This window comes from Populus trichocarpa, chromosome 7, assembly GCF_000002775.5.
Source record: "Populus trichocarpa isolate Nisqually-1 chromosome 7, P.trichocarpa_v4.1, whole genome shotgun sequence".
In the NCBI taxonomy this organism is placed as follows: Eukaryota; Viridiplantae; Streptophyta; class Magnoliopsida; order Malpighiales; family Salicaceae; genus Populus; species Populus trichocarpa.
Window position 1 is genome coordinate 11,253,370 of NC_037291.2, and position 72,089 is coordinate 11,325,458.

The following is a 72,089-nucleotide window of genomic DNA, read 5'->3' on the forward strand; positions in this document are numbered from 1 at the left end:
GGAATTTTGTACTTCTTGAGAAGTTATTTTTTAGAACCATTAATAAACCATAGATATCTTGAAAAGATGGGCGTTAGTGGCACTTTGGAGTTTTTATCTGACTTGGTGGGAAGTGGTGGCCATAAACACAAAAAGAAGCAGTTGCAGACTGTAGAGCTCAAGGTCAGGATGGACTGTGATGGCTGTGAACTTAAGGTCAAGAATGCCCTTTCTTCAATGAGTGGTATGTGCCTGCCTGCCTTTCCACCTCTCTCAGTTTCTTCTCCGCTGCGTTCTTATTATTATTATTTTTTTAACAATTTGCTGTTGAAAAGAAACTGATATACGTACATTTTAGACTATATTAATTGCTGCCTTGTCATTTATGCAGGAGTAAAAAAGGTGGAGATAAACAGAAAACAACAAAGGGTGACTGTTTCAGGATATGTTGATTCCAATAAGGTCTTGAAGAAGGCAAAGTCAACAGGGAAAAGGGCAGAGATTTGGCCATATGTTCCTTATAGTTTAGTGGCTCAACCTTTCGCTACCCAGGCTTATGACAAGAAAGCACCTCCTGGTTATGTCAGGAAAGTAGAGAACACTGCCGCCATAGGCACTGTGACTAGATATGAGGACCCCTACACCTCCATGTTCAGCGACGACAACCCAAATGCTTGCTCTATCATGTAATGTAACCGAAATTAAGACGTCTACCAAATGTCCCATCGACCCGCTTCTCCTTCTCAGGGGTTTAAACACCACTGCAAAATTCCCATGTAGAGTTTATCTCAATTTTCATTTGTTCTTGGGGGATTTTCATATTATGCAGTAATAAGAATGAGTAGATTAGTATCACCCTTTTTGGACCTTTTGAATGGTCCCAAACAATGTTTTGTAGTTTTGCAGTGAGTTGTTTTGATGGGCCTAGACTTTAGCATGGGATTAGGTATTTGATGGTGAAATACTGTGGGTAGTTGTGAGGCACCTCTGAGCAGTAACAGCTCACTTTATTTTACTTTCTTGCTCATGATGTTATGGTTTTTTCCATTTTGTGACTGAAATAATGTTAACAGCTGTATTCAGCATGCTGGGTGAAGATGCAGGTGATGCAAGGATGTTGCTGTTCCTATGAGGATGCATGGCGATGAATTTGAGAAAGTTACAATACACATGACATAGTAAGGATGCTTGGATATCTTAGGTGACTAAAGCTCAAGTTGAAGTAGCTATCATTTGCCTACTGAGCAATCCCATGCCTAAAGAGGTTTATATACATGCTAAATTTGTGAGTTTTAGGCATTCAGCTAGAATCATATTTAGTCTAGGCCAGGCCACCATTTGGCTGAACTAGCAAGAACGCCAACTCCAAGGTTTGGGAAAAGGACATTGGCGCTAATATTTAAAAACACGAGGATTTCGAATCCATTTGGTTCCGGTAAAAGGCAAGGAAAGAAATTCCCAGAAAAAGCACTTCCACTCAAACCCAAATTTGAGAAAAAGAATCCCTCTTTTCTACTTTCAACCTTTCTCTGTTTCAAAGAAGCGTAAAGACATAAATCAGTCCTATAAATAGAGATTCATGTGCAATACAGTTTCCCACACAGCTTCGAAAAATCACCCCCACCCTCACCCCCACCCTCACGCTCAATTCCATTTCAAGATAAAGCACTTCGTAACAGAAGGAAAAAGCAAAAAGAAGCAACTTCCACCCATGTCCTACATATATTTTATGTTTAGTCCACTCCTCCATTATTTTGCCTTGGGATTTTGAAAGCAGACCAAGTCAAAGCACATATAAAAGCATGCATGCTGGTAAATTGATGTGGTTTTTCAGATGAGGCTAACATTATTGAACAAATTAGTATCTATAGCAGATTATGCCTGCCGAAATGCAGCAGATTATGAAGTGATGAGAGAAAAACCTAACAGGAATGAAATACTTGTAGCTAATAACAAGAAACAAGACACAAAAACTTGACAGACCAACCGTAGACAATTCAAAATCAAAAGACAACAACCAAAGTAACTTATTAAATTTATGTTGTTTGTTGCTACATAACAATCAGGATGCTCAATTCCACCCTGTGAGTAACAGAAGAATTCCCACCTCCAAGAGCAAGCGCAGTTGAGTAAGTTAGAAGAAACCACTGCTTATGTTTTGAGTAAAGGTGAAAATAAGTAATGTCAATAACTTATACTCAGAAGTTTGCACTTCATCTCTCTAACCACTCCTTTTGGTAAATTCATTGGAAAGAAAGCACATCATTACAACAGGAGTAGAGCTGAAATTTGAGCTATTCACTTGAGCTATTTACTTCCTAGTGATCTTAATGGTGATGCAGTAAGTGCTGATTTGACTTTTGAGCCATCATTGGTATATATCTTATGCAGCTTGATATGCAGAATCATTTTGTCTAAAAGTACTAATATAGTTGGTGAAGTGAAAATATATATAAAAATATCATGAGAATTCCTGAGGAAAAGTCTGATGGATGATATTTCTCATATGTGGGGTATTTTATATTTTAATGACCTTCTTAGTCAGGGTGATTGCACAATTACAATCATAGTATCTATCCAACATCTGCACCTAGCAAGTGAATTCAATCTTGTTATCTTCCCCTGCAACTAAAGCATGCATTGTCTAGCAGAAAATAGTATTTCAGAAGCATAAGTGACCTCATCCCCACCAGTCTTCTAAGATTTCAAAGAGAGCTTTAGCTTCTTAATGAAAAATGGAAGCGTAAATGAGCACCATTAATTTCTTAAAATTGATCACTTTATGTGCACAAACCATTGTCCCCCACATTTGAGTACTTTGTGGCACTCAAACAGGGAATAATCCTCTTTTTTATGTTTTTGCTAAATCCCAAAAAGAAGGGTTTATCAAGATTGGAGAGATCATGATATGCCGAGGTGGAGCTGGGAAGAATATGCTCTACTATGCACTTTCAAAAAGTAAATTTCCATACATGAGCAGCCATGGCCAGTCTATGAGGCTCTTGATCTCATAATCGTGAGTCTGTATACAAAAAGAGCTGCTTCTGGAAGTCCAAGTAGTTACAGGATTCCAATCCCAGGATTGATCCAACAATGTGTAATGATATCATTTCCAAGATAACAAGAGGAGACTCACTTGATGAACTACACTTGACTTTCATCTATTTGTTACTCCTATTCCCAGACTAGACTCGAACAAAATTGATATCATATAGAAGAGTTGAATTGCCAGGGATATTGCAATCACCTGCGTACACAATATCACGGCTGTTAGTATCCAAGTAACATGTGCAAATATTGACTGAACGCACTAGTGCTTTGATTTGAAAATTTTAGCTATACAGAAACAGTCATTGTAGTTAGCATATAAAATCATGACGAGGATGCATAACGAGTAAGATCACACATCCAGTACAGGATTAATGGGCTTAATAAAGTCTAAGTGAGAAACGATATTGGCAATAATGACCAACAGTATCAGTCATTGTATTGAAAATAATAAAAAAAGAATCCATACAACGACACTGCAAATTCAATACACACATGAACTCAAAGGCAAGAGGATGCAATTCCATATCGTTGAACATTTAAATTTCTCAAAGCTATTTGATGCACACTACAGGTTTTACTTCAGATAGTCAGGCCTCAGAAAAACTGTAAGTTGTTTCTTTTTGTTCATATGGCAACATCACCTGAGAAGCATCCTGCATGTTCTGGTCCATATGCTAACAGGGGAGGAATATGAAGCTTATGTTTTCCACCTGCGAAAAATCAGCAGCTTGACAAATCTTTCAGTCAAACAAGAACGGATACACAACACAAAAACCAATAGAACTCCTGTTGTTTTCAAAATCTTACCTTCTTGCATAGAGAGCACCACTTCAACACCTAGAATTCCCTGATCTAATCTCCCAATGACCTTAACAAATAAATAACCATGTAAAATAAAGTTGACCAGTGTAGATATATGTGAGGAAATTATACACAGCAATGACAGCATCAATTACTATGTCATATGCTGTTTATTGTTTCTGTGAAGAATGGTAGAACTGCTTCATGAAGGAAAGATCACAAATCACAAGAGTCACATACAAGTTTCAATTGGTGTTGCTGTCGATTTCTTATAATTATTGATCTCCTAATGGAAGAGTCAATTTAGCTCTTCAATATCCTTAATCATTACAATTTACAACAGAAGGATTCACAGAAAATGCCAGGACAGAGAAGTATCAAATATTTTGTTAAGCAGTGCACATGAAAACTCTAGTCTATCCTTACATGAGGACGTTGTGGAAAATGGTGTTCTGCCCACAATCGTGATTAGATTGAGAAGGAATAAAGCATCACCAATCCAATCAAAGAATAATAAGTAACAAACATAGAATGCAGATAATGTAACCTGTTAATGAAGACACAAGAGCAGTAAAAGTAATACAAAATCTCTACTGAGCACTTTGAGTTGTGACTCAAATAATACATGGTAGCAAGTAATTTAGATCCTAGTCTTAGAAGCTTCAAACATGACCGGCTGTAAATCAGGATTTCAACAGAAAATCTTCCCACTTGTATGTTTAAGAAGAAAACTGAACCAAACTAATAATTCTAGCTAATAGTTTCACACCTTTCCAACACCAATGCGCATGGTGAGAGGTCTGCCGCGTTTATAGCTTCTGTCAAAGACTATCCCATCAGCAAATCTTGCAGTGTCACGGACCTGTATCGAGGGAGAGGAGGAAAAACAAAGATTGTGACGCTTCATGGTATTTGGCATCTATCTATTAAAAGTTGTTTTTCCGGTGAGCTCATTGATAGCTCCTTGCTAACAGAAAAAAAGATATTCCAATTTTGTACTAAAACAAGTTGAATTTTTAAGGAACATTTCATGACCAGAATACAACTAATAGAGATCCATTACCACAAAACAAGCATTAATCATAGTGACAAGTTAGAAGTTAAGAGACTGCCGCAAAGATTCCTGGTCTCAGAAACCTTAGTCGGTCACATTTAAAAATAGCTGTTTCTGCCTAACATAATTTTTTTTTTTTGAGAAATTGAAGAAGATCATGAATCAAACAAACTTGCACTTTAGAGGATAAAGTTAATTCATTACTCCAATTAAGTCTAGTCCTTTATCCAACTTAATTCACAGTTTCTTCAATATGAAAGACTCAAAATTACAAAAAAAAAAAAAAAACCCAATTCTCCAATCATCATTGCCCAGAAAAACATAAAAGAACCAATCAAGAACAGATAAAAACTTACTCAAATCTAGACAAATATTGAATAACTATCATTAATTAGTCAATTTGAAATTAAAGCTTGGTATATTTACTTCAATAAAGCAAAATTCAGGGAAACAAAAAACCAAGATAGGAAATTGGCAGAATTCCTAAATCGTTAAACTTACATTGATGAGCTCATTATATTGGGCATCCACCACACCTGACCCTACAGAACATCACAATAACCAAGGGCAGAGGGAACAGAGTTAAGTTCACATGGTGGGTCTGCTACAGTAGCATAATACTCAATTCTGGTTGCTTCAGCATCCATTGGTGAGAAACCAAGAACAGAAGCAGATAAAAGACCCAAAACCCACATCAAGAAAGCACTTCTTTGTCTTAGAAACGGACTTCAAAGACAGATTTGTTTCTTTATCTTGATGAGGACCAGAGGTCCGCATCATATCATGTGACAAACAAGAAAGACATGAAAATGAAGAAGTGTGCTTGAAAGAGAAAGTGGGCTTGTTAGTGTTGAAGAGGGTTTTTTTATTCCTGAGGTTGTGAATGTTATAGCAGAGAGTGCTGCCATGTTTTGGTCAGTGTGTAATGTAGTCTGTTATGGTTTTTCAAAAAGTGGTTAAAGTTGGGAGGGTAGAAATCTTTTGGAGGGGAGGAATTTTGATCGTTGGATATGGATAGGAGCCCTCATTGATTCTGTTATTGACGGGCTAGAGATTGGAAGGCCTGGACTTAATTATTGATGCACTTGCTGCTGGGTTTAAAGTTCATGTTTGTTTTCAGAAATATTCTTGCCTTAATGATTTTTTTGAGTTAATTATAAATTAATTATCTGTTTAGCAAAACTAATTAATTGATATTTGTAATATTAAAACAATTAAATAATCTTTGATCAACCTCAATTTAATAACTTTTTTCTATTCTCATCATTTTTTTATATCATATCTACTCTTTTCCTCTCAAGTTTTGTGCTTAGTTTTATTGAAATTGTTATAATCTATTTTTTATCCATTTTAAAATAAAAAATTCCACATCAAAACATTTTTGCTGATGAAATTGGACATATTTTTGAAAAAAAGACAGCCGTTAAAAACAATCAAAATAAAAAAAACACAAGAAAAAAGAAAAAAAATACAATTAAGGATAAAATAATTTTTTTTTAAAAAAACCAAGGACTGAGCCAACACAGAAACAAAAGGTCAAGAATAATTTTGAGGGACAATTAGGGGTTTGATTAAATTTTTTTTTTGAAGACAATGGTTGAAATTGGATAAATTTGCATGAATTAAAAGATCAAAGACTAAAAAGAAATAGTAAAGTTTGAAGGTTTTATTAATTCAATCAAGGGCTTGATTGAAGAAAAAAAATTGACATTTAGAGTCAATTAGATAGGTGGTCTGCGATGTACATAAAAAAAGTATTCTTAGGCGATGATAGCACTTTTAAAAGAGAAAAAAACTTGGAAACCGAGTCATTGATTCAAATAGATTTAATAAGCTCAATTAATTTAATAATATTATTATAAAAAAGCCAACAACAATAAAAACAAGAAAAAGACAATGACTAATTAAGAAAAATGAACATTTGCCAATGTTATAAAAAAAATCATTAAATATTATTAAAATATCTCAACAATATTATTTGATAACAAAAAGAAAAAAAGATTGAACGAAAACAAGATAACATCATAAAGAGAAAAATAAAAAAAATTTAAAGATCAATTACTAGCAAATCAAACTTGTTGAATTGAAAAAAAATTCAATTTTAAAAAAGGACAAAAAACCTGACTTCACTCAGCATGCCAAACTTGTGGCCCGGTTGTGAGGTTGGGATAATGTTGTACAAAAAACATTAAATAAAACAATGGAGGTTAACTCTCAAGCAAACTAAATGATGAAAGTCAAAGCTAAAGAGAAAATAATTAAAAAAACATGAAAAAGCTTAGTCAACCCAGATTAACTTAACTAACCCATCACTCGGAAATGAGATCAAGATAACCCTATAGGAAGGAAATTGAAAAAAATCACGAGGTTGAAGGTTCAATAACCTAATGTCGAAAGAAAAAATTGAAAAAAAAAAATCAATTTAAAAAAAAAAACCTAAAACAAAGACCGAAGTCGATTTGAGCTAATTTTCAAAACTTATGACCTAGGTCATGAGATTGGGTTACCCTATTGAAGACAAACTCAAAAAAATCACGAAGCAAAATTCTCAATCATCCATAAAATAAAATAACATCAAAAGAATGAGGACCAAATTTAGTATAAAAATTAAATGAAATAAAACAACAAGGGATATAATTAAAATATAAAATGAATCAAGAAAATGATAAAAAAAATCGGAGGCCCGTTGACAACATGCCCAGTCATGGAGAGGCTATCGAGGAGATTCTAACATCATCCTGGAAGCTAGTGTTTGGCTGTCAAGCGACAACGCTCCTACCGCTCGAAGTGCACGAGCAACACCCACACGTTGACTCTTGCATTGCATACACCATTTACTTTTTTTTTAATAATATTTATATTTGTTCAAATTGCCAAATTACTCCTTCGTCAACTTGATAATAACAAAAAAAAAAACCAAGCTGAAAAGACGAAAAAGCTCTTGTACGCTAATTAAAGAAATTTGACTTTTGAGGATATTTTAGTAATTTGTGCTTTGCAAAAGTGAAAATACATGCCCCTAGACTCTAGCTAATTAAATCTTACTTTTAAGAGTGATTTAGTAATTATACTATGCTAAAAAAAAGACCTATATGCTCCAATTACATTATAATGATCAATGGGTTATGTAAAAAGATTGTTCTACCCTAATTAGCTAGTGTTAAGATTTTTTTATGGGGCAAAGCAAAACAATAATTTCATTGTAGCAATCTACAATAACATATGTGTGTGTACAGTGAAACTCTAAGCCTCTTTAGAGTTTTTTTTATATAAAATTTAACCAAAAACCAAAGACTAAAGACCAAAGTGAAAAGACACTGAAGTTAAAAGAATCTTATTAATTCAATCAAGGATGTGATTAAAGACAAAATTAAGATTAAGAGTTAACTTGGCCAAAACCACATAAATTAGGGAACCAAGGACTACACTGCAAAATATGTCAAAATATAGGGACTAAATTAAGTTGGATCAAAGGTGAAATTGAAAAGAATTTCAAAGATAAAAGCCCAATCTAGGGTCAAGTTGAAAATTTATGAAGCCAATGACTAAAATCAAGAAAGGTTGAAGTTCTAAGACCAAAAGTGAAAAGTCCAAAACGACATCGTTTAATTTAATCGCAAATCCTAATTAAATAAAGGGAAGAAATGATGTGTCATTTGGTACCTTCTTCAACCTTAAGTTTCTGGGTTTCTGGCTAATTTGAGAGAGGACCTTTGGCAATATTTTAGTAACAAATGACACGTCGTCTAGCATACATAGATTCCAACCATTTTGGTTGTTGGAAAATCAGGGTGCCTGGTTTATACGCTCTAAAAACTTGTTTTCCTTCCATTTTCAACTCAAAACATTTAGAAAAAAAATCTAATAACCTTGTGAAACCAATCTTTAAGCTCCAAAAGTGCAAAATACCGGTCCAAAACCAAGAATCAACACGAAAACCAATTTCTTCCTGATCTTAAATCTGGATTTTTAGGCACTTTCAAGGGAAAAAAACACCCAAGTAAAACTCCCCTCATCATATGGAACCATTTGGAACAAAAAATTAATGTTTTGGTGGCTGAAATTGTTGAAATGACATCTTTCTCTCTCTAGGTCAGATTCTGACAATTTCCTCTCTCTCCTCTCACCCACCAATGACTGAAAAATGATGAAAATAAAGTTTAATACCAAAATAAATGTTTGGAAACTTCAAAAGACCGATCACCTTATAGCAAAAAAACATCGGGAATAAAAATGTACTTCACAAATAAATTTGCACATGCCACCTATGTTACTCATGTTTTGCATTTTAGTCTCTTGTCTTTCAATTCAACCCTCACAACAAAAAAAAAACATGCAATTAGACTCTAATTTGGATTGAAAAGGGCTAAATTGTGCTAAAAAAGTTTAAGGATCAAATTGAAAATTTTCATAAATAGCACTATTGTAATCCATAGTAAAATGTGAGAGGGTGAACAGTAAATTCGTGTATAGTGAAAACACCACACCATTTAGCTTTATACTTAATATATAAATAAAAAGAAACTTGAATAATGATGAACTCTTATTTTTAAGGATTAATGTCAAAGTTTTTCTAAATCGATGAAATATTCTATTTTTAGGAATTAATGTCGAGACTTTCCTAAATTAATGAATTTCTCTACTTTTTAGGATCAATGTCAAGACTTTTCTAAATCGATGAAATTTTCTATGTTTAGGGATTTGATCAAAGTAAATGTTCTATTTTTAGATATAACATCAAAATTCTTCTAAATCGATGGAATCTTCTATTTTTAATGATTAACATCAAAATTTCTTAAATCAACAAAATCTCCTAAGTTTTGGGATTAATGTCAAAGTTTTTGTTAAAATCAACAGAACCTCCTATTTTTAGTGATTAAAGTTGAAATTATTTTAAATAAATGAAATCTCCTGTTTTTAGAGATTATTTTTTTTGTTAAAATTCTAAAATCGATGAAATGTCATATTTTTATGGATTAAAGTCAAAATTCTCCTAAATCAATGAAATCTCCTATTTTTAGATATTAACATTTAATTTTTTCTAAATCAATAAAATCTCTTATTCTTAAGGATTAACATAAAAAAATTCAAAATCGATGAAATCTTCTGTTTTTAGGGATTAATGTTAAAATTTTTCTAAGGCCACAAAATCTTCTATTTTAAGGGATTAGCGTTAAAGTTTTTGTAAAAATTACAAAACCGGTGAAATCTCTTGTTTTTAGTGATTAGCATCAAATCTCTCAACAACTCTTCAATGTCCTTTTAAAAATAATATATATATAAAAGCTTAGAAATAATTCAACACTTAATAAGATACATATAATAAATTTATAAGAAAACACATATCATAGATAACTTTTTATTAGAAATGATGGGATAAGAGTGACATCGATTTTTTATAGGCATAATTAACATATATAGCACCCGAATATCTAAGACTAATGTCTATTTTAAAATTCTTAATTGTTTTTTAATTACCAAGTAATTGATTCTATTATTTTTCATTTTACTTTTTGTTTAATATATAATATTCAGGTAATTTTCATACACTGAAACTAATTTTTTTTCTTAAATGAATTTTAAGAAGATCATTGAAAATTAAACTAATGCTTGCATAAATAAAAAGATAATTTTTTAATAATCTTTCTTACAATTTGAAAGCCGAATAATAACAATAATATGGAAAAAAGATTTATACAATATGAATATGGTAAAGGTATAAATTGAAAGGCAATTTGCCTATGTTTATGTTTGGAGAAGCATTCAGAGAACCTGCTCCAAGAAAATAATAAATCTTAGTTTTGATTCCGAAAACAAACCATTCCACTCTTCAAGGTGAATAAACCACGACCCCTTCTTCCACATCAATTCAATCGTTCAATACTTAATTTTCGGGCACTCCCTATTAACAATAAATGGTCAAAATCATCCTTAACCAGGAAACAAGGCCCATGCATTAACAGAAGAAAACACCCTCTTCATATCTCTCTCTAACTTGGTGGGATTCTCATTTCTGTAGAAGAAAAGAGAACAGGCATTATCAGCAGATTTCTGTTAATATATACCTTGCCTTCTTCTTTATACGTAGCTGATCAGGGACTTGCTTGTTTTTTCATATTTTATGAAAATTAAAAATGGGCCGTGTCAAACTCCAGATAAAGAGAATAGAGAACAATACAAACCGGCAGGTTACATTCTCCAAACGTAGAAATGGACTCATTAAGAAAGCTTATGAGCTTGCAATTCTTTGCGACATTGATATTGCTCTCATTATGTTCTCTCCATCTGGTCGTCTCAGTCATTTTTCTGGCAAGAGGAGGTGATCATCATTGCCCTTGATGATACATATTTTTCATTTCTTGATAGGGACATTTTTTTCTTTTGTGGACACATGGAATCTGATGTTTGTAAATTTTCTTTGTTTTTTGTTTTATATATAGACTCGAAGATGTGATTGCACGTTACATAAATATGTCAGAACATGATCGAGATTTTAGGTATGTTGTTACCAAATTATATGTTTTTGTTCTTGGGTATGTGTTATTTTTCCTTTCGTTTTTGTATTGCGACATTATATGAACAGTTTTTTCCATGTATTTTGCAGCTGCGGCATTCAAAATCGAGAGGTAAACTATAATAATTTTTTTATGTCTTGGTTGAATAGGGCATATAAAGTCTTATAGCCTACACTTTTGTTTATCCCCATATCTAATTGCAGTATCTGCTCAATATCCTGAGGAAGCTCAAGACTGAGAATGATATGGCTCTTCAAGCTGCAAAGCAGGATTCTCTTTCTCAATTTAATTTTAATCAATTCATTGTGCTCCCATTAATACAAAATTTCTCTAATTATTTCGTTTTGTCTTGCAGTCCTGATCATGCTATGAATTTAAATATGGAGGTAAATAGAACAGCTACTTGTGTTTATTTTTTCCCTTAGTCTTCTCATGGATTTGGGATTTTCTTTTCCTTCCACACATGGAGCGCACTTATGGATTTTCTTTTTCTTGTGCAAATTAAGGAAATCCAGCTAGAAGCTCGTAATCTGCAGCATCAACTTTATATGGCCGAGGAGCAGTTAAGGTTAGAAACTTGCAACAACAAAACCTTTTCACTTTTGTTGTCATATAGAACTCTAATTATTTCTTTTTTGTTGGATAACTGATTGAAAGGTTATACGAGCCTGATCCTCTAAAAATCACATCAATGATGGAGCTTGAATCATGTGAGAAGACTCTTTTGGATACCATGGCACGTCTTGAAGAGAGAAAGGTTACTTGTTTTCTCTCTCTTGTAATTACATGATCAAGTGTTATGTTCCAAAATGCCATGCACTAGCACTAGCTACAATATCCATTTTAATTCTAATCTTTGCTGCAGAAATGCATCTTGAGTAACCCGACTGTGTCTACTTATGACCCTTCGAGTATGCAGGTAATCGACTGTGCTTTGATTTGTAATTGGCATCAATCTTGAATTTTAGCTGACTGATTAATTTTAGGACTAATTAAGGAAATGAAACTTGTTCTATTTCATCTTTGAATTTGAAGATGTTCTTAGATACAAACGGGGGGATGCCAGACTTCGAAAATGATATTGTAAGTTGGTTGCCTGAAAATGGAAACAACCCCAGCTCTGTCCGCGTAGGATCTGATCAATCGTCTTGTGTTCCTGTGAGGTAAATAAAGCCTGAAAATCTTGTATAAGGAAGATGGGAAATTTGTATGATTTATGCTCTTGATGGAACATTTTCTTGTTCTTTCTTTTTTTGGGCATTTTTTTCAGCAACCAATCCTCCATGACACTTTTTGATGCATTGTCTCATGCGACTAATAACGTAAATGCAAATCATTGCAACAACATGGAAGGAAGCAATATCAACAACTCAAACAGTGAGGTCTTCCCATCTTGGTACCAAGCTTTCTCGACATTGTCATCAACTGAGCTCCTCTCTGCCTTCATGCCTCCAACCTCATTCTCTGCTGTAAAGGTTTCTCCCTCTTTGGGAATCGTTGAAATACTATGTGATATTTAAGCACCATATAGTCTAGTGGCTATTTAATAACAAGAACATATAAACTTCTCTTGTCAGCAAGAGAATATTGCAGGTCCAAGCTTTACATCAATGTTGCAACAGCCACAGGCAGAGACCACATCAAACTGCCTGCAAATGCCTTCTAGCACTGCTGATCAATGTTCAGATTATGAGAATCAGATAAAACAATCTAAAGTAGAATAATGTTTCACTCCAAACACTTCTTCTGGTGGTTATATAGCAGCTTGCAAACCAGAAACTTCTTTTTCTTCCTGTTTCTTCATGTAGGAAAGGAATAGTACCGATGATTTATGTATATTATGAGAAATGAATTTGTACGATAAAGAGGCTAGAAACAAGGATTTTCTCCAAATTACAGTCTTGTTACAGATCGAGATCATTCGTAGAAATCTGCTTGAAGTGAATGAAGAGGGTCTGTGTGTTTCAATTGGGCCTCATCCCTTCGCAAAGATATAGTCTTTCTCCTATCGATCTCAGGCCATGAATTGTCAGCCTATTATATTTTTTATTTTTTGGTGAGTACCACATATAATTTGACCATGATTCTAAAACAGAAAAAAATATTGCCATATTCATGAAAGTAATAAGAAATCTGAATCTTAGCAATGCATTCATTTATTCAGAGAATTTTTTGAAATGCGATAGAAGAAATTCGAAGGCTTAGTCTTGAAAAGATTATTTTTTCGGAACAGGACTGCAAAATTCTGGAATAGTTTCAGAGGCACTGCCTTTGTTGCTTCACCTCAAGGCACTCAAAAAGGCCACAGTTAATTCAGCAACATACTCGATTATCGTTGCACTATACTTCAAGTTTATCATTCATGCTTATCAGACATTGAACCAGAAATAAGCCATCAAATTGAAAACGGTCAGCATCCAGCTTGATATCCTGCTCACATTTCATCAAGTCAAATTTGTTTATATCCCGTATTGAAAACATCCAGCATCCAGCTTGCTTGATCCAAAAGATAAGGTAGAGTAGTGTTCTGATTCAAATCTGATCTCATTGGAAGGGTTACCATGTAAGTTTCGAACTGGAAATATGACTGAATTAACAACATACTGCATTTTTATTAAATATATGGGTTTTATATTTAATTTGGGTGTGGTTTAGCTGAAATAAAATTATTGTTTAGGGTTTAGGTTGAATTTAGAACTTGTTGAATTAATGATAAATTAGTTATGAATACCATTAATTATAATTGATTTGGAAGAACATAAAAATAACATCAATTAATTAGGAATTAATTATTTCATTGAATTATTTGTTGCGTTGAATTTTGAATAAGTTACTGCATTAAGGATTTTGTGTGAATTGGTTGAAATCAACTAATAATGTTATCAATTATACTTGATGTTTCATGCAATAGAGCATGAATGAGGTAGAAATTTGATGAGAACCAACCAGCAAAAAGCATTAAGGCTGCAAAGACCAATGCACCAATTGCCGTACAATATAATTGTAATTCACTAGTTATTCCAGATGCTCTCCAAATCTGGAAAAAACCAGAGGTTATTTGTATTCCTCGGAAACCCCCACCCACATCATCATTCAATATTTGTTGGCCCACTATTGGCCAAACTACTTGGGCGCTAGGCCCAATGTGAGTAGGATCGCTTAGCCATGCTTCAAAATTGGAAAAACGAGCATCGTGGAAATACATGCCACTCAGCCAAAGAAAGATGATGGAGAGTTGGCCGAAATGAGCACTAAAGACTTTTCGGGAGATCTCTTCCAAATCACTGGTATGGCTATTGAAATCGTGAGCATCAGCATGTAGGTTCCAAATCCAAGTGGTAGTATCAGGTCCTTTAGCTATTGTTCTTGAGAAATGACCGGGTCTGGCCCATTCCTTGAAAGAAGTTTTGATGGGATCCCTATCTACCAAAATTTAATTACATATTACATTGAATTATGGATAAGTTGCTGAATTTTGTATTTTCTTTGAATTGTTTAAATTTGTTATGAGTTTGGGTTTGATTTCATGCAAGTGAGTATGAAAATATTAATTAGATTTGAAATCATGAATTATATTTAATTTTGGTGAAGTATGTGTTGCATTAAATTTTGGGAATTTGTTTTAACTTGTTATCAATTTTGAAAATTATTGTTGAGGTAATGCAATTTAGTTAAAATTATGTTCAATTGATCATAATCTGATTTTTTTTACATAATATCTTATAATATATTTATGTTATATCATTATGTACGGTGACATTATTATTCCTAATGTGAACAATAGTATCACATACTGTTAAATAATAATTTAGATATATCGTACATGAAAATAAAATAAACTAGTAGCAGATTCAAAAAGCAATAAATCATTAATAATATATTATCATAATATAGAACTTGGAGTCTTGCATAATATATCAAAAACCGAGAATAATCCAACGATTAAATTAGACATGATTGACTTTATGACAAACTGACTTGGAAATCAATATTTTCTAGATCTTTACTGTTAAAGATGATCATCTTCCTAGTGGCTTTGCTTTAAATCTCCACCATTTATAAGCAATAACTACATCTTTTTAACATCTATTCAAAATATAGTGGCAATCCAATAATGGCAGGAGGAGAAACACGACACTAAACTTTGTTGTTTTGAATAAATAAATTCTAGCTTTGTACAGTTTAACTTCGCCAGCTGTAACTTCCAAATGGAATATGATATTGGAATACCCAAAGGTCGGATTGTAGAGGTGGTTAAGTAGAACACCATATCAAGAAATTGGATCCATTTGACAGTGGGTGATGACGGGATAGGTTTCACGGCGATGCTGTCATGTTTCTATTTCTTTCTAGCTTCTCTCTAAACTCTCTCCCTCAAACCAGATTCAAGTTTTCCCTCACTCCTTCAAGCTCACAATCAACTCCTTAATCCCCTCTTTTTTTTATTTTTTTTTAAGTTTTTGATTCCTCTCTTCCCTTCTTTCTTCTTTTCAAGGGTTGTCTATCGAAACAGTAGAGAAGAGAAGAATTTGGATAAAATTACGATAATATCATTAATGAGTTCATGTATTATTTTCTGTATTTTTATCCGATTATCATCACTCTCGTAAGGCCTTCTCGATCTTCAATTACCCTAAACTTTTAATTGAAGATGAAATAATATGTCAAGAGACTCGTAAAATTTCATCTCAATCCGACAATCGGATTGAGAGTTATACTTGATATCGTAAAAATAGACAGTCAATAATTTTTCTTCAAAATCTGATTTTGTATATTGTTTTATTTACTTAAATCATCAAGATTTTCAACTAATTCATTGGGGACTCCTATAAACAACAATAACAAAATTTTCCTTTAAAATATTTATTTTACTTGACTGGAGAGTTTATGTAATTTATCACTGGGTTGACATTTCACGTACTAATTTATTATTTTATCTCATCCAAAATTTAAGTTATTTATTAGGGATGTTCATCTCAAATGACAACAATTTTCCTTTTAATTTATCATTTTTCATTTAAGAATTATCATATTTAACATTTATTTATCGATATTTAGGACGAGGTTTACAATATGTAAACACTCGGTCTAAAATCAGAATATTATAAATAATAAAAATAAATTAAGTAGTGTAGAAATAAAAAAAAATGGAAAAAATATTTTCAATAATAATTATTTAAGTGGATATTAAAGAGTGAATTAAATAATAAAAAAGTTAGGTGTGGCATTAAAATTTGTTAAAAGTACGGGGAGAAAAAAAAAGGACATTAAAATCTTTAGGAGTCGATTTATAAATAGGCAAAATATAAAGTATAAATACTTTTTTTTTTCTCTTCTTAAGGTTGACATCTTGGTTTGGGAGAGGGAGTTAGGGTTTCTGAATTCTCTTTCCTACAAACTTCTTGATAAATATCTTAAGAAGTAGGGGTTTAAGGAAATTAAAAGGGGAGTGAGGAAGTGAAGTGATTTTAAAGGGTTTGAAAGCATGTAATAGAAAATTTGGTTTCACGAGGAAAGGAAAGCAAAAGTGAAAAAAGCTAGAATTTCTTCCAAATCTCTCTTTGATTCTTTGTTGTTTCTAGATAAGTACAACCTTTAATATGTTTGGTTTTGAAAACTTAGCATATTGAGGTTTGAACTGATATTGGGGTATTATGGAAAAATAAATTTTATAGTTGTGATATATAATTATTAGGATATTGTTTTGATAGAATCAAGTTTAGAGGCATAAATAAAGATTGGGTAAATGGAAAAAGGTATACAAATTTGAAAGAAAATCTATTCCCTTCCAAGGATGCATGTTCACACTGGTATGTCAAAATATAAAGGTGGCATGTCATTTATTTTTGATATTCAATTTGGTTATTATTCTTTTAATTGTTATTTTTTTAATAATTTATTTTTTATTATTTGTTTTTTTAATTTTGTTCCTAATCATTTGGTTTCATTTGATTTTTATATTAAATTTGATCTTCATTCTTTTGATTGATTTTTTTTTATCATTTTTTAATTGAATTTTTTTTTAATTTAATCCCTCAACATTTGATTTTAATTTATTTTTATTTGAAATTTGGTCTCCACTCTTCTTATTGCTACTTGTTTTGGATCTTTTTTTTTATTGTATTTTTTTAATCTCATCTCTCAACATTTTATTGATTGAGAATTTTGCTTTATTATTTTTTATAGTTTGTCTTCTATGAGATTTGTCTCAAGCTCATGACTAAAGTTACAAGTTTTAAAAGTTAATACAAGTTGACTTTAGTCTTTTCAAGTCTTTTTTTAAAATAATTTTTTTTTAATTTCATCTTTCAATAAATAAAATAATTTATTTGATTAATTAATATATACACGTTAATTATATTTTTTTATTTATATTATTAAATTAGCCAAGCTTATTAAACTTAATCGAGTCAATAATCTAAGTCTCGAATTATTTTTTTTTCTAGGAACGCTTGTATCATCTTAATAATTTTTTACGTTTTAAAAAATTTAAAATAACTTACAACTTAATATGTGCCACATATCTAATTACAATCTATTTGAGCTATGGATTATTAATACAAGATCTCTTTTTGAAGATGTACAAAGAACCATAAATACGATCTCTTCATGAACATTTGTTAATTTTTAAATCAAACATTTTTCTAAAAGATTATAAAAATAAAATTAATGAAATCTTAGTAAGCATAATGATAATTGAGGAGAAAATGAAAAATAATAGTTTTTTTTGCTCAATTTTTTTATAGAGAGATATTTAATTAGTCTCTTAGCATGGTCCAGCAGGGCCTACAGATTACAGAAAAATTGAGTGTGAATCTTATAACATTAAAGAATGTTGTTTCCTTTCACTTTCTCCATTCCATTCATTTTCCTTTGCCCTTTAAAGATGTTGGGTCCACATTCCATCTATCCACCGACAGCCACAACTGTTGACCCTCAAGGCATCCGTGGGCCCACCGTCTTGTCATTCACAGCTTAATGTCCTTGTAATTTGCGGGCTTGCATCATTGACATTTCAACGCGCTATCTATACTTGGACAAATCATCTAGAGATACTAGAGTGAAGACAAACTAACTTTTGCAAATGTGGGTGTGATTATCTTTGAAAGTATTTTTATATTAAAATAATAATATTTTATTTTTTAAAAATTATTTTTTAAAATCAGTATATTAAAACGATTCAAAATAAAAAAAATTAATTTTTAGTAAATTTTTTTAATGTTTTGGAAACGCAGGTTGGCCTGCGTTTTCAAATACCATAAAAAAAACATCTATCATTGATCTTGGATAAAAATCAATAACAACAGTTCATTTATATTTAGGAATAGTTATTATTATTTTATGGAAAACACTAAAAGATATAGGTTTTTTTTTTACTATGGATGTATTATTCACTTTCTCATAATTTACATTCAATAATTTTTAATATTTTTTTTATATTTTGATCCATAAGTTTTTTTAGTGGTTGCATCTTTTGGGGTTGAATTAAAAACAATTGAATCAAATTTATTAACTAAGAAAAAATTTGAAAGACTGGGGACCATAGTTTAAAAACACCATAAGTGAATGATGATTTCAAAATTCTCACAAAAAGTTTACTTTAGTCCTCAAACTTCACATATTATATCTATTCGGTCCCTCTATATCTTTTCAATTCAATTTTGGTACAAAAAAATATTTTTGTTATTTTTAATATTTGGTTTGAGAGAGGAAAGAGAGAGATCACTGGATTCTAGTGGTAAAAAAAATAAATATCGTTGACACTGATTTTGACCATTAAAACGGTCGATCTTTATATCAAGTGATTTCATTTGATGAGTGAAGTTCATTTTTGTGTCCTTTTCTTACCTTGAAAGTGTCTAAAAATACATATCTAAGTTCAAGAGGATTTTTAGTTTCGAGTTGATTTGTGGTTTTGGGATGGTTTTTGATTTTTTGAGACCATGAATGAATTTATCATGATGCCTAAGGTGTTCTCTAGGTGTTTTGGATAAAAAAATCTTCAACCCTAATTTTTCAATCACTATAATGACTGAAATTTAGGCAACATCAAATGACGCATCGTTTGACTTGTTTTTTCAAAAACATTAAAGTGGCTGCCCGCCCTCTCTACCAAAAACAATAAGGGCCCAAGCGTGCGGGCCCCTACTAAATGGGCTAGACACGCTGGCTTGACTTTCTAGGCCCAACAATACCTTTTTTTTATGCCTTTTTTTATATGTTGTTTTTTCAAAATAATTTTTTTAAAAAATTTAGATTTAAATTACTACCCTTTGTCTTTTTTATTTTATTTATTTAGCCTTTTCTAAATAGCGATAATGTTTTTAGTTATTTTGTATACATTTATTTTTTAAGAGATTATTCTAAATATTCATCTATAATTTTTTTTTATGTTTTATATAAATAAAAATATTTATTTTTTGGATAATATTTCTAATATATGTAACCTTACATAATATTTTCCCTTTTATTTTATTAAATTAATTTCGTGTATGTCTATTTTTATTATTATTTTATTAAATAAAAATTTAATTTTGATAAATAAAATCATTAAACTTAATTGAGTCAAAGCCCCGTGTTGCGAGTCGAAACAAAAATATTGAACCTACAACAAAGTGACTATTTCTGACTATTTCATAACAAAATAAAAGAAACATATTTTTTAAATTTTTTTCAAACATAACAAAATCATAAAATCATTTAATTTTTTCTTAAAACTTCACCTATTATGATGGGATCCGCATCTAATATATTTTAGAAAATCCTTGGTTTATTTCTTCAAGGAAAATGATTAAACCAATTGACGCAGACAAGTAGGAATTAAAGAATAAAAAATATAAACTTCCTTAAAAAAAATACATAAAACTCCGAATCACATTTTTGTTACTAAATAATTCTCTTTTTATAGTCTCAAAATTAAAACTCAATGTTACATCTATTCTAAGCTACATTATGAAAAAAAAAGTAGTAAATAAAATAAGAAAAATAATAAAAGAATTATAAATTAAAAAGAAAAAGAAACTCTAAATTAACTAATACCGAATAGTAACTTTTGAGTCTAATTTAAAAAAACAAGGCTTCTATAATCTTTTAGTATAATTTTAGCTCTATTTAATGATTAAATTGAAAATTATATATCATATCATAAAGCTACGTGTACGACAAAAATCATTTATATTAGTCTTTTCAAAATAAAGAAAAAGAAACTCTTCATTAAGATAAGCTAATCTCTTTACAATATCTAATACTATAAAATCATCTTTAGACTATAGTAAAGGAACCTTATAAAGGTTAAAAAGATTGCATGCTCGATAACAGTGGAGAATATGAACTAGACATTCTTTTGTTGACCACATCAAAACTACTTTGAAATTCTTCAAGCATCAACATTGAACACTTATTACATACAAAGAATAATAGAATGATCCATTTATTATTTATATCTATATATTTCTACCTCTTCAAAATTTCAAAGTTAACTCCATATAAAACCTTTGAATTATCAAATAATTTTTCATGAGAGAATCCTTGCAAATTCTAATTTACAAAAATTTTAGATTTTCTAAAATTCTCAAGTTGAATGATATTTTCATCTTCTTTCTCATCGAATTCTAGTGGTTAATTCCAATCAATAAAGAAACTAAAATTATAAAAAGAATTTAAATATCCTATTCATAAAGATGAAAAAAGAAACTGCCCCCTCTACTTATACCTTTGAAACTAGCTTTCAAAATTGGTTATAGATTCCTCATCATTCTCCTCACAATCCTCTAAGTTTCTCTTTGGTAATTGACAAGTTAATCCTAAAATTCTTCTATGCAAGTCTATCTCCGCTGGTCAATGGGTTGATTTTATAACCTGTCTTCATAGATCCTTCGTTTTTAGTTCATTAATGTTCTAGTCTTGGACATCTAATTCTCGAGTTAAAAATGTCTCCCACCTCATACATGAACATGCCTTGTCTTATGACCTTCTAAAGTAATTGTTTTTCAATAGCGCCCAACAATAAATCACCAGGAATTTTTGAACTCTAATACCAACTAATGTAGCTAAACTTAAAAGAATAGGAATAAAAGAACATAATTTTTTAAAGAAAGGATGATAAAGAAACCATGATTTACAGTTTTACTTCTAAATAATTCTCTTCTGATAGTTATAACTAGACGCGGACCTATGCTACACCGTGTATCCATATTCCTCCCTAAAAAACAATGTCTAGGTGTCAAGTGCATTTCAAAGAAATAAGAAAAGACCAATGACTCAAGTTATAGCCCTGAAAGGGTCTAATAAATTGGTTTTATTTTAATTAGATGATAAAAAAAAAATTGTAAAAAAACAAAATAAAAAAAACCGATCACGATAAGTTGGAAAAAAACCTTTGGAAGAATGAAATTGGATAAAAAAGGACAAAAAACTGGGTTTAAGTCAACCTGAGATAGCGTGATAGACATTTAACCTAGATAGCGAACTAACCCGAATTAACCTGTAAAACAAGTGGGTCAGGTCATAAGATTGGGATAACCTAACATAAATAAGGTTGAATGATGAAATCAAAAAAGAAAACAAGCAAAAAAAAAAAAAGATATCAACTCACGTTAAGTTTTCAAACCTGTAACCCAGGTCATTAGACTTGAAGCTCAATATATGAAAAAACTGCAAACTCAATCCTTAGCAAATCAAATATTAAAGGATAAAATTGAGAACAAAAATGAATTATGAAATTGAGAAAAAAAAAGAATTATATGAAAGGATCCAAAAAAATAGTAATGAGAAGAAAGGGGATAAAAATAAAAAATAAATTAGATGAAAACTATAAATCTTTGATTAAATGGTGAAATTGAAAAGAAAAATAACTTTAACAAAAGGACAAGAAAAATAAAAAGAATGAGGATAAAATTGAAAAAAATTAATATGCTATAAATTTGGATTAAGGGATGAAATTGAAAACTAATAAAGTTTATACAAAAGGGTAAAGAAACAAAAATTCAAATCAAAAGAATGAAAACCAAAAAAAAAAAAAAAAAATAGCACATAACCCCCATTAGCAGGGCCAAATGATTTTTTTATTAGGAAAAAGTTCATAATTTTATTATTACACGGATCACATGAGTGTAGATCTACAATAATGTGCACCCTAGACATCCTCTTTTCCTTTTAATTTATTTTGTTATAATCAAAACTCAATATTAGAACTTTTGTTGCTTAAATAATGAGAAAACAAATCCTAAACAGAACAAAATAAAAATAATAATAATAAAATTCAAAATTAAATAGAAAAAAATCTTAAATTAACTAAAAAAATATAATCAATCTCAAAAAGTAAAATTTTAGGGCCTACCAACCTCAAATGCTTCGAAGATTCAATTCCATAGGAAATAGGATTTTTGGAATCTCTTTAGCGAAACTAAAGGAATTTAACAATCAAATTAAAAGTTACTTTTGAAGATGCACAGCATTGAAGAGAGGGTTCTTAGTTAACCCATTAATAGCATTGACTAAACACATCCAAATCCATCTCCAACATAAACCATTAATGTCTTGCTGCCATGCCTAACATAAGCCTAGAATAGCAGCCAATAATTCTACTTTTAAAGCAAGAAAAATGCTTCAAGTTTGCCAGAAACTAGGGATCCATTAATTTCCTAGCTACTGCAACCCTGAGGAAAAACGAATAAACATTCACAAACAAAGAATAACATAAACAAAAATAATTATGGTGGTAATTAGCATCCAATAGAATATTGATATAATGGAATCAGATTTAAACAAGAGGAGAAATATCACACAAACATAGGAGCATCCGACTTGATAAGCTAGTAGAGTACTTACATCAAGAGCTATCGTCCAACTAAACAAAATCAACCTTATCTTTTATAATAATAATAATAATAAACCTGATCATTTATTTCACCCGTGGGCATATTTGAGCCTGTAATGGATTTTTCATCACTACTGTGAATTCTTCCTTCTCAGACAAATCAACATCATCTCCATCCACAGCTTTCCACTCAAATCTCCAAATCAAATTAGCTACAAAGTACTCCAAATGAAGTATTGCTAGACCATAAGCAGGACATATTCTCCTCCCAGCCCCAAATGGCATCATCTTTATCTCTCTACTTCCTGTTATATCAAATGTTTCCCCTCCACTACTTAGAAACCTTTCAGGCTTGAATGCCATAGGATCCTCCCACACCTTCGGATTCCACCCCATCTCAGCCACCATAAAATTTATAGTTCCATCTTTTGGTACCACATATTTACCCAGCACTGCATCTTCAGTCACCGCATGTGGCAACACGAAATGGCCTGGCGGGTGCCTCCTTAACCCTTCTAGAATTATTGCTTTTAGATATGGCATCTTTTGCAATTCCTCTTCTTTTATATTCTCTTCACCATCTTGCACAACCCCTTTAATCTCCATGAATAGCTTCTCTTGGATTTGCGGGTACTTAACTAGATTTGCCATGATCCATTGCAACGCTGTTGAAGTAGTATCTGTTCCTCCGTTGAGAAACTCTGAGCACAGACTGACCATTTCCTCTTCATTGAGCTTTCTTTTCTCTTCCGGAAGCTCCAAAGCCAGTATGGTGTCAACATAGCACAAAACATACTCATCTTCATAGTCTTTCTTGTCCTCTTTACTTTTGTTTACCCTCTCTTCCTTGGCCTTCTTTCTTGCTCTTATCAATGGAATCAAAACATCTTCTTGGCACCTTCGAAGGGAAAACAACTCCCTCCAACGGTTGCGCAACACGATCTTTGTCACTCCTGGCCAGAAATTGAGTATGTTGAACTTACTAAAATTCACTATCATTTGTCGCTGAACTCCCATAATTTTTTTTATCTGATTTTCATCATGCTTGTCTCCAAAACACATCAGGACTAATAGACAAAACATGGCATATTGAAAATGTTCCATTACACAAATAGGACGACCGGCTTTCGCTTGAGATTCGAAGCGATTCTGGAGGATTTGCAGAACCCAGTTGCGTGCATGAGTGTAGGATTTCACACGCGATGGGTGGAGGATTTCTGCTGTGAGGTTACGCCGCAGAAGTCGCCATGTTGGACCGTAAAAGGAAGAACTAATATTATGCTGATTACTAGTTAAAAATTTTCTCGTAGCAACAGCTGGTGGGCGGTCCGCAAAAACTGCGCCGCCATGTATTAAAGCCTCATGAGCAAGGGTGCGATCTGCAACGAAGATAGCAGGGCGAGTGCCAATACGGAGGGTAACCATGGGGCCAAACTTGGCATGGAGGGATCGAAGGATTGGCTCTATCTTGAAGGCGGACATGCGGAGCCATAGTAAGTGGCCGATGAAAGGAAAGGACAGGGGACCTGGAGGTAGGTTTTTAGAGGTTAAGAAATTGTTGAAGATAGTTTTCAAGAACAGAGAGACGGAAATGGAGACAAGGATAAGGAACCAACTTTCCATACTGAAAAAAATGAAGTGATGAGTTTAGCAGTGGAATGGACTCAGAGTGCGCGTGTATATACATAGGCTAGCAAATTGACTGAGTCTAATTGTGGATGCTTTTTTCGTTTCTTGTAGATAGAAGAATACATCGTCTACTTTTTTTAAAATGTTTTTTTGGACAAAAGCAGCAAAGACTCAAAATGGGTGGAATTCATCGCTAGCTAGCTTGTTTGTTTTTATGTACTACGTATTGTATTACGTCCTCAATCGTGGCAGAGAGTTATTAAGTGTTAATTATATTATTATTATATAAAAGAAATAAAGGTTTCACCGTAGCTATTTTATTATTTATACTCTCACGTATAAATGTGGAATCTAATAGTGAATTTTTAAAAAGCTCTTAATTTCATCCCTGAAATTTTATCTTGTACAATTGAGTCATTTTGAATTCAAATTAGCATTCAATTACATATTTGTTTAGGAGGAAAAGTTAAATTGAAAGATAAAGGACTTAAGTGAAAATGACAATAAAATTGATGATGACTTTGAATTTTTTTAAAAAGTTCATTTTATTTTCCTGTTTTTTTAAGCTTTTAGGTGGTAACAGCACTTTAATTTTTAAAAATTCAATTTTTTATATTAAATTTTATTTTTTTATTTTTTATTTTTTTTGCGGTGGAGAGGGAGGGGATTGCCGAATTCCAATGTAGAGAAAGTTTCTTGGAAATGATTTTGACCACTAAAATAGTTAATTTTTGTGTCAAATAGTTCTATATGATGAGAGAAGCTAAAAATTAGTGTTTTTTTTTTTTCATTTTGAAAATGTCTAAAAAACATATCTGATCTCAGAAAGATTTTTTTATTTCAGATTGATTATGGATGTTTTCTAGGTATCATGGATAAAAAAAGAGCTTCGGAATTCCATTTTAAATCCTTTTTCAAATCAAACTAAGCTACAGTAATCTTCACCTACGTGCGTCCACCCATTTTAATTTTGCACATGAAATTTTCAATTAAGAGTTTCAGATTTCAAAGCTGATCGTTTCATTAAAAAAAATAAAATTGTCTTCAGATTAATTCCATTGTACTTGTTCCAATCTAGATTACTTTACTGTCTTTGTTAGTTATTATATTTGTTTGCATATCTTGTCATTCGATTGTCTTAAATTACTAGTTACATACCATGCCACGCAATATATTGCGGGCTTACTTTCTATTTTCGTAAAAAAAATTAGATCCAAACAATAGCAGGATTCAAGCTATTTAGCTCCAGCATAATTAATGACTCAAGTCTATTTTGGATTCTACAGCATGCAAGGCTCAAGGATAATTGTTTCTTAACATGTCCAAGCGCCACTTGTATGATGCGAGTGCCCAGGCCCCAGACAGACATCCCAAGCACGATGTGTGCGCAGGGGATGTGCCTAGCCCCCTAGCAGGAACCCAAGTGCCACGTGTCTCCACGTGGTTTTTCTTCGATAATAATAACAATTTTTTAAAATTAATTAATGATGATAATAATAATACTAATAGTAATTTTTAATTTTACCTTTTAAATCAAATCTTTGGTTGGTTTCAATATTAAGAATAATTGTTTTCTAATTTAGTAATTATTTTACTAATAATATTGATTATTATAAAAATAATAATATTTATAACACAAAAAATAATATTTTTAATATTAATACTTTTGATTATAGTAAAAAAAAATAATATTCATAACACAAATAATACTATTTTTAATTTCAAGAATATTTAGAACATAAATAATAATATTTTTTACATTAAAAATTTGAATTATTATAAAAATAATAATATTAGAACAAGAATAATAATATCTTTTTGAGATGAATACTTTGTATTCTAAGAAAAATAATAATATTGACAACGCAAATTATAATATTTTTTCTATTAATACTTAGAATTATTGAATATTTTTAATGATACTACGCCGCAGGCTCACTTTTTATTTTTATAAAAAATACAATAAAAATTTATAATATAAATAATAATATTTTCTTTCAAATTTATTAATTATTTTATTAATAATATTAATTATAATAAAAATAATAATAATGGTAAAACAAATAATAATATTTAAAATCTTAGGACCCATGAACATCGAGTCTTGATGAAGGACCCAATAAAATTGGATCCTTACGCTAGACCCATTGATCATGGGTCATGACATCCAACCCATTCCCCTTGAGTCCGGAACCATGACCCAAGCGCCACTTGTCTCTAATAGGGAGCGATCATGGCTCACCCAGCGCAGCACAAACGCCACGTGTGCGCTAAGGAGTGCCCAACTCATAGGCAGGAGCACAAACGGCACGTGTGCACTGGGATGTGCCCAGCCACCAGACAGGCAGCCCAAGCACCTCGTGTGCGCATGGGTGTGCCCAACGCCCCTCCAGCTTGGCGCTTGGGTCCTGCAGGCTACAACCTCCACACATGCCCCTACCAACAGTGCAGTCCACAATGAAAATACTCACAATCTACATTACCCGTGCTACAACATAGAACAATGTAATCCATAATAAATTCACTGAGAATAAATAATATTCAGTATTATAATAAAACACTGATAAATTTAAGTCACAGTTAATAAAATCTCAAAGGTCAACAATATAGATTTATTTTCTATCAAGATTAATTGACTAGTAGATTGTAACAGGAGCGTGGCGTTCACGAAAGCAGTTCTCTTGGCAGTCAAGAACAGAACGCATTTCAGTTTGCAGCACAAGCCACTCCAGAGAGATAAATTACTTTGGATTTTGACGTTGATGAATTTTTGAGTTTTAGTAGTCTTCTACTATAAACTCACACTAGTTTAGATAAATTATATGCATATAAGTACAATAGATGCTTTTTATCATTAAAAACAAACACAGACGCCACTTATTTTTTTTAAATATTTTATGATAATTATTATCCTTTTCTATTATATATATAACATAGACCTAGAATAGCACCCCATAATTCTACTGTTAAAGCAAGAAAAATGCTTCAAGTTTGCCAGAAACTAGGGATCCATTAATTTCCTAGCTACTGCAACCCTGAGGAAAAACGAATAAACATTCACAAACAAAGAATAACATAAACAAAAATAATTATGGTGGTAATTAGCATCCAATAGAATATTGATATAATGGAATCAGATTTAAACAAGAGGAGAAATATCACACAAACATAGGAGCATCCGACTTGATAAGCTAGTAGAGTACTTACATCAAGAGCTATCGTCCAACTAAACAAAATCAACCTTATCTTTTATAATAATAATAATAATAATAATAATAATAATAATCATAAACCTGATCATTTATTTCAACCGTGGGCATATTTGAGCCTGTAATGGATTTTTCATCACTACTGTGAATTCTTCCTTCTCAGACAAATCAACATCATCTCCATCCACAGCTTTCCACTCAAATCTCCAAATCAAATTAGCTACAAAGTACTCCAAATGAAGTATTGCTAGACCATAAGCAGGACATATTCTCCTCCCAGCCCCAAATGGCATCATCTTTATCTCTCTACTTCCTGTTATATCAAATGTTTCCCCTCCACTACTTAGAAACCTTTCAGGCTTGAATGCCATAGGATCCTCCCACACCTTCGGATTCCACCCCATCTCAGCCACCATAAAATTTATAGTTCCATCTTTTGGTACCACATATTTACCCAGCACTGCATCTTCAGTCACCGCATGTGGCAACACGAAATGGCCTGGCGGGTGCCTCCTTAACCCTTCTAGAATTATTGCTTTTAGATATGGCATCTTTTGCAACTCCTCTTCTTTTATATTCTCTTCACCATCTTGCACAACCCCTTTAATCTCCATGAATAACTTCTCTTGGATTTGCGGGTACTTAACTAGATTTGCCATGATCCATTGCAATGCAGTTGAAGTAGAATCTGTTCCTGCGTCTAGAAACTCCCTGCACAGGCTGACCATTTCCTCTTCATTGAGCTTTCTTTTCTCTTCCGGAAGATCCAAAGCCAGTAATGTGTCAACATAGGACAAAACATACTCATCTTCATAGTCTTTCTTGTCCTCTTTACTTTTGTTTACCCTCTCTTCCTTGGCCTTCTTTCTTGCTCTTATCAATGGAATCAAAACATTTTCTTGGCATCTTCGAAGGCGAAACAGCTCCCTCCAACGGTTGCGCAACACGATCTTTGTCACTCCTGGCCAGAAATTGAGTATGTTGAACCTACCGAAATTCACTGTCATTACTTCCATAATTTTTTTTATCTGATTTTCATCAAGCTTTTCTCCAAAACACATCAGGACTAATAGACAAAACATGGCATATTGAAAATGTTCCATTACACAAATAGGACGACCGGCTTTCGCTTGAGATTCGAAGCGATTCTGGAGGATTTGCAGAACCCAGTTGCGTGCATGAGTGTAAGATTTCACACGAGATGGGTGGAGGATTTCTGCTGTGAGGTTACGCCGCAGAAGTCGCCATGTTGGACCGTAAGAGGAAGAACTAATAGTATGCTGATTGCTAGTTATAATTTTTTTCGTAGCAAGAGCTGGTGGGCGGTCCGCAAAAACTGCGCCGCCATGTATTAAAGCCTCATGAGCAAGGGTGCGATCTGCAACGAAGATAGCAGGGCGAGTGCCAATACGGAGGGTAACCATGGGGCCAAACTTGGCATGGAGGGATCGAAGGATTGGCTCTATCTTGAAGGCGGACATGCGGAGCCATAGTAAGTGGCCGATGAAAGGAAAGGACAGGGGACCTGGAGGTAGGTTTTTAGAGGTTAAGAAATTGTTGAAGATAGTTTTCAAGAACAGAGAGACGGAAATGGAGACAAGGATAAGGAACCAACTTTCCATACTGAAAAAAATGAAGTGATGAGTTTAGCAGTGGAATGGACTCAGAGTGCGCGTGTATATACATAGGCTAGCAAATTGACTGAGTCTAATTGTGGATGCTTTTTTCGTTTCTTGTAGATAGAAGAATACATCGTCTACTTTTTTTAAAATGTTTTTTTGGACAAAAGCAGCAAAGACTCAAAATGGGTGGAATTCATCGCTAGCTAGCTTGTTTGTTTTTATGTACTACGTATTGTATTACGTCCTCAATCGTGGCAGAGAGTTATTAAGTGTTAATTATATTATTATTATATAAAAGAAATAAAGGTTTCACCGTAGCTATTTTATTATTTATACTCTCACGTATAAATGTGGAATCTAATAGTGAATTTTTAAAAAGCTCTTAATTTCATCCCTGAAATTTTATCTTGTACAATTGAGTCATTTTGAATTCAAATTAGCATTCAATTACATATTTGTTTAGGAGGAAAAGTTAAATTGAAAGATAAAGGACTTAAGTGAAAATGACAATAAAATTGATGATGACTTTGAATTTTTTTAAAAAGTTCATTTTATTTTCCTGTTTTTTTAAGCTTTTAGGTGGTAACAGCACTTTAATTTTTAAAAATTTAATTTTGATAAGAAATTTTATGTTATTTTTTTCAATTCTTTTTTTGTGGTGGAGAGAGAATGGATTGCTGAATTTTAATATAGAGAAGGTTCTCGTTGGAAATAATTTCGGCCATTAAAATAATTAATTTTTATGTCAAATGATTTTATATGATAAAAAAAACTAAAAATTGTTTTTTTTTGTACCTTGAAAACATTAAAATACATAATAAATTGATTTAACAATATTTAAAAATATTTCTAGATGTTCCGAGTAAAAGATAAGTTTGATAATTTTATTTTAGATCCTTTTTTAAATCAAACTAAGTTATAGTAATCTTCACCTACGTGATGTCCAACCATTTTTTAAATTGCACACGAAATTTTCAATTAAGAGTTTCAGATTTCAAAGCTGATCGTTTCATTAAAAAAAAAATTGTTTTAAGATTAATTCTATTTTACTTGTTCCAATCTAGATTACTTTACTCGGTCTTCGTTTGTTAATATATTTGTTTGCATATCTGGTCGTTGGACAAAAAGACCTTTAAGCTGTTCAAGAAAAAAAATTATAAAATCTCCTCAAAAGTCAACAATATGGACTTATTTTCTATCAAGATGAATTGACTAATGGATTGTAACAGGAGCGTGACGTTCACGATAAGCTGTTTTCTTGGCCGTCAAGAACAGAACAACGCATTTCAATTTGCAGCACAAGCCACTACAGAGGGATAAATTACTTTGGATTTTGACGTTGATGAATTTGAGGTGCAACTCTTAATTAAAATGTTGTTTTTGTTACGAGACCGAGTGCCAAGAAATCTTCAAATTGCCCAGCAGAGTAGTTCTTGAATATTCCTTGTAGCTTTCGGGATAGGACCTAATTAGCCATGGAATTTCCATAACTAGATACTGTGATGGGATTTGTATCGTATAAAGATGCGAGGCAATTCATTTTTTTGCGAAAATTTCATGGTAGATTCAAAAAAAAAATTTGTTACTTTTTTTTTTTCATAACTAGATACTGTGAACATCAACATGGATATGTTGGTTGAAATGTGTAATAGAAGTTTTGTATATATTATTTTGGACTTTGGTTTGTAAGTATAATTTATAAGGCTATATTTATTGTTTATTAAATATTAATATTGAATATATGTGGATGTTTGTTTAGTTGTTTTTCTATACCAGGTCATATATCTTTTTTTTTATCAGTGAATTTGGGCTAGAACAACGTGACCTGAGTGAGTGTGTATATGTGTTGTGGCCTTCAAGTCTTTTTTTTAATATCATTAAATAAAATAGACCAAAGTTTAATTAATATTATTATTCTTGTCGTACTTGATATCGCGGTGGCCCTAAAAAATTTACAAGGAAAGAACAGATTTCTGGCATCTTATTATTTTAGGAGCAAATGTCTTGTTTAAGGAGTCGCCACCTAGTATTATGGTCACTACGAATCTTAACCGATCAACATAGATTCTATGGAATGGGCCTGATTACGTAAAAGAGAAGATATTATCACTCTTTAAACGTTTTGCCTGAGGCAAACTGCATTGCTGGTTTTGTCTTAAATTGCTAAACATTTATTAGTTTATGCTATGATGATTTGCTTATAATATTCATGACTCTGCCGTTAGTAAATATTCAACTATGGATACTTCCGACTCTGGTGTTGGTAAGTATTACGTAACCCAAAACAAAAATGAATGGTGTTGCTGACTCTAACTCTTTAAATAAACTAAATAAAAATAAATTTAAATATATGCATGTATATTTTTTTTATTTTTTTATTTTTTATTTTCTATTTTTTAAAAAAAAATTTAGGGCTGGGCTAGACCCGGCCCGGCCTGGTCACTAGCCTAAGCCAGTGACCCGGCTGGGCCACATAAAGCACGCGTGAATTAAATCACGCGTGCATAAACAGATAAATTCAAAGTAAACGGCAGACAATGAATTAAAACGAAAAGCAGGGAAAAAGAGTAAAAGACTTGCCTGGTTCTTTTGCAGAAAATTTGCGCGAGATTGCTGAGGGCGACGCTCCTGCTTTCAAGTTTCCTCTTGCTCCTTCTGCTTGTCTTTCCTTTTTGTTTCGTTTCTCTTGTTTACCAGACCCTCTCCTGTTTGCGTTCTGTCACCTTCGGTTTTGAGATGAAGGGATGAAGACAAATGTGGGGCTGATTCTCCTCACTGTGTCGCTCCTTGTTTCCAGTGTTCTTCCCCCCCCCCCCCCCCACCCCGTGTTTTTTTCTTTTTTTCGTGATCTCTCTGTTTTTTTTTGTTCTCGTTCCTCTCTATTTTCTCTCTTCGTCTCTGTCTCCTGGTTTTTTTTTTCGCCTTCCTTTTCTCCTCCTGCAGTCCTCTGTCTTTCTTTCCTGCAGTCCCCCGTTTTTCTTTCCTACAGTCCCCCTCGCGAGGTTGCCTTTACCCGGGTTTTTATAGGGCTGGGAGATCGATCGGCGCTGTAACAGCCGGCAGTAATGGCGTGGGGCGCTCCATTCAATGGAGAAACGTCCCTGCGTTTAATGGCGGAGCCGCTGCAGAGGAAGAAAACGAGCGAACAGTCGCGTGCCCAAAACGACTCCGTTTTCCAATTTCAAAGGCTGCTTTCAGTTTGGTTCCTGGAATTCTTGTAATTTTGCAATCAAGCCTCTGGTTAAAATGTAATTGGAACCTTGCATTTCCGTGCCATTTTCAAGGTAGTCCTTGGATTTTAATTTTTGCAATTCGGACCCCAATTAAACCCCAAACTTTGGTATTTCTTCAATTAAGTTCTTGATTTCATTAATTAAATTAATTTCAAGCTCAATTAAGTCTCAAAACTTATCAATTCTCCAATTAAGCCCTTGATTTGATTAATTAAATTAATTCCAAGCTCAATTAAATCTCAAAACTTCAAATCATGTTGCCCTTAACCTAAATTTTAATTTATTCTTCATTTTTTTATTTGTTTTTTCATCATTATTTTTTCATTTTTTTTATTATTTTTTAGTAAATAAAATAATATTAATAATAACAATAAAATAAAAGGGTTAAAAAGTAGGTTATGACAATCCTCTTAGGTCCACTACTCATATTTTTATAATTAAGGTTAAGTCTTATTGCTAGACTCATATCTTAAATCATTATCTTAGGTTTTAGTAGTCTTCTACCATAAACACACACATAGTTTAGATAAATTATAAGCATATAAGCACAATAGATGTTTTTTTTTCATTAAAAACAAATGCGAAGTAGCTTACTTTAGAAAGAATATTTTATGGTAATTATTATCTTTTTATATTATATAATTAGTCCCTTACCTAGAACCTTTAAAAACTAGTTTGAGTTTTCTAGTTATCATAAAGTTAGATGGTAACTTTTTTTTCTAGTTTTATCCCTATCAATTCTAATTAGCTTGCTGAGATCTCCCTTCAATATATATGAAAAAAAAATCTAAAATGTAAGGACTAAAATGATTGTCAAGAGTTTTTAGGAATAAGAGGGAAAGCAAATAAATTGAAACTAGCTCAAGTAGTTACCATAAATTGAAAAATGATGAAATTGAGCCAAGGAGTAGAAGGGAAATAAAATTGTTTGGTACTGATTTTTTAACATATTTGTTAGAAATGAACATTGAAGCTACTCCAAGGTTGGAGATCTCAAGATCAATGCTTGTAATTTTTGTATAGAAACACAAAAATATCAACTCAATAGAAAACCTCTTCTTGAAAAATACGCAAGTCTAAACTAATTTAGACTCCCTCTATTTCACTCTACAGAAGAAGAAATAAAAGGCATTCATTTCGGGCAGAGAATTACCCTCGAATGAGTACTGGCCTATCTATGAAAAAGCCTTTTATGTTAAAGTATCTACACCCATAGGTTTACCTCACATCGATAAATCCACTCATCAAAAGGGGTCAAATAAAGCCTTGAGATGAAAAATGCTTCTAGCCCTAAGGATTCATTCAGTTAAGTAGATGAGCAAGTCCTATGCGCTTGTCTAGACCAATAATCCATAGAGACATAAACTCCCTTACGAAAGCTACTTGAAGGCAAAATGAACTTCTCGATCTAAAACAAGTCTTTGGGGACCTATTATTCTCATACTTTATTTTGACCAATAGGTCAGTACTGCTCAAAGAAAAGAAAACTTCAATCAACAATAAGAATGACACAAAATAACATTAGTAAGTCCAGACATATATGTTGTAGAAATAATATTGTTAAACACTTGTTATTGAATATTATTATTTCCATTAACTATATAAAGTCAAAGAAAAATATTGCACATCTGCTAACTAAAGATTTGTCAAAAGAACTTATATATAATTCATTGAGGGAAATAGGCCGAAAGCCTTTAAAGATGAAAAAATATAATGATAATAACTGTCATAACTCGATTTCGACCATTTTTATATTATTATTATTATGATTATTTTATTTACTGAAAAATAATGAAAAAAAATAATGAAAAAACAAGTAAAAATAAAATAAATGAAGAATGAATTAAAATTTGGGTTAACGACAACATGATTGGAAGTCTAAAGATTTAGTTAAACTCTTGACTAGTTTAATTAATCCAATCAAGGGTTTAATTGGAGAATTGATAAGTTTTGAGACTTAATTAAGCTTAGAATTAATTTAATTAATCCAATCAGGGGCTTAGTTGGAGAATTGATAAGTTTTAGACTTAATTGGACTTTGGATTTAATTAAATTAATGAAATCAGGGACTTAATTGAAGCAATATCAAAGTTTGGAGTTTAATTGGGGTTCAAATTGCAAAATTTAAAATCCAAGGATTAGTTTGTAGAAAGCGCCGAAATACAGGGGTCCAATTACAATTTATCCAGGGGCTTGATTACACAATTTCAGAACGTCAGTGACTAGATTGCAAATGGCCATTCCCATCACACAAACGGCGCCGTTTCTAGAAATCAGCCATCGCCTTCTTCGTCTCCTTCCACAGGAACGGTTTCTGCAGTAATGGCTTTGAAGCCGTTTCAATTGTAGAGATGCTTGGCATTCTCTGGCTATAAAGCCAGAGAAGATGAGAGAGCGCAGTGGGGGGAGAGGAAGAAAAACTGGGGGAAAGGAACCGAGAGAGACGAAAAGAAGAAGAAGAAAAAAACCAGGGAAAAACTGAAGAAGAAAACGTGACAGAAGCGGAGAGGAGCATTGGCCAGCTAACACAAGAGCACCAGCCTCGTCTCCGGTTGCACCACCCCCCTGAGCATACGGACAGACGCGCAGAACAATCGGGGAGGAAAAACAGAGAGATCACAGAAGGGAGATTGAAGAGAAAACAGAGGTAAATAACGAACAGCAGTGAAAAACAAAAGGGGACGCTCTCGATTTCTTCGGTGGCAGGTCCAAAAACTCCATTTTTAGCAGCCACTGCTGTTATGGCTTGAGAAGGAACAAACAAACACTGAGGGGCTGACTGAACAAAGCTTCAACAGGGAGAGGAATGAAAAAGACAATGAGGGGCTGACTGAAGGAAAGCTAAAACAGAGGAGAAGAAGCAGTGTTGGTGGAACAACCTTTCCACACCGCCATCTTCGTTTGCAAGGTGCGGATTCCAGGAACAGACGAAGAAGGAGAAGAGAGAGAGAGACCGGGAAAGAGAGGACTGACAGACAAGAAACCAGGAGGGAGAAGACATCGTCCTGCCAGAGCTAATCGGTCGTCACCTTCGTCTTCATCTTTACCCCGCAGCTGCTCCAGGTAAGCTCTCGGTTTCCCTCACCTTTTGCATTTGTGTTTTAATTCACTAAGCTGTGCATGCAAATATAATTTGCTTGTCCATGTACATTTGTAATTTTAATTACTCTTGTACTGTGCTGAGCGTGTGTGAGGTTTTCTTGACCAGCCGGGTCACTGGTTTGGGCCAGTGACCGGGTCGGGCTGTTGGGTCCATCCTAGCCTCAAAAAAATAAGAAAGTAGAAAAAAATAAAAAATATGTATGTATAAATAAAAATAATAAAAATTTATTAGTTTATTCACTAGGAATAAAAATACCGGTTTAAATTTACATTATTTGTATTCATTGTATTTTATTTTATTTAGCTGTAAAAATAAATTTATTTTATGTGAATATTCACTGGCGCCAGAGTCAGGAATATTATAAGCAAATTATCATAGCATAGACTAATAAAGATTTAGCAATTTAAGACAAAACTTGCAATGCAGTCTGCCTCAGGTAGAACGTTTAAGGGGTGATAATATCTTCTATTTTACGTAACCAATCCCAAGCCATAAAATCTATGTTGACCAGTTAGGGTTCCTAGTGACTATAATACTAGGTGACGACTCCTTAAACAAGATCTTTTCCCCTAAAAGAACAAGATACAAGATATCTGTTCTTAATTCAATCAAGAATTATTTTTAGAGCCGCCGCGATGTCGGATGCAACCATAACCTTAATTAGTTTACTAGAGATCTCAAGATCTAGATTCAAAGAGAAAACTTAGTTATGTAATATTCTAAATAGCACTAAGAAATTATCATTTCATGCATATTTCTATGATGGAAAAGTTGCTAGTTGTTGCTTGATAAAAGATGAGTTGTGCTCTTAGTAGTTTTTATTTATTTACATACGTATTAAGTAGGATATAACAAAATACTTTTAATAAATGATCATTTATACGAGTGAGAAATATAATTATTTAATTGAGAATTTATAAAAGGTTGAATTCTCTAAAAGACCTATGTATCTAGGAATTGTTCAAGATCAAAATTAATTCAACAGTAAGAATCTAAGAAAAATATTTAAGTTGAGAATTATATAACTATTATTGTGTAGATTTATATAAAATGATGAATAGTTTAAGATATTGTGTTCATTAAATAATCGAACAAATTTGATGATATATTACTAATAAAGGTTCAAAGTTAAGAATTATTTATCCTGTTAAGTCTTCAAATATTTAAATATTAGTCGGATAATTCACTAACAATTAAAAATATTCCGCGTTAAAGTGAAGTACTGGTTAATTTCAGTTCTAATTAATAAAATCTCACAAGTCAACAATATAGACTTCTTTTCTATCAAGATGAATTGACTAATAGATTGTAACAGGAACGTGACGTTCACGACAAGCAGTTCTCTGGGTACTTAAGAATAGAATAACGCATTTGCAAGCAGTTCTCTTGGCACTCAAGAACAGAACAACGCATTTTAATTTGCAGCACAAGCCACTACAGAGAGATAAATTACTTTGGATTTTGACGTTTATAAATTTTTGGGTTTTAGTAGTCTTCTACTATAAACACTCATTAGTTTAGATATATTATTTGCATATAAGTACAATAGATGCCTTTTATAATTAAAAACAAAAACAGACGCAACTTATTTTTAAAAAATATTTTATGGTAATTATTATCTTTTTCTATTATATAGCATATAAGTACAATAGATGCCTTTTATAATTAAAAACAAACACAGACGCAACTTGTTTTTTTTATAAATATTTTATGGTAATTATTATCGTTTTCTATTATATAACATAGGCCTAGAATAGCAGCCAATAATTCTACTTTAAAGGAAGAATAATGCTTCAAGTTTGCCAGAAACGAGGGATCCATTAATTTCCTAGCTACTGCAACCCTGAAGAAAAACGAATAAACATTTACAAACAAAGAATAACACAAACAAAAATAATTATGGTGGTAATTAGCATCCAATAGAATATTGATATAATGGAATCAGATTTAAACAAGAGGAGAAATATCACACAAACATAGGAGCATCCGACTTGATAAGCTAGTAGAGTACTTACATCAAGAGCTATCGTCCAACTAAACAAAATCAACCTTATCTTTTATAATAATAATAATAATAATAATAATAATCATAAACCTGATCATTTATTTCAACCGTGGGCATATTTGAGCCTGTAATGGATTTTTCATCACTACTGTGAATTCTTCCTTCTCAGACAAATCAACATCATCTCCATCCACAGCTTTCCACTCAAATCTCCAAATCAAATTAGCTACAAAGTACTCCAAATGAAGTATTGCTAGACCATAAGCAGGACATATTCTCCTCCCAGCCCCAAATGGCATCATCTTTATCTCTCTACTTCCTGTTATATCAAATGTTTCCCCTCCACTACTTAGAAACCTTTCAGGCTTGAATGCCATAGGATCCTCCCACACCTTCGGATTCCACCCCATCTCAGCCACCATAAAATTTATAGTTCCATCTTTTGGTACCACATATTTACCCAGCGCTGCATCTTCAGTCACCGCATGTGGCAACACGAAATGGGCCGGCGGGTGCCTCCTTAACCCTTCTAGAATTATTGCTTTTAGATATGGCATCTTATGCAAGTCCTCTTCTTTTATATTCTCTTCACCATCTTGCACAACCCCTTTAATCTCCATGAATAGCTTCTCTTGGATTTGCGGGTACTTAACTAGATTTGCCATGATCCATTGCAACGCTGTTGAAGTAGTATCTGTTCCTCCGTTAAGAAACTCTGAGCACACACTGACCATTTCCTCTTCATTGAGCTTTCTTTTCTCTTCCGGAAGCTCCAAAGCCAGTATGGTGTCAACATAGCACAAAACATACTCATCTTCATAGTCTTTCTTGTCCTCTTTACTTTTGTTTACCCTCTCTTCCTTGGCCTTCTTTCTTGCTCTTATCAATGGAATCAAAACATCTTCTTGGCATTTTCGAAGGCAAAACAGCTCCCTCCAACGGTTGCGCAACACGATCTTTGTCACTCCTGGCCAGAAATTGAGTATGTTGAACCTACCGAAATTCACAATCATTTGTCGCTGAACTTCCATAATTTTTTTAATCTGATTTTCATCAAGCTTGTCTCCAAAACACATCAGTACTAGTAGACAAAACATGGCATATTGAAAATGTTCCATTACCCAAATAGGACGACCGGCTTTCGCTTGAGATTCGAAGCGATTCTGGAGGATTTGCAGAACCCAGTTGCGTGCATGAGTGTAAGATTTCACACGCGATGGGTGGAGGATTTCTGCTGTGAGGTTACGCCGCAGAAGTCGCCAAGTTGGACCGTAAGAGGAAGAACTAATATTATGCTGATTGCTAGTTATAATTTTACTCGTAGCAACAGCTGGTGGGCGGCCCGCAAAAACTGCGCCGCCATGTATTAAAGCCTCATGAGCAAGGGTGCGATCTGCAACGAAGATAGCAGGGCGAGTGCCAATACGGAGGGTAACCATGGGGCCAAACTTGGCATGGAGGGATCGAAGGATTGGCTCTATCTTGAAGGCGGACATGCGGATCCATAGTAAGTGGCCGATGAAAGGAAAGGACAGGGGACCTGGAGGTAGGTTTTTAGAGGTTAAGAAATTGTTGAAGATAATTTTCAAGAAGAGAGAGATGGAAATGGAGACAAGGATAAGGAACCAACTTTCCATACTGAAAAAAATGAAGTGATGAGTTTAGCAGTGGAATGGACTCAGAGTGCGCGTGTATATACTTGGGCTAGCAAAATTGACTGACATTTCGGTTGTGGTGTTTATCTGGTCACGATGCCCTCTCTTTTCTGGTCTCTATTTCTTGAACCTTAATTGTAGATGCATTTTTCTTTTCTTGTGGACAGGAATAAATCGTCTTTTTTTTTTTTTTGGAATTCATCGCTAGCTAGTTTGTTTGTTTTTTTGGTACAACGTATTGTATTACGTCCTCAATCGTGGCAGAGAGTAATTAAGTGTTAATTATATTATTATTATATAAAAGAAATAAAGGTTTCACAGTAGCTATTTTATTATTTATACTCTCACGTATAAATGTGGAATCTAATAGTGAATTTTTAAAAAGCTCTTAATTTAATCCCTGAATTTTTATAATGACTCCAAATTAGCGTTCAATTACAGGTTTGTTTAGGAGAAAAAGTTAAATTGAAAGATAAAAGACTTAAATAAAAATGACAATAAAATTGGTGGTGCCTTTGAATTTTTTTGAAAAATTCATTTTGTTCTCCTATTTTTTTTTAGCTTTTAGGTAGTGGTCCCTCTAATTTTTAAAAATTTAAATTTTTATACCAAACTTAATATTTTTTTTTTTTTGTGGTGGAAAAGGAGGGGATTGCTGAATTCCAATGTAGAGAAAATTTCTTGGGAATGATTTTGGCCACTAAAATGGTTAATTTTTATGTTAAATGGTTCCATATGATGAGGGGAGTTAAAAATTAGTGTTTTCTTTTTTCTACCTTGAAAGCGTCTAAAAAAACATATCTGATCTCATAATTTTTTTTTTATTTCGGATTGATTATGGATTTTGAAGTGATTTTTTTATGTTTTTGGAGGCTATGAATTAATTTAATAATATTTTAAGGATGTTTTCTAGGTATTATAGATAAAAATTGAGGTTCAGAATTCTTTTTTTAATCCTTTTTCAAATCAAACTAAGCTATAGTAATCTTCACCTACGTGCGTCCACCCATTTTTAATTTTGCACATGAAATTTTCAATTAAGAGTTTCAGATTTCAAAGTTGATCGTTTCATTAAAAAAAAAATTCGTCTTAAGATTAATTCCATTTTACTTGTTCCAATCTAGATTACTTTACTGTCTTTGTTAGTTATTATATTTGTTTGCATATCTTGTCATTAGAGAAAAAGACAAATTCACTTATAGAAAATTACTAGTAAAATGACACGCAATACGCTGTGGATTTACCTTTTATTTTCATAAATAAATTAGGTCCAGACGATAACAGGATCCAATGCTATTTGGGTCATGCACAACCAATGACCCAAGGCTATTTTGGGTTTTACAGCATGCGAGACCCAATAATAGTTGGGTCTTGGCGTGCCCAAGCGCCACATGTGTGCTGGGGGTATGCCTAGCCCCCAGACAGACAGCCCAAGCGCCACGTGTGCGCAGGGGGTGTGCCCAGCACTAAGGCAATAGCTCAGCACCACGTGTGCGCAGGGGTGTGGTCACAACCGAGGCACGAGCCTAAGCGCTACATGTGCGTTAGGATACGCCCAGCACTACGACATATCCTAAGTGCCACGTGTGCGCAGGGGGTGTGCCCAACCCCTAAGCAGGAGTCAAGCGCCACACGTCCCCACGTGGTTGTTCTTCGATAGTAAATTTTTTTAAATTTTTTTTATTAATGATAATGATAATACTACTAATAGTAATTTTTAATTTTACATTTCAAATCAAATCTTTGGTTGTTTTCAATATTAAGAATAAATTTTTTTTAATTTAGTAATTATTTTTCTAATAATATTGATTATTATAAAAATAATAATATTTATAAAACAAAAAATTAATATTTTTAATATTAATACTTTTGATTATAGCAAAAATAATAATATTAATAAATAATAATATTTAGAATCCTAGAATCCATGAACATTGAGTCTTGATGAAGGACCCAATAGAATTGGGTCCATACGCTAGACCCATTGATCATGGGTCCTAAGACTCGACCCATTTCTCTTGAGTCCGGAGCCATGACCCAAGCGTTACTTGTCCCCAACCCAATGCAGCTCAAGCATCACGTGTGCGTTAGGGAGTGCTAAACCCACAGGCAGGAGCCCAATCGCCACGTGTGAGCAGGGTATGCCCAGCACTGAGGCAGGAGCCCAAGCGCCACGTGTGCGCTGGGATGTGCCCAGCACTGAGACAAAGGCCAAGCGCCACGTGTGTGCAGGGGGTGTGCCCAGCCTCCAGACAGGAGCCCAAGCGCCACGTGTCCCCACGTGGTTTTTCTTCGATAATAATAACAATTTTTTAAAATTTATTAATGATGATAATAATAATACTAATAATAATTTTTAATTTTACCTTTCAAATAAAATCTTTGGTTGGTTTCAATATTAAGAATAATTGTTTTCTAATTTAGTAATTATTTTACTAATAATATTGATTATTATAAAAAAAATAATATTTATAACACAAAAAATAATATTTTTAATATTAATACTTTTGATTATAGTAAAAATAATAATATTAATAACACAAATAATACTATTTTTTAATTCTAATAATATTTAGAACATAAATAATAATATTTTTTATATTAAAACCTTGAATTATTATAAAAATAACAATATTAGAACAAGAATAATAATATCTTCGAGATGAATACTTTGTATTCTAAGAAAAATAATAATATTGACAATGCAAATTATAATATTATTATATTAATAATTAGAATTGTTGAATATTTTTAATAATACTACACCGCGGGCTCACTTTTTATTTTTATAAAAAATACCATAAAAATTTATAACATAAATAATAATATTTTCTTTCAAATTTATTAATTATTTTATTAATAATATTAATTATAATAAAAATAATAATATTTCTAAATTAAATAATAATATTTAGAATTCGAGAACCCATGAACATTGAGTTTTAATGAATGACCCAATAGAATTGGGTCCTTATGCTAGACCCATTGATTATGGGTCTTGATGCTCGACCCATTCCCCTTGCGTCCGGAGACATGACTTAAGCACCACTTGTCCCCAAACCAACACAGCCCAAGCGCCACGTGTGGGCTGGGGAGTGCCCAACCCACAAGCAGGAGCCCAAGCGCCATGTGTGCGTAGGGTGTGCCCGGCACCGAGGCAAGAGCCCAAGCACTATGTGTGCGCTGGATGTGTCCAACACTGAGGCATAGCCCAAGCACCACGTGTGCGCAGGGGGTGTGCCCAACCCCCAGGCAGGAGCCCAAGTATCACATGTCCCCACGTGGGTTTTCTTCGATAATAATTGTTGTTACCCAATTTTTGACCCACCTTTTTGATAAAATTTTCAAAAAATCCAAAAATAATGAAAAACAACAAAATCCAAAAACTAAGTTTTTTAATATATTTGCATCGTTTTTGGCATTTTCAGCATCGTCTCAAAAGAATTTAAATTTTCAAAGATCTTTGGAATGTGTTCGACTTTTAACACATTATTTTTAAAATCACCGATTTTCCTCATTCGAGTCGATGTTGATAAGAAAAATCCAAAAAAATAAGAAGAATCAAATTTACAAAAAAAGAGAAAGAAGTTGAGGCACCAAGTTTGGAAACCTAGCAACATTTTTTCCTATAAATAGATATTTCCAACGCATACACAAGGGGGGACAATTTTGCACTTTTGGAAGGCAATACAAACAAAACCCTAACCCTAAACACATCTTTTTCAAGCAAAACTGGCCGCCCTCCTCACTTGGCCAAAAAGAAAGAACACAAACCAGCCGGCTGCTCCCCCTCTCCAGCCATCATCCCCCTCTCCTGACCAACCACAGGCGCCGTCCCTTCATGTTCTAAACAGGCCACCCTCATTTTCTCCTCCTCCAGTTGTACCTCTAACGGGCATAGACCCAACAACACCTAACCCCCTAGCCACACAACAGCAGATGATCTCCTTCACTGCCAATCGGCCAGCTCGCCAAGACCGAAACAGAGCCTCCAGTAATAACCCGAACACAGCAGCGACACCCGCTGCTTCGGCCCCAGCACCGCCACCCCTTCTCGGTCGTCACACCTTCTCACCTCCAGATCTGCCACCATGGAGTAACCCTCGTTCACAACAAATCATGGCCACCAAAGTAAAGGATCTCCTTTATAGCAGAATCATCTATGAAGGAGAAGAAAAAGGGAACCAAAAGCAGATCTGTAAAAATGAAGAAATAAAATCAACTGGCTTGTATGTGTTTTCTCCTTTTGCAGGTGACAGGGATCCTCACCGCTGACAGAAAAGTGAAGAGGGGAGGAAGCTACTCCAGACACCCCTGGTTTCTTAGGTTTTCTTGCGGCGAAGCGTGGGTTATGGCGGTGGTGCGTGGAGCAACGTGCCACTACTGTTCCAGCGGACCCAGAATGCATCCCAGAACTGTTCCTGAATTTTTTGGGCTCCATTTTGTAAATTTAAATTGTTTAATGTAATTTTTATTTAGTTTTTTTTGAATTTTTATAATTTGTAGTGTGGATGTAAAAAAAGAAAAAAGAAAGAAAAAAGGAAAAAAATATAGTAAAAGTGAATGTGTGTGCTTGTATTTGTTTTATAGATGTTATTTTTTTTATGAATGTTTTTTTATGATAAAATCGCAAAGAATAAAGAAGAATTTAATATTTTGATTTGCTCACGGTAAAAAATTATGAACTTACATGTAAGTCGTATTTCTAATATCTGATGAACAGACAAAATTTTTAAAACTTTTTTAACACATCAAAGCCACGAAGCAGCATACCTCAGGTAGGGTGCGTTAGGGGTGCCAATACCTTCCCTAACCACAACCAGTCCTTTACCCATGAATCTCTGACAAGACCAGTACACCCGGGTTTCCTAGTAAACCTCAATTAAATACTAGGTGGCGACTCCCAAGAACAAATCAAGCAAACGAATGCAAAATCGCCAATCGACGCCGCGCGGGTGACGTGCGACAGAATGACGACTTCACTGGGAAAGGTACTGTTTTTTACTATAGTGGACTAAGCTTTGTGTATTTGATGTGTTTAAGTTCTTGCTTTTTGGTCTATTTTTGTTAATGTATTTTCCATGCATTTTGTAGAATTGTCTCATGCATCACATGTTTTTATTTTTGAAAGCACACATAAGCTTTTAGGTTAGGTGGGGAACTAGCGATCTTCCCTATGACTATTGCTCAGAGTTCAGATGCGTGAAACACCAAACTCATATGTGAGTGGCTGCTTGGTAATGGTGGGTATACGTACTTTAACCATTTCTTTCAACGCCCCTATACTGTCTTTACAAAGATCGTCACTGGACAGATATGGGACCCTTTTGAGACTAGGTAGAAAACCTACCCATGTTCACATAATGAATAGAACCTGTCCTTAGGTTGTATATGCTATCGTTATTTGCATCAGGGCAAACCCTTCTTGAAGCATCTTGAACTCAAGACTTGTGGGTGACCCAATGGCCGTCACTCAGAAAATTTTCATTGTAGAGTTTGGGCAAGAATCACGATTCTTGTTTCATCATACAAGAGTTACAACCATATGTCACCCCTCGAAGGGCGAGTTCATCATATAGATTACATGCTCATACATTTGTCATGCATGCACCGGGATGAAAAGTAGGTTCCCTCACTAGAGGTCTACTATACTGGACTGAGAAAAGTTGAGAAATAAAGAATGGGGGCCGATAAGACTCTTTATCAAAAGGAAATTTAGAGCATCAAACGTGAAATAGCTAAACTCGATCTGCTTGAACAAGTGTTGAACTTCAAGAGTGGAAAGGGAATGTCTGTACAGCCTCTTATGGAAGCACTGTCAGTCCATGTCCCACACAAGAAAAACATCGTTGACTTTTCTCCTCAGCATTCCACCAATAGGGGCCATAAACACTAAAGTAGCACCATCTCTCCTTTATTTCAGTCATGAACAGCAACAACGCCTTCAGTAATCAACAAATGACAATCTCCTTTTTGGTTCAGCTGCACTGTTAATTGTTCACTGCCTCCATATATTTCAATGGCACCCAATAGCTGTCAGCCTTTCACGTCATAAGCAGAGGCCTTCTTTTTAGCCACATCTGGTGTGAACTCTATTTTGCAGTCTAGTAACACATGATGTCGATCTGAAAAAACATGAGTTTGCATTAAACTTCAATGTAGCAAAGCTCTCTTTGTAGAGATCTGTTTTTGGATTTGCCAGTGGAGAATCCAAGAAGGAATACAATAGTTCCAGACCATCTATAATTTTTCTCCTACCAGTGTCAATATTAAAACACAGAAGTAGAGAGAAAAGACATGCCTAGACTGAAAAACATGAAGAAGACTGAAACTTCAATAGAGCAGAACTTCCTCTATTGGTGCTTGTTTGTTGCACCACTAGTGTGGAATCGAAGAGGAGAAATAAGAGTTTCAGATTCATCAATTGCTCTTCTAGTAGAGACAGTGCGTGATTCCATACGTTGGTAATGACGATGCTACATGTTTCTGTGCACTGCCAAGATTACCTAACTGGTGGAAGGTTTCTAACAATCCTCAAACAACCACAACCACAACAACCTTGGAAGATTGACATGATGTTGTGATGATTGCTGGAAAAAAAATTTGAACAAGCTATGAAGAGAGGAAAGATTAAAGGATCTATCATGGATTCCAGAACAGTGATGAGAGTTGAATCAGAAGATGACTCTCAATTGAGAAACCTCAGTTATTTTGCCTAGTCAGGTTTTGCCATAACATCAACTACTCAAATGTCTCTACTAAGATTGACATCCCTCTGCCAACCGAGTTTGTTGACCAGCATTTGTTAGATTCCAGACTTGTTGCCCCGACTTTGATAAATTTCATGCAACCACCGTGGTATAATTCAGACGAGATGTGAATATCATGGTAGGTTCCTTGGTCATTTCAATTGAACAGTTGCAAGAATTTTAAGAATCGAGACCGGATGATGGTGAGCAAGAAGCGAGTTGAGTTTGTGAAAGATGATGTCATCAACCATATTGTCACAAGAACATCCTTAAATTGATAAAAAATAAAAAATGCTTGGCAAAGCACAAATATTGCCGGAAAAGCTGATCCAAGAATGGTGCTGAATTGTCAATCATTTTGTTGTGGATTTTTGCCATTTTGCATTTTGTTTTGGGGTCACATCTCATCCTTGAACGAAACATGTCTTTCCTTTGTCTTCTTGTTGTTTTGAAATAAAGAGATGCTTTTTTCAAAGGGTATTTTGACAAAATATTTTGATCAAACTCTAACATGCAAAATTAAGGCTAGTCAATCCTAAAAGATTAAAAGTGTTTTGATTGCAGAAATGACTCGATATTTGTTACAATGGCAAGATAAACAATATGTGGTGACCAGACAAATTTTGAACTTACACTTGAAATTGAACCACCCACAATGTAGCTAAATTTTAGCAGTATGCATAATGACATATAGTGGATTCAGTAGTTATGGACTCGCAAATCATGATTCTTACAAGTCCAAATCATTACACTGGATGAAGTCAAAATTTATCAGTTATAACCAACCTTGCTTGAAATGAGAAAATGCCATTTTTGATATCCCCTCACTTTCTAAAGATATTCATCCTTTGCAAACCCATTTTGAGCCTGATAGAATATTTCTTTTCAAAAGAAACCATGACTAGGATCACACCCCACACTGGGGGCAAATAAGAGATATTTTAAAGACACTGATATAATCAATGGATAAAAGAAAGGCTTAGAAAAAAAGTCCAACAATTAAGAGAGGGCTAAAAGAAAGAAACCATAGACTAAGGGCATGTGAGAAAACTTTGAAGAAAGCTATGAAAAAAAATGGAAAGGAATTAGAACGCTTATCAAGCCTAGGAAGGGCAAAAGAAGTTCAATCAAGGAAAGAGACAGCAAACGCCAAAAGTCAATACCAGAAAAAATACCGAGTTACAAACATTATCTTTTGGTATCAATGATAAAGCCTATAATGATTAGATTGGTAATTCATCAAGGAAAGGTGGATTTGCATTATGACTTATGTTAAGAGAAGTCTGATCTTTGAGGTTAACAAGGTTATATGTCACTTTTTCTACAAAGACAACAAGAGAAAGAGAATTGATGAATAGTTGATGTTGATCCTAAGTCTTTGAAACCCTCAAACACCTTTTGGAGCTTGTGAATTTCCTTTTCTTTCATAGCCATGAATCATAGCCTACATTACATGCTTTTAAAAAGCCATTTTCGATCAAGTAAGCAATCTGAACCGATAGACGACGCTCTCAAAAGTGAAAGAGCTTTTCTATAAGGGTCGTGACTTCATGAATTAAGCTACTAGTTATTATGTATGTTGATAAAATAAATGCTAAGAAAAGAAACAACCTTTCTTGATAAAGCCTGAGCATCTTGTTTTTGAAATTCACAAAAGGTCACGTTATCACAGATCATCAAAAGATATACCCAAAATCAGAGTTTAAAATGAATATAAAGAACCATGAAAAAAAAAGCCATTTTAATCTTGCAACGGGTCAATTTCTGTTTTCAAAATACAAGACAAATTAAAGGATTACATATTTTGAATGACGTGTGTTGGGTCTTTGACCAAAAAGCTTGATTTTCAAAAGATCTTTTCCAAAATTGATATCTCTCTTATTTCATTTCAACAATTAGACTTGAATAGACATGACCTTTGAAATATGAGATTTGATTCCAAAACAAGAAAGATTGTCGAACAAAGAAGAACATCGATTAAGTCTGCGAAATCCTTGACATAAAATGACATCAACTCTTCTCAACACTCATTGAAAAGTTGAGACACCTTAGGGCAATACAGTGGACTCTGAGAAGGAAAACAAATAGTATTCAGCTGAGCTGGGGGGTAAAGAAAGATGATTAAATGAAGAATCGGTGAACGGGGGACAATGTGTTTTAAAGAAAGATAATCAATGAACGAGAACATTCAGATCACACTGGGGGCAATATTGTTCAAAGACAGTCAAGATCTAGTGAACTCTAGCAGCAAATGAGAGTGGTGCTGCACTTGAAGGACATCTTTATCTGAGTATAACCTCTTAAACATGGTTATCAACCGATGTGGACACACGATCGAATGTAAATGAATGTTGAAAAGATGGACACCACCAAGACTGATTGTGGAATAATGTTGCACTTGAATGACATCTTCATATCCTCATCTTAGGTTACCCTATAAAATATGGTATGACTTCTGACAGATGTTATCGTCTCAAAGGCACACTTCACTGCATGAATATGAGTGATAAATTGAACATAATTGATGAGGCCAATACATTTCTTTTCATAATCTGATGCAACAAGATAAGAGGAATCCATTAAGAAGAACACTAAGCATACAACAAAGAGCTTTTTACTACAAGCTATGAGATGCATGTCTGGATGACTTGGCAGTTCCATGAAGGTTGATGATCGCATATACTTAAAGGGTATGTTTCAACTTGAGGCAAGTTCATGACTGACTGGCAATCTTGATGGGTGTTGGCACGATGCGTACAATCAATGAGAGAACAATTCTCAGGATAATCCAGAAGATGAATGATTGGTTAAGCTCATTCAAGATGAATCGAGCAACACCACACTTGGGGGTACACTCATGCTTGATAAACAACGAGAGGAGTAATTATCGCGGACAACCCAGAATAGGCACGACACTTACAGCTGAGTGGATGGCTAGCACATGGATAAGCTGGTAAATCAGAAGGATAAAGAAGGCTTTGGAATGCAAACAAAGGCACCTTATGACGATGGAACATCAAAGAAGGGGGACCTATATTCCAAATCGGGTAAGAACGCATGCATGTCATCTAACCTCAAAACATTACACAATTGTTTTTGAATTATTACAGGAAAAATCCTCAATGCGATCCAGCAAAATTGTGGAAAAAGAAAGAAGCATTGCGTTGATGATAACAAAGAATTGGTTTTGATCATGGAATAAAAAGAAGATGAGATGAACCCTACCATTAGGAAAATCTTAAAGAAATGAAAAGATCAACCTTGCAATCGGGAAACCTCAAGTTTTCAAACCCTACGATCGGGAATTATCAAGTAGCACTAAGTTTTCCAGCTCTTCTCATGTCATCCCTTCAGGACTTCGCCAGGTAAGTCCTATTCTTTTCACACTTGGATATGTCACCCATTATAATGAGACCACACTTCACATTCTTTTCATCTGGGTAGGTCACTCATTACAATGAGACCACACTTCATATTTTTTTTATTTGGGTAGATCACCCATTACAAAGAGACCGCTTTTCACATTCTTTCCACCTGGGTAGATCACTCATTACAACGAGACCATTTTTTACACATTTTCTTTAGTTTTGGTTAAAGGAGGTCGTTAGAAGGGATCTTAGGTAGCTTTGGTTAAAGGGAATCACCAAATGGGATTTCAGGTTGGCCGAGTTACACACATTTTTTGGTTTTGGTTAAAGGAGGTCGCCAGATGGGATTTCAGGTTGCTTTGGTTAAAGGAAATCGCCAAATGGGATTTCAGGTTGCCCAAGCTACACACATTCTTTGATTTTGGTTAAAAGAGGTTACCAGAAGGGATCTCAAGTAGCTTTGGTTAAAGGGAATCACTAGATGGGATTTCAGGTTGGCTGAGCTACACACATTCTTTGGTTTTGGTTAAAGGAGGTCACCAGATGGGATCTCAAGTGGCTTTGGTTAAAGGGAATCGCCAGATGGGATTTCAGGTTGCCCGAGGTATACATATTCTTTGGTTTTGGTTAAAAGAGGTTGCCAGAAAGGATCTCAGGTAGCTTTGGTTAAAGGGAATCACTAGATGGGATTTCAGGTTGGCCGAGCTACACACATTCTTTGGTTTTGGTTAAAGGAGGTCGCTAGATGGGATCTCAGATGGCTTTGGTTAAAGGGAATCGCCAGATGGGATTTCAGGTTGGCCAAGCTACACATATTCTTTGGTTTTGGTTAAAAGAGGTCGCCAGATGGGATCTTAGGTTAATGAAAAAAAGAGAGAAGAGAGAGAGAGAGGAGAAAGAAACCAAAAAAAGAGAAAAAAAAGTAAGGCCTTTAGATGAGTAGATATTCAGCAAGTTACGAAGACAAGAAGACAAGTTTTCTTTATAAAGCTTACTATGCAAAACATTGAGGAGTTTTGCTTCGTAAGCATTGTAAAGAGAGGGCATCTGTTGTTACCCAATTTTTGACCCATCTTTTTGATAAAATTTTCGAAAAATCCAAAAATAACAAAAAAAAACAAAAATCCAAAAAATACGTTTTTTTAAATATATTTGCATCATTTTTAGCATTTTCAGCATTGTCTCAAAAGAATTTAAATTTTCAAATATCTTTAGAACGCGTTCGATTTTAACGCGTTATTTTTAAAATCACTGATTTTCCTCATTATAGTCGATGTTTATAAGAAAAATCTAAAAAAAATAAGAAGAATCAAATTTACAAAAAAAAAAAAGAAAGAAGTTGAGGGACAAAGTTTGGAAACCTAGCCATTTTTTTCCCTATAAATAGGGGTTTCCAACACATACACAAGAGGGGAGACAATTTTGCACATTTAGGAGGCAATACAAACAAAACCCTAACCCTAAACATATCTTTTTCAAGCAAAACCGGCCGCCCTCCCCACTTGGCCAAAAAGAAAGAACACAAACCAGCCGGCCGCTCCCCCTCTCCTGACCAGCCACAGACGCCGTCCCTCCATGTTCTAAACATGCCACCTTTATTTTCTCCTCCTCAAGCTGTACCTCTAACGCCTACAGACCCAACAACACCTAACCCCCCCTGCCATTTCAGCTCTCCCTTTCTCCTCCCCCCTCTACCATTTTGGCATCTCCCAACCAAGAGGCAGGCACCACTCTTCCTCTCCACAACAACCGTCCCCATCTTCCCTCCCCTAGACGACTCTCCACCTCACTAGACCAACCCTGAAACAACTGTTAATTCAACCTTACAGAGAGGTGTCCTCATCTCCTTCCCGCATTGCCTCTCGTCTTCAACCTTCAGCATCGAAGCCTTCCCTTTAGCAAGGCCAACCACCATTACCACCAACAAGAAGGAAGACCATCAACGCCGGCCTCTACCAAGCCACACAGCAACATGCGATCTCCTTCATTGCCAGCCGGCCAGCTTGCCAAGACCGGATCAGAGCCTCCAGTAACAACCCGAACACAGCGGCGACACCCGTTACTCCGACCCCAGCACCGCCACCCCCTCTCATCCATCACACCTTATCGCTGCCAGATCTGCCACCATGGAGGTTTCGTTCACAGCAGATCATGGCCACCAAAGTAAAGGATCTCCTTTACAGCAGAACCGTCTACGAAGGAAAAGAAAAGGGAACCAAAAGCAGATATGTAAAAATGAAGAAATAAAATCAACTGGCTTGTGTGTGTTTTATCCTTTTACAGGTGACAGGGATTCTCACCGCCGGTAGAAAAGTGAAGAGGGGAGGAAGCCGCTCCAGACACCCCTGGTTTCTTAGTTTTCTTGAAGCGGCGCTTGGGTTAGCAACGCGCCACTAGTGTTCTGGCGGACCCAGAATGCATCCCAAAACTGTTCCTGAATTTTTTGGGCTCTATTTTATAAATTTTAAATTATTTAATGTAATTTTTATTTATTGTTTTTTGAATTTTTATAATTTGTAGTATGGATGTAAAAAACAAAAAAAAGAAAGAAAAACGAAAAAAAATATAGTAAAAGTGAATGTGTGTGTTTGTATTTGTATTTGTATTTGTTTTATGAATGTTATAGTTTTTATGAATGTTTTTTTATGATAAAATCGCAAAGAATAAAGAAGAATTTAATATTTTGATTTTCTCACGATCAAGAATTATGAACTAACACGTAAGTTGTATTTCTAATATCCGATGAAAAGATAAAATTTTTGAAACTTTTTTAACACATCAAAGCCACGAATCAGCTTACCTCAGGCAGGGTGCGTTAGGAGTGCTAATACCTTCCCAAACCACAACCAGTCCCTTACCTGTGAATCTCTGACAAGACCAGTACACCCGGGTTTCCTAGTAACCCTCAATTAAATACTAGGTGGCGAATCTCAACAACAAATCAAGCAAACGAATGCAAAATCGCCAACCTACGCCGCGCGGGTGACGTGCGACAGAATGACGACTTCACTGGGAAAGATACTGTTTATGACTATAATGGACTAAGCTTTGTGTATTTGATATGTTTAAGTTTTTGCTTTTTGGTCTATTTTTGTTAATGTATTTTCCATGCATTTTATAGAATTGTCTCATGCATCACATGTCTTTATTTTTGAAAGAACACACAAGCTTTTAGGTTAGGTGGGGAACTAGCGATCTGCCCTATGACTATTGGTCAGGGTTCAGATGCGTAAAACACCCAACTCATATCTGAGTGTCTGCTTGGTAATGGTGGGTATACCTACTTTAACCATTTCTTGCAATGCCCCTATACTGTCTCAAAGATCATCACTAGGTAGATATGAGATCCTTTTGAGACCAGGTAGAAAACCTACCCATATTCACATAATGAATAGAACCTGTTCTTAGATTGTATGTGCTATCGTTATTTACATTAGAACAAGCCCTTGTTGAAGCATGTTGAACTCAAGATTTCTGGGTGACCCATAATTCTACTTTTAAAGGAAGAATAATGCTTCAAGTTTGCCAGAAACGAGGGATCCATTAATTTCCTAGCTACTGCAACCCTGAGGAAAAACGAATAAACATTTACAAAGAAAGAATAACATAAACAAAAATAATTATGGTGGTAATTAGCATCCAATAGAATATTGATATAATGGAATCAGATTTAAACAAGAGGAGAAATATCACACAAACATAGGAGCATCCGACTTGATAATCTAGTAGAGTTACATGAAGTGCTATCGTCCAACAAAACAAAATCAACCTTATCTTTTATAATAATAATAATAATAAAAAACCTGATCATTTATTTCAACCGTGGGCATATTTGAGCCTGTAATGGATTTTTCATCACTACTGTGAATTCTTCTTTCTCAGACAAATCAACATCATCTCCATCCACAGCTTTCCACTCAAATCTCCAAATCAAATTAGCTACAAAGTACTCCAAATGAAGCATTGCTAGACCATAAGCAGGACATATTCTCCTCCCAGCTCCAAATGGCATCATCTTTATCTCTCTACTTCCTGTTATATCAAATGTTTCCCCTCCACTACTTAGAAACCTTTCAGGCTTGAATGCCATAGGATCCTCCCACACCTTCGGATTCCACCCCATCTCAGCCACCATAAAATTTATAGTTCCATCTTTTGGTACCACATATTTACCCAGCGCTGCATCTTCAGTCACCGCATGTGGCAACACGAAATGGGCTGGCGGGTGCCTCCTTAACCCTTCTAGAATTATTGCTTTTAGATATGGCATCTTTTGCAATTCCTCTTCTTTTATATTCTCTTCACCATCTTGCACAACCCCTTTAATCTCCATGAATAGCTTCTCTTGGATTTGCGGGTACTTAACTAGATTTGCCATGATCCATTGCAACGCTGTTGAAGTAGTATCTGTTCCTCCGTTAAGAAACTCTGAGCACAGGCTGACCATTTCCTCTTCATTGAGCTTTCTTTTCTCTTCCGGAAGCTCCAAAGCCAGTATGGTGTCAACATAGCACAAAACATACTCATCTTCATTGTCTTTCTTGTCCTCTTTACTTTTGTTTACCCTGTCTTCCTTGGCCTTCTTTCCTGCTCTTATCAATGGAATCAAAACATCTTCTTGGCATTTTCGAAGGCAAAACAGCTCCCTCCAACGGTTGCGCAACACGATCTTTGTCACTCCTGGCCAGAAATTGAGTATGTTGAACCTACCGAAATTCACAATCATTTGTCGCTGAACTTCCATAATTTTTTTAATCTGATTTTCATCAAGCTTGTCTCCAAAACACATCAGTACTAGTAGACAAAACATGGCATATTGAAAATGTTCCATTACACAAATAGGACGACCGGCTTTCGCTTGAGATTCGAAGCGATTCTGGAGGATTTGCAGAACCCAGTTGCGTGCATGAGTGTAAGATTTCACACGCGATGGGTGGAGGATTTCTGCTGTGAGGTTACGCCGCAGAAGTCGCCATGTTGAACCGTAAAAGGAAGAACTAATATTATGCTGATTACTAGTTAAAAAATTTCGCGTAGCAACAGCTGGTGGGCGGTCCGCAAAAACTGCGCCGCCATGTATTAAAGCCTCATGAGCAAGGGTGCGATCTGCAACGAAGATAGCAGGGCGAGTGCCAATACGGAGGGTAACCATGGGGCCAAACTTGGCATGGAGGGATCGAAGGATTGGCTCCATCTTGAAGGCGGACATGCGGAGCCATAGTAAGTGGCCGATGAAAGGAAAGGATAGGGGACCTGGAGGTAGGTTTTTAGAGGTTAAGAAATTGTTGAAGATAGTTTTCAAGAAGAGAGAGACGGAAATGGAGACAAGAATAAGGAACCAACTTTCCATACTGAAAAAAATGAAGTGATGAGTTTAGCAGTGGAATGGACTCAGAGTGCGCGTGTATATACATAGGCTAGCAAATTGACTGACCAATTGTGGATGCTCTTTTCGTTTCTTGTAGATAGAAGAACACATCGTCTGTTTTTTTTTAATGTTTTTTGGACAAAAGCAAAGACCAAAATGGGTGGAATTCATCGCTAGCTAGCTTGTTTGTTTTTATGTATTACGTATTGTATTACGTCCTCAATCTTGGCAGAGAGTTATTAAGTTATATTATTATTATATAAAAGAGATATTGGTTTTACCGTAGTTATTTTATTGTTTATACTCTCGTATATCAATGTGGAATTTAATAGTGAATTTTTAAAAAGCCCTTAATTTTATCATTGAATTTATATCCAGTAAAATTGAGTCATTTTAAACCTAAATTAGTATCCAATTATATATATTTTTAAAAGAAAGTGTTAAACTAAAAGATAAAAAAAACTTAAGTGAAAATAAAGATAAAATAGATGGTGGCTTTGAATTGTTTTGAAAAATTCATTTTAGTTCCTTAATTTTTTAGCTTTTAGGTTAATTGGTCCCTTTAATATTTAAAAATTCAATTTTATTATCAAATTTTATGTTTTTTTCGATCCTGTTTTGGTGGTGGATTGAGAAGGGATTGCTGAATTTCAATGTAGATAAAGTTTTGGTCGGAAATGATTTTGACCATTAAAATGATCAATTTTTCTGTCAAATAATTTTATATGATAAAAAAAGATAAAAATTGGTTTTTTTTTTTACCTTGAAAAGGTCTAAAAAACATAATAAATTGATTTAATAATATTTAAAAATATTCTGAGTAAAAGATGAGTTTCATAATTTTATTTTAAATCCTTTTTTAAATCAAACTAAGTTATAGTAATCTTCACCTACGTGATGTCCAACCTTTTTTAATTTTTTGCATATGAAATTTTCAATTATGAGTTTCAGATTTGAAAGTTGATCGTTCCATTAAAAAAAAAATTGTCTTAGGATTAATTCTATTTTACTTGTTCCAATCTAGATTACTTTACTAGTCTTTGTTTATTATTATATTTGTTTGCATATCTATTCGTTGGATAAAAAATTATAAAATCTCAAAAATCAACAATATGGACTTATTTTTTTATCTAGATGAATTGACTAGTAGATTATAACAGGAGCGTGACGTTCACGACAAACAGTTTTCATGGCAGTCAAGAACAGAACAACGCATTTCAATTTGCAGCACAAGCCACTACAGAGAGATAAATTACTTCGGATTTTGACGTTGATGAATTTGAGGTGCAACTCTTGATTAAAATGTTGTTTTTGTTACGAGACCGAGTGCCAAGAAATCTTCAAATTGCCCAGCAGAGTAGGTCTTGAATATTCCTTGTAGCTTCCGGGACAAGACCTAATTAGCCATGGAATTTCCATAACTAGATACTGTGATGGGATTTGCGTCGCATAAAGATGCGAGGCAATCCATTTTCTTGCGAAAATTTCTTTGTAGATTCAAAAAAAAAAATTGTTACTTTTTTTTTCAGTTTTTTTTCAATTGTGTGTGTGTGTGTGTGTGTGAACATGGATATGTTGGTTGAAATGTGTAATAGAAGTTTTGTATATATTATTTTGGACTTTGACTTGTAAGTATAATTTAAACGGCTATATTTATTGTTTATTAAATCTTAATGTTGAATATGTGTGGATGTTTATTTACTTGTTTTTCTATACCAGGTTATATACCTTTTTTTTTAAGATTGAATTTGAGCTAAAACAACATCGATCACCTGAATGAGTATGTGTGTGCGTTGTGGGCTTCAAGTTTTTTTTTTTTTAGTATCATTAAATAAAATAGACCAAAGTCTAACTAACATTACCATCCTCTTAGGTTAAATGCTCGTATTTTAATAGTTAAGGTTAAGTTTTACTGCTAAACCCATGTCTTAAATCATTATCTTAGGTTTTAGTAGTCTTCTACTATAAACACATATAGTTTAGATAAATTATAAGCATATAAGCATGATAAAAGTATTTTTTAATTAAAAACAAATGCGAAGTAGCTTACTTTAGAAATAATATTTTATGGTAATTATTATTTTTTTCTATTATATAATTAGTCTCTTACTTAGAACCTTTAAAGACTAGTTAGGGTTTTCTAGTTATCATAGAGTTAGGTGGTAACTTTTTTTCCTAGTTTTATCCCTATCAATTCTAATTAGCTCGCTGAGATCTCCCTGCAATATATATGAAAAAGATATCTAAAATATAAGGACTAAATGATTGTCAATATTTTTTAGGAGTAAGAGGGAAACAAAATAAATTGAAACTAGCTCAAATAGTAATCATAAATTGAAAGATGATGAAGTTGAGCCAAGTAGGAGTAAAAGGGGAAAAAAATTGGTTGGTACTGAGTTTTTAATGTACTTGTTAGAAAATGAACATTGAAGCTGCTCTAAGGCTAGAGATCTCAAGATCAATGCTTGTAATTTTTGTATAGAAACACAAAAATGTCAACTCAATAGGAAAATCTCTTCTCGAAAGAATTGTAAGTCTAAACTAATTTAGACTTCTTTTATTTCACTCTACAGAAGAAAAAAAAAGGCATTCATTCCGGGCAGAGAATTACCCTCGAATAAAAAAAAAGGCATTCATTTCGAGCAGAGAATTACCCTTGAATGAGTACTAACCTATCTATGAAAAAACCCTTTATGTTAAAGTATCTACACCTATAGGTTTACCTCACATTGATAAATCCACTCATCAAAAGGGGTTAGATAAAGCCTTGAGATGAATAATTCTTCTAGCACCAAGGATTCATTCAGTTAAGTCGATGAGCAAGTCCTATGTGCCCGTCTAGACCAATAATCAATAGAGACAGAAACTCCCTTACAAAAGCCACTTGAAGGCAAAATGAACTTCTTGATCTAAAACAAGTCTTTGGGGACCTATTCTTCTCATATTTTATTTTAACCAATGGATCAATATTGGTCGAAGAAAAGAAAAATTCAATCAACAATAATAATGACACAAAATAACATGTATAATTGTAAGTCCAGACATATATGTTGTAGAAATACTATTGTTAAACACTTGTTATTGAATATTATTATTTCCATTGACTATATAAAGTCAAAGAAAAATATTGTAGATCTGCTAACTAAAGATTTGTCGAGAAAACTTATTTATAATTCATTGAGGGAAATAGGCCGAAAGCTTTTAAAGATAAAAGAATATAATTATAATAACCTTAATTTGTTGACTAGAGATCTCAAGATCTAGATTCAAAGGAAAAACTTAGTTATGTAATATTCTAAATAGCACTAAGAAATTATCATTTCATGCATATTTCTATGATGGAAAAGGTGTTAGTTATAGCTTGATAAAGGATGAGTTGTGCTCTTTGTAGTTTTTATCTATTTATATACCAAGTAAGGTATAACAAAATACTTCTAATAAATAATCATTTATATGAGTGAGAAACATGATTGTTTCATTGAGAATTTATAAAATGTTGAATTTTCTAAAGCACCTATGAATCTAGGAATTGTTCAAGATCAAAATTAATTCAACAGTGAGAACCAAAGAAAAATATTTAGACAGAGAATTATATGAGTATTATTATCTAAATTTACATAAAATGTTGAATAGTTTAAGATATTGTGTTCATTAAATAGTCGAGTAAATTTAATAGTATATTACTAATAAAGGTTCAAAGTTAAGAATTATTTATCCTGAAATAGTGATCCATTAAATCATTATCTCTATATAAGTCTTCAAGTATTTGAATATTGGTCAGACAATTTTTATCATGTGAGGGATTGTTAGAAATTTGTTTAAAAAAATGATTAGTGGGCATATTTGATACCAAATTAAAAGTGATATCTACTCACTTTTATGGTTAAACCTTATTAGAAATTATTCTCTAAGAAAATTTCTTTAACATAGAATATGAATATAATTAAAATAAATTATGAGTAAATGAGAAAGTGATATAAAAAAATCTTTGGTTGACATGTTTTTTTTTGTGAAACCTAAAACTTTTATTCTATATTAAAAGAATACAAGATTTTCCTGTAATGTATTTAGTGAAAAGTTAAAAAGTTAAAAACAAGCTCGTAAAGCACTAAAACTTTTGATAGGAAAAAGAACCTATAAAAAATGGATTTTGAGCTTAAACTACATACGCATGCTTGCTCGGCTTGAGCACTAGGAGGGTCTTAGGTGTAGGCTTGAGTTTGTTTGTTTGGCTTATAGATTTTGACTAGTAGTGCGATTAATTTAGTTGGTGTTGTTGGGATCTTAACAGACTAATTGCAAGCAATTTATTTACATAATAATAAAGCCTAAACACAAATAATATAATCTTGACAATAATTTATTCTGTATTCTTTTTTGTTTACATTCTATGCGCTTCAACACTACACTAAACTATTTGTTATAGTTTTTTATCTTTAAAATTATAAAATTATTGTACATGTGGCTGGATTTCACATTGGTCTAATCAGAAAACAAGTATAGTTATTTCCTTTCTTATTATTAATTGACTTCATAAACAAAGACTTTTTCTTCTAATTTCATCGATCTCAAGGTCCCATATATATATATATATATGTCCATCTACTACCACATAAAAACATTATGATAAAATTGTTTACTGATTCTCGTTTACTAAGTCAATTGATGGGTTATTAATATATGAAAGTACGCAATGGTTAAGTTATGACTTACGACTTCCGCAACAGATCGTGTCGTGTTGTTGGAGGAGGATTACGTTATGGAAAGTACGGATTCACATCAGCTATACATGTTCCTGGCGATTGAAGAAGTTGTAAGCTTACGTATATCAAAATGAAAATCCTAGCCTTACTTGTGTAATTAAAATCCAGAGGATTTAACCGTAGTTCAGTGGTAAGAGTTTGAAACTAAAAGGTTTGCTTTCTCTGTAGTCTTAGATTCGAGTCTTGTGGTTACTTATATGATGACCACTGAAAGCTTACATGGTCGTTAACTTCAGGGCTCGTGGGATTAGTTGAGGTGCGCACAAGCTGGCCTGGACACCCACATTAAACTAAAAAAAAAAAAATTCAGGAGGATTTTAAGGTAAGGATTTATGAGTTTTGTTTTTTGTTTGGTTACCTCAACTTGAACTTCAAATCAGGTTATGTAAATATATAAAAATTTCTATGATTTTTGAATTCTATATGAATATTATGCTAATATTCTTAAATTAGAAGATAAATTTTGTATTTTCAAAATAATTTGTTTGGATGTATTAGTTGAACAATTACAATTATTGATTTTTTTATGAATTAAAACCTGTAATTACGACTCATTGGTTAAGAAGTGAGATAAGAATTTATAAAATCATGATAGAAATCTCATCACCTACAATGTAAAAGAGTATTGTTTCCTATTTCCTCCTTCCTCCATTCTTAGTCGGTTTTTCAATTAACTTGTTAGATATTTATTTTGGATTTATATAATCTTTAATCTGAACTTATAATCTTTTTTATAGTTTAGTAGTTTACACTTGCTTTTTATATTTTTTAAAAAATATAATTTATATTCTAAACTTTGTTATACATACGCTTCAGTTTACATATTAAATCATTTTATAATTTAGTTTATTTTACACTCACCAATAATTTAAATTATAATTTTTAAAAACAATGATAATAAATATAAAAACGACTAAACAATAAGGTGATTATGGAAATTTTTCTTTTATATAATTATATAATATAATTAAAAAGCTCAGTAATTTACCGTTTCATTACACTTAGAGACAATGTTAAGCTAATAGTGCATGAAAAATGTTATTTTGGTCCTTTAAGTTTTTTTTTTTAATTTGGTTCCTAAATTTTTATATTTTTATGTTTTAGTACTTAAAATTAATTGTTATTATATTTTAGTCTTTAGGTTTTGATAAATGAGAGAAAAAAGTCACCCAAAAAGATAAATAAAAGAGAAAGATTTTGACTGGCCACATTTTAGCAATAAAAAAAAAACTAATTTTGATGTGACTGAGTTCGTCTTATAGAAAGGGGTTCAATGATTGTTGTTTTGTGCTTTAAACAAGTCAAAAAAATAGATTGGGGTTCATAAGTTTTTTATTCAGTTTTATTTTTTAGGGTAATCAAAGGGTATTTAAAGGATTAAAATGATGTTATTAAGGTTTTCATGATATTTTTAGGGTATTTTGTTTTTATAAAAATAAGTTAAAAAATAAATTTTAAAAGTCTAAACAGTTCAACCCTACCTTTTCAATTATAGAAGGTTATTAAAAAATGAACTAGTCAACAAAAGTCATTTGCCTTGATGGATGACTTGTTGTCCATGTTATTTAAAAACAATTATATAAGATGGACAATATGTTCCAATATTTAAAAAGAAAACAAAACTAGAAGTGTGAGGGTGAACATGAACCTAGCCTTCTAGGCTTGCAAGCGCCTAGACTTTTTTATTTTGGCCAAAGATGCATACTTATCCTTTTACGCTTATGCATGCCTAGCGTTTTTTGGATGGACCTTTATTTTTCTTTTCTTCTTCCATTTAATTTTTTAAAACTTTATAGTAAAACTATCTCTAAATAAAATAATTAAAATAATATTTAAAAATATATCCAATCATGCATAGTTTTTGAATAACCTAAGAATTTTTTATGTTAATATTATCAAATACTTTATAAATAATTATATATTTAACTTGAATTATTTATTCTTTTATTAAGAATAATTGAGACACTAACTTTTATTTTTTAATTGAAAATTACTAATTTTCTTTCTCTATGCCATTCGTATATCAATCGAATGAGAGGTCTACAAACCTTTATTGAGTTGAATCACTCATTAATCACAAAGCTATGTATAGCTCTTAACGTCCCTAATTAATTAAAAAAAAGTAAAACGCGTTGAGGATTCGTTGTGCAAAATGCATTATGAATCCCCTCACATGACAATGTGGACGGGCTGTTTGTAATACCATTTTTTTCATACCTTTTTTTTTATTTGGCTCTTATAGGACCAAATTATTTGTCGATTTGTTGGGAGAGAGTGTTATTAAAAGACAAGGGACCAAAGTAAAACCATATAGCGTATAGGTGGCTTTAAAAAGTTTGGGCAAAATATTTATTATAGTCCATAGACTTTACAAATTATATAGATATTGGGTCCTTTTAGTTTTCAAATTAAAAAGAAAAATCAATTTCAGTCTCAAACTTTATTTTCCTTATTTTTTTGCCCCTGGTGTAAGAGATGTGAGAGAAAGTTGCTGGAATCCCGTGCCAAAGAGAGAAAATTTATGTTGGCACGGATTTCGGCTCCCAAAACAGTTGAAATTGGTGTCAAGTGTTATTTTTCAAACGGATTAGGGGGTTTTTTTACATTGAAATTGACGAGAAAAACAGATCTAATCTTAATAAGATTTTTTTGTTTTGGATTGATTTCAGGTTTTGGGATGGTTTTTTACTTTTTTGAGGCCATGATAGGTTTATCAAGTTACCTATGATGTTTCTTAGGTGTTTTTGGAAAATAAAAATTGAAATTCATTTTTTAGGTAGAAAAAATTATAAGCCCTGCTTGTTTTACTACTATAGTGGCTAAAATTGGGCAATATAGATGATCCATCATCTAACTCTTTTATTTTCAAAACAATTAAGGTGCAAATGTGAAAACAAAAACAAAAACAAAGGGTCCATCTACATAGATCCTAATGAAATGGGTTAGGCATGTCCAACAATGCCTGATTTTTTCTTTTAAAAAAATATTTTTTATTAATATTTTTTATATATTTTTTTTTCAAAATTATTTTCTTATTTATATTTAGATTAATACTCATTATCTCTTTTATTTTGTTTAGAGAACTTTTTTAAATGACAATTATTTTTTAGTTATTTTGTATGCATTTAATTTTTAAAGAAGTTTTTATGATTCATCTATAATTTTTTTAATATTTTGTATAGATGAACTTTATTTTTAAAATAAAAAAATATTTATTTCCAGATAATATTTCTAATATATGTAGCCTTACATATTATTTTTTTCTCTTTTATTTTATTCAATCAATTTAATGTGTGTGTCTATTTCTATTATCATTTGACTAAATAAAAAAATTATCAAATATAATCGGTTAAATGTCTCGTCTTACGAGATTAAATATCTTAATCTATATCTGTCTCTCGATTTTTTCAAATTTATTTTTAGTTATCATTTATTAATACATATAATTCTCAATTTATTTAATTATATGTATGCATAAACATTTTGATTTTTACTTAGAATTTTTTTAACTACAAAAATATGTCAAAAAAAGCCTATGTATACAACTTTTTTATTGGGAAAAAAATATTTAACGCACGATGAAATATATTGGGCAGTCAAGTATCTAGTAATCTTTTTTATAGGTAGAACTACCGTGCAATCATGCATTTTCATGATAAAATCTTTATATAAAAAATACTAAACTTATGATGAAAAAGAATTGTTAATTAAAATTAAAAGAAATGAATGAATAAAAAAAAGGGTTGTCTAAAGAAAAAAATATTCTCATAAATTTAAATTATTTGAATTCTTACTAATTGCTATTCTATTTTCTTTTAATTCGTATTAAAAAATCATAATAATGATCAAAAAGTCATGTTTATGTCAAATAAAGAAAACACATAAATAAAAAAGACCTAATTTTTCGTGAATAAATATATTTTCACTCTATATTTAAATCATTAAGAAAAAATAATAATTGAATAAAAAAATAACCCCACGATATCGAACAGGAAAGAAATTGTATTTATCTAAAATGCAAACCAAATTCATAGTCATTAAGAGAAAAAAAAATAGTTCTACAAACAAGAAGTACAGGCCCTAGTGAATGCCAGCTACTTACAAGGCTTTAGTTTGGTTGCTATAGTAAACCCATGTTTGTTATTTTCTTCTGATGTTGAGGTGGTAGCCAATTCTTCATTTGGGCCATCCAGATGCTTAAGATTTCAGTTTTCATAAATTTAAGCTTGTTTTGGGCCTTATTTTCATAAATTTCAGTTTTCATACATTAAGATTGTATAAATGGAGTGTTGCACTCGACATCATAATGATCCGTCCTCTTTCTTATAAAAAAAAGGTTTTTTTTTTTGTTTAAAAGGGACAAAGGTCTTAACGTTTTGAAAAGAAATTGTCACCTGATATTATAGTCACTAGAAAACTCTATTTGGTCAACCAAAATTTATGGTAAAGAACTAGTTATGCTGAAGATAAGATGCTATCATCTTAAAATATCATATCTCACTAGTCTACATTGCTTATAGTATATTTTATTCTTAATAATTTGTTGTGCCTAATCTACCACTAGTATATATACAAGATGATAATAGGTTTACTGCAATGATTTAAACTTTGATTGTTGGTTTAAACCCAGTTATTCTAAAGTCTGATTTATTTTCACCACTCTCGGTTATTACCTTTCGATAACACTTGGTGAATTGAAAATTCTAAGATTGGTCACTCTTAATTATAACATGTGACTAATTGTCGATCAAGTTATGTTAGTGAATGATTCGTTGGTCTATGTTGGGCTCATTGAACCTAGCTCAAATCTTAAGAAAGGCTCCTGGAATGTGTCTCGATAAGGTTCACATATCCTTTGACACTAGGGTTTCACTCGTAATATTTGATGAATGAAGACTTAATACTCTTGATTCATACTTGGATGTAATTGGTGAATATTAGACTGAAAATCTTTTTAATTCTTCTGATTTGTTATAAGTGAATATTAGACTAAAAATCTAATACTTCTAATTTTTTTACCGATGAATATTAGACTGAAAATTTAATACTTTCAATTTTGTTACCGATAAATATTAGACTAGAAATTTTATTGTTTAAGTGTTAATCCTTTTAATATACAACAACGACCTATATTAAGTCCATTTACCTTAAATATCAAAAGTCAATAGCAAAATATTTTTGAAATGGGTTTTTAGAAAACCAAGATGAGTTTTTAAAGATTTTGGGAATGTTGGCTCAATGAGCCTTTTAATGTGGGCCAAATCTTAATGGTTTTTATAAACTTATTGAAAAAACCCTAAAATTCATGCAACAAAATTTTTACTTCCTTCTTTTGAAAAAATGCTAACCAAGATGAAAAATCAAAACATGCAAAAATATTTTTTTTTCTTGTTTTTTTCAATATTTGAGAGACTTGTCAATATACATATTTGATGGTAATGAAATATTTTTATGTTTTGGATGATAAGGATAATGTAATTACAAATAAAATGGATGAAAATAAAACAAGATTAATTTCCCACCAAATACATTATAAACAAGTAAGAGTCCTAATTTTGCATGCATAAAATTACATTAAGTAATAAACATATGCACATGCACAAGGCTAAAATCAAGTCTAAGAATGAGTATGCAAGATTAAAAGACTTGGCCAACATCATCCCAACACAAAATCATTCTAATAAACATTGCATAATCTTAAAATCTCATAACAAAACACACCAAAATCAATAATAAAGCAAGATAATTATTCAAGAGAGGTTTGGGGTTCAAAATAGATCTTTTAAGGCGACCAAAGATGATTGGGATGGGCTGAAACAACGGCAAAAACCTGCTGGAAAGAAGAAAATCAGTGGCGGTGCATGGCTAATACACGCATGAAAGAGCTATTATGGTTGGTGTGTCGTTGCACGTGCCACTAGCATCTTACCAGGTCGTGGATAGATTCATAGGGTGTGCCAGGCTATCCTTCTTCTTGTGGTGCTTCATTGTTCATATAAAAAGTGAAGCATCTCATTTTTTCTTTTCAAACCTTTTTATTTGTTTTTAATTTTACCTTTCCAATTTGTTTTCTTCCAATTTTATCCTTCAATATTTTATTAATTTTGAATTAGTTATCATAATTTGTTTTGGTTTTGTTTGAATGAGGTTATCACAATCTCAAATAAACATCATGTTATTTGGTTAGTGTTTAATTATCCGAGTGTCTATTTTTGTTATTATATTATCAAGTAAAAAATAGTTTTAAATAACGAAGTTGTTAAACTCAATGAAGTCCATGATCCGGGTCATAGGTTTGGTAGATTAAGTCACGAAACTCGAGTCAATATAACATGTTTTCGTCTTAATATTAAAAAAATATTATCTTAATAAAAATTCAAGATTGATGTTAGGTTTATTCAATGTCAATTAGAAAACAAAAATTTAAGCTGATGGGCTGATAAAAAGCAATGTCATAAGGAAACAAGATTGTTCTTGATTGAACCCTAAGAGGTGTAGATCAATTGGTCAGGCTCTGAGTTTGTTCTCTAGAGGTCACCAGTTCGAGTTCCACAAACCTTAGGGCCACTAGAGGCTTACATAGTCATTAACTTCAAGGCCCGTGGGGTTAGTCGATGCGTGCGCAAGCTGACCCGAACATCCACGTTAATAATAATAATAAAAAAAAAAATTGTTCTTAATTGGGCTTAAAACCATGAAAGCCATTAATTAAGTAATAAATCTATAAATTATAAAATGTCAAGAGAAGAGTCAAATATATCTCATTATGAAGGCAAACCATTACAAAAAAAAAAAAGTTTAACAAGAAAATGACAAAGCTTTTAATTTACAAAGAAATGACAAGAAAATCATGTACAACCAAAGAATAATGTAATTTTTGTTTTGTTGGAGTCCGTGAACAACAAAAGAAAACCAATTCAGTCTCTAAGCCATAACATTCGAATAAATTTCTTGAGTCCTCCTAAGGATTTGTAGTATAATAGTGTCCGCAGGAACAACTATGGCTTGAGTAAGTGTTTGGTTTCGCCACAGCCCATGATAGATGAGGGCAATTTTCCAACCCTCTCTATACCTTCTTCAAATACCACTCCCATGCCCATAAAAAAATGTGACTCAATGTGGCAATGGAATGCCCAAGCTCCAGGATTGTCAGCCTTAAACCTCAAAGCTGTCCAGCCGAGAGGATGAACCGGCACCGTATTCTTCATAATTGGATCGACCAAATTGTAGTTCTTTGGATCATTAATAGGATCGAACTTGCCCTTTCCATAGCCTAGGACCCAAAAGTCATGTCCATGAAGATGCCATGGATGTGTTTCACTATTGTTGGGATTCATAGTGTTTGCATTTTGCAAAATAATATCCACTGTTGAATTGAGCTGAAGCCTGTAGATGGCATCACTAGTAGTAGCATTGGTGTTATTTTGTCTAGCAAAAATGTCATAATTTTTGAAATCATAACCTTCAGGAGGTGGGGTTTGGCTGAAGGTATGAAGCAAATTCTCCTTGAGCGCAATTAAGTAAGGTGTATGAGGAATATTGAAAGAGACATTATTAACTGACCACCGGACATTACCATTTACCCGATTTTGTGTGTTCAAGAAGACTATGACCCTGTCGGAGGTTGCAGGAGGGGAATATATGTGGCCTTTGCGAGCCTTAATGGCAACACTTTGATTAAACCGCGGCTCAATATCGTTCCACATTGGCCCGGAAGGAGGAATCGTCGGAGGGGATCTCCTGGGATGGTTTGGATAGTAGTTGAAAATGGCTAAGCCTGGTGGAGTAGTGGCATTTCTGCTAACAACATTTGTAGTAGCCCAATAATTTCTTGAAGGGTCTTGGTCAGTTTTCACTAGAACTGAGTATGTCTCGCCGGAGTATATGAATAAATTCTTTACCACAAATGGCTCAACATAGTGACCATCAGCTTCAACAACAGTCAGGCTGTGACCCTGCATAAGAATTATTAAGATGTTAATTAATAACTACCTCATCATTTTATTTTTCTAACTAGCTGTAGAATATAAATTGTCAGGAGATTGAAAATACCTCTATCTGGAAACTAAGAGCTGATAAAGCAGTCAAGCTACTAATCCTAAGCCGATATGTTTTTCCAGGGACTACAGTCGTAGAATAAAGAGAGCATTCAGGACTTGTATTATTGCAGACATCAGCTTTCAGGGGAGGATTGGCAGCGGAGCAGTCAAATCTTCCCTTTCCTTGTATCAGAAGTGACTGCAATTTTTGTTGCAGGGAACAAGTTTAGTCGTTTGAAACTGATAGCTACCACAGTAAAGTACATTGAAGATATCAAACAAGGGAAATGTTAGATAATTAAGTACCTGAGGCTCCCCAACCCACTGAAAGGGAATTGAAGACAATCCTGTAGCTTGTTCATACGTGCTCTTGTGATACCAATCAGTAAGGATGATGCTCCGATCATAATCATAAGCAAAGGGTTCGGATTCTCCATCGGGAAGCGCTACCCGAATCGATCCATATATCCCAGCTTCTCTTTGCATTCCATAATGGGCATGATATAAGTATGTCCCAGGCTGTATAGAAGATGCAAGAGGTTATTATCATACAGGTAATGTGAAAAAGCAGAGCATTACAGAGTGTTAAGACTTGAGGACTTACCCTGTCAACAACAAACTTGTATACGAAAGTGTCTCCAGGCAGAATTGGACACTGAGTGACTCCTTCTGTTCCATCAAACCAAGGTGTTCCAATCTGACGAATTCCGTGCCAATGAATTGCTGTATTCTCAGTTAACAAACTGTTCTTGACCTCAACAATAACTGTGTCATTCTGCTGTGCAAAGATTGTGGGTCCAGGAGTTCTCCCATTAATTGTAATGACCAGCTTCTTATAGCAGTCAGGGGATTTGTACTCATACTTGAGCTCAAATTTGTAGTGACGAATTCTAGCCTCGGCAATTGGTATGTTTATCAGAGATATAACGAAAAAACACAGAGCCAAGAATTTCATCATGGCAATGCTTTTGGATTCTGAAAGCTGATAACCACTCATGTATTCAAAATGTGTTCCTGAGGCAGGTTACCCCTCTATGGAGCTCAATGAAATGAATATGTGATTGTCGTACTTCGGAATCTCCAAAGCACTCTCTTTATAGTTCTGTGTGTGGAATAGGCTTCTCTCTTTCTATGATGAGCTTGAAAAGTCCGAGTCAAAATAAATCTGGAATTGGTAAGTTCATGTTCTTGTCTTTTATGGCTGGATTTCACGAAGACTAATCAGAAAAACGCGTAACAGTGACGAGTATCATCTATTAAAGTGTCTTTTATAAAGGAAAATATACATCTTTATCTGGGCTTCGATTATTAAATGTAAAGATATGCGAGTTTCGAGAACTTTACAGCACAAAAGTTTATTTGAGTATTTTCCTAAGTGTTTTCTAAGTATTTTCCTTCTTATTATTTTTTTTCTAATGAAAGAAACATGTATGATTTTCTTTTTACTAATTTATTGGGATTATGGATTTGGTGGGTTTTAGGTTTAGACTTTAATGATTGACAACTTCCCCATGTTTTGTAAGAATTTTCCTTCTTATTATTAGTTGACTTCGTAGACAGAGACATTTTCTTCTGATTGTTTTCCCCGTTATCTTTGGTTTCTTCAAGCTTGAATCTGGGAAATTTATGGCCATGTGATTGTCTACTTGAAGAAAATACAATTAAAGCACATGAAAGTTGACAAAAATTAATTAATTACAAAGACTTAAGCAACTTGATAAATGGTTGCTTGGTATAGTTATTGAAGTGCTGTAAAAGCAATTGAATTTGAATCTTCAATAATTTCTCATCGATCTCAAGCTCGTGTGTTCATATCCATCCGCTACCACGTCAAAGAATTGTGATGAAATGTTTACTGATTCCAGTTTACTAGGTCAATTCATGGGTTATCGTTATATATATATATATATATATATATATATATATATACTATTCTTTTGCTCCAATTAACAAGAAATGATGTTATAATTAAGTTTTAACTAGGTCTTATTTGTCACTATGAATATCCGTGCTTTTGAAATATTTTAAAAATACTTTACTAGGTCGCTATATATATATATATAATAAGAGATCATCGCTATAATTAAGTTATGATTTAGGTCTTCTTTGTTATTTATTATGGTCTATTCATGTTTTTTTTAAAAAAAATTAGCTTTGAACTAATTATCTTTTGTGTTTATAAATCATATTTAAAATAATTTTTTTAAAATAAAAAAATATATATTATTTTAATATATTTTTAAACAGGAAATATTTTACTATAAGAGAAAATTAAATCATTATAAATTCGAGTATTAATTAAACATATTGATAGATATAAAATGGTTACATATAAGAGAAAGTAATTCTCAACTGCTTTAGCGGAATTTTATCAATACATGCTTGTAAGAGGATTGAGGAAATGGTCTGTGAGTTTTGGTCTTTGCTTGGTTATCACAACGTGTACTTCAGATCAAATTAGGTCATGTAAATAGGAAAGTTCTATGATTCTTGAATTCTATATCAATATTATGCTGGACTTTCTTAAGTTAGGAGATAAATCTAATATTTTAGAGATAAATTATTATAGATGTATTAGTTCGGACATTAATGATGAAAGATAATCATTATCAGTAGAAATAAAATAAATGTTAAACTTCAGATCAAATTTTTTTTTTATTAATGTAGGTGTTCGAGTCAGCTTGCGTATACCTCGATTAATCTCACGGGTCCTGAAGTTAACGACCATATAAACTTCCAATGGCCCTAAGATTTGTGAGACTTAAACTGGTGATTTCTAACCAGCAAATCTAGAACCTAACCAATTAAGTTACATCTCCCCCTCTCTCTCTGAGTTGTTAATTATCAATTTTTTTTTTTTTTAGTTTAACGTGGGTGTCTGGACAAGTTTGCGTTCACCTCAACTAATCCCACGGGCTCTGAAGTTAACGACCATGTAAGCCTCCAGTAGTCATCATATGAGTAACCATAGGGTTCGAACCTGGAACTACAGAGAAAACAAATCTTTTAATTCTAAATTTTTACAACTAGACCACCACCTATCTAGACGAGTAATTATCAATCTTTATATTTATAAAAGTTACCAGCTGAAGACAGGTGATCCTAAAGAAGCAGGCCGAGTAGCTTTCCATTCAAGCTCGAAGGAAGTATCCCTGCAATTGCTGTTTTCGTTTTCTTTCATTTTAGTCAAATCCTTTTTGGTCAATTATCATATGCTTAATAATCTTTGAGTCAATTCAAAGATGCAGAACATTGATGGTGACGTTAAAGTTGATTTCTTTTATTAAAGTTAAAGGAAATTACCTTGCAACTTCTCTTCATTTTGTCCTCAAAGAGATCCTGTCCTTTGTTCCATTAAGGGCCTACTTGGAATTACAATATTTTTTTAATTTTATTTATTTAAAATATATTAAAATAATATATTTTTTATTTTTTATATTAACTTGAAGCCAGTTTGAAAGTATGACTCAATATCATTTTAAATATAAATACATCAAAATAATCTAAAAATACCAAAAAATATTAATTTGAAGCAAAAAAAAATTAAAAAAAATTAATTTTTTTAAAAAATATTTTTGAAATACAAAAATAAACAGAACTTAAAAAATTAAGAAATTTAAAAAATTAATTCAAAATTTAAAAAATTAAAAATTAAAAAAAAAAATACAATTAAAACCTAAATATTACTAAACAGAATCTAAGCAATCAAGAAGACATTTTCCTCCCGAAGTTTCTAATCAAAGTTGGCGGCTCTTTCAAATTACAAATTTGCAATACAAGTCCCTGTCTTAAATAGTAATATTTATCCAAGAAAAAATCCACGAGGAAAAAAGTGTGAGCCTTCTGTAATAGGTAGGACCATTAAAAATAATCTATCCAAGAAAAAAAAAACATGAGAAAATTTGACAACAAAAAACTATTAAGTAAAATAAAAATTATAATATTGGAGACCCAAACAACTTGAACTTTTTTTTTTATGATGCATTTAGGGCAGGTAACATGTTACCCGCCCTAAAAATTTTTGAAAAAAAATAAATTAGACAATGCATCATCTAATGATGTTCAAATTCCAGCTATTGTGGTAGCCGAAAAATTAGGCTTCAATTTTTTTTTATCTAAAAACCTGTT

At 33.0% G+C, this 72,089-nt stretch overlaps 5 protein-coding genes, 1 long non-coding RNA gene and 1 pseudogene across 25 annotated transcripts in view; 3 read left to right on the plus strand and 4 right to left on the minus strand.

Annotated features, from left to right (window-relative positions):
• LOC18100963 (heavy metal-associated isoprenylated plant protein 23) overlaps positions 1–1,006 on the plus strand; it is a 1,311-nt gene extending 305 nt beyond the window's left edge. Inside the window, exons 1-2 of the mRNA XM_006380383.3 lie at positions 1–223; positions 371–1,006. The exon at positions 1–223 is cut by the window's left edge and continues 305 nt beyond it. Coding sequence (XP_006380445.2) covers positions 67–223; positions 371–669 — 456 coding nt within the window. The 5' untranslated portion in view covers positions 1–66 and the 3' untranslated portion in view covers positions 670–1,006. The remainder of the gene's footprint in view (positions 224–370) is intronic.
• Positions 1,007–2,902: 1,896 nt separating this feature from the next.
• LOC18100962 (photosynthetic NDH subunit of lumenal location 4, chloroplastic-like) lies at positions 2,903–5,937 on the minus strand (annotated as a pseudogene).
• A 4,831-nt stretch (positions 5,938–10,768) lies between these two features.
• On the plus strand, positions 10,769–13,368 carry LOC7456928 (agamous-like MADS-box protein AGL104). 3 transcript variants are annotated; one of them, XM_024604845.2, is made up of 11 exons: positions 10,769–11,204; positions 11,326–11,382; positions 11,490–11,511; positions 11,604–11,665; positions 11,756–11,786; positions 11,907–11,968; positions 12,058–12,157; positions 12,266–12,319; positions 12,436–12,563; positions 12,671–12,869; positions 12,978–13,368. In XM_024604845.2, exons 1-11 carry the CDS (start codon positions 11,020–11,022, stop codon positions 13,122–13,124), a joined length of 1,047 nt encoding a protein of 348 aa, XP_024460613.2. In that variant the 5' UTR covers positions 10,769–11,019; the 3' UTR covers positions 13,125–13,368. The 3 variants fall into 3 exon arrangements, with proteins under 3 accessions (XP_024460613.2, XP_024460614.2, XP_024460612.2); XM_024604846.2 differs by having other exon boundaries at positions 10,773–11,204; positions 11,916–11,968; positions 12,671–12,875; XM_024604844.2 differs by having other exon boundaries at positions 10,785–11,204; positions 12,671–12,875.
• Positions 13,369–22,855: 9,487 nt separating this feature from the next.
• On the minus strand, positions 22,856–39,777 carry LOC18100958 (cytochrome P450 89A2). 6 transcript variants are annotated; one of them, XM_052454565.1, is made up of 3 exons: positions 39,560–39,777; positions 28,141–29,581; positions 23,112–23,294 (listed from the first exon to the last, which is right to left on the minus strand). In XM_052454565.1, the coding sequence occupies exons 1-2, from the start codon at positions 39,654–39,656 to the stop codon at positions 28,149–28,151; spliced, it is 1,530 nt and encodes a 509-aa protein (XP_052310525.1). In that variant the 5' UTR covers positions 39,657–39,777; the 3' UTR covers positions 23,112–23,294; positions 28,141–28,148. The 6 variants fall into 6 exon arrangements, with proteins under 6 accessions (XP_052310523.1, XP_052310525.1, XP_052310521.1 ...); XM_052454563.1 differs by lacking the exons at positions 23,112–23,294; positions 28,141–29,581 and adding an exon at positions 22,856–23,057 and having other exon boundaries at positions 38,110–39,772; XM_052454561.1 differs by lacking the exon at positions 28,141–29,581 and having other exon boundaries at positions 38,110–39,771.
• Positions 23,112–55,280, minus strand: LOC18110169 (cytochrome P450 89A2). Of its 10 annotated transcripts, none has more exons than XM_052454567.1 (2): positions 53,595–55,279; positions 23,112–23,294 (listed from the first exon to the last, which is right to left on the minus strand). In XM_052454567.1, the coding sequence occupies exon 1, from the start codon at positions 55,139–55,141 to the stop codon at positions 53,603–53,605; it is 1,539 nt and encodes a 512-aa protein (XP_052310527.1). In that variant the 5' UTR covers positions 55,142–55,279; the 3' UTR covers positions 23,112–23,294; positions 53,595–53,602. The 10 variants fall into 10 exon arrangements, with proteins under 10 accessions (XP_052310527.1, XP_052310530.1, XP_052310533.1 ...); XM_052454570.1 differs by having other exon boundaries at positions 23,112–23,263; positions 53,561–55,279; XM_052454573.1 differs by lacking the exon at positions 23,112–23,294 and adding an exon at positions 27,937–28,140 and having other exon boundaries at positions 53,595–55,280.
• LOC127905565 (uncharacterized) lies at positions 24,040–30,011 on the plus strand. 2 transcript variants are annotated; one of them, XR_008059718.1, is made up of 2 exons: positions 24,040–24,186; positions 29,121–30,011. It is a non-coding gene; the product is annotated as an uncharacterized LOC127905565 (long non-coding RNA). The 2 variants fall into 2 exon arrangements; XR_008059719.1 differs by lacking the exon at positions 24,040–24,186 and adding an exon at positions 28,886–29,032.
• Positions 55,281–66,658: 11,378 nt separating the features above from the next.
• Positions 66,659–72,089, minus strand: part of LOC7490232 (L-ascorbate oxidase) — a 13,725-nt gene continuing 8,294 nt past the window's right edge. For 2 of the 3 annotated variants that reach the window (XM_052454520.1, XM_052454522.1), the window contains exons 2-5: positions 68,566–68,715; positions 68,268–68,480; positions 67,975–68,160; positions 66,659–67,877 (exon numbers count right to left, since the gene is read on the minus strand). In XM_052454520.1, the coding sequence (XP_052310480.1) occupies positions 66,921–67,877; positions 67,975–68,160; positions 68,268–68,480; positions 68,566–68,715 (1,506 nt within the window). In that variant the 3' untranslated portion in view covers positions 66,659–66,920. Of the gene's footprint in view, positions 67,878–67,974; positions 68,161–68,267; positions 68,481–68,565; positions 68,959–72,089 lie in introns of those variants that run through there. The other variant, XM_002309956.4, reaches the window with a different exon arrangement.

Bases quoted from the DNA above. Each gene is read 5' to 3' on its own strand.
- LOC18110169 (XM_052454567.1), bottom strand. From the start codon at position 55,141: ATGGAAAGTTGGTTCCTTATTCTTGTCTCCATTTCCGTCTCTCTCTTC.
- LOC18100958 (XM_052454563.1), bottom strand. From the start codon at position 39,656: ATGGAAAGTTGGTTCCTTATCCTTGTCTCCATTTCCATCTCTCTCTTC.
- LOC7456928 (XM_024604844.2), top strand. From the start codon at position 11,020: ATGGGCCGTGTCAAACTCCAGATAAAGAGAATAGAGAACAATACAAAC. The intron at 11,666-11,755 runs GCAGGATTCTCT...TTTGTCTTGCAG, and splicing joins ATGGCTCTTCAAGCTGCAAA to TCCTGATCATGCTATGAATT. The intron at 12,876-12,977 runs GTTTCTCCCTCT...TTCTCTTGTCAG, and splicing joins CCTCATTCTCTGCTGTAAAG to CAAGAGAATATTGCAGGTCC.